The sequence below is a fragment of the Octopus sinensis genome, linkage group LG20 (assembly GCF_006345805.1).
Source record: "Octopus sinensis linkage group LG20, ASM634580v1, whole genome shotgun sequence".
NCBI lineage: Eukaryota > Metazoa > Mollusca > Cephalopoda > Octopoda > Octopodidae > Octopus > Octopus sinensis.
In genome coordinates this window covers 12214559-12286647 of record NC_043016.1, presented here as the reverse complement: position 1 = coordinate 12286647, position 72089 = coordinate 12214559, and the positions used below count along the sequence as shown (strand labels likewise).

The following is a 72089-nucleotide window of genomic DNA, read 5'->3' as shown; positions in this document are numbered from 1 at the left end:
TCCAAAACAGTTGCAGAAGGCGGCGAGCTGGCAGAAACGTTAGCACGCCGGGCGAAATGCTTAGCGGTATTTTGTCTGTTGTTACGTTGTGAGTTCAAATTCCGCCGAGGTCGACTTTGCCTTTCATCCTTTCGAGATCGATAAATTAAGTACCAGTTACGCACTGGGGTCGATATAATCGACTTAATACCTATGTCTGTCCTTGTTTGTCCTCTCTATGTTTAGCCCCTTGTGGGTAATAAAGAAATAGGTTTCTGCCTGGCTGGCTCCTGTGAAACCATCCCACCAATGCCAGCATGGAAGGCTGACATTAATTGATGTTAATGATGATGATGATGATGTGTGCATGTGATGGGCTTTTTTCAGTTGCTGTCTACTAAATCCACCCACAAAGCTTTGGTTGGCCAAGGCCTGTAATAAAAATACTTGCCCAGAGTGCCACACAGTGGAACTGAACCTGAAATCATGCGGTTATGAAGGAAATTTCTTAACCACACTTGGATCTTAACTACAAATAATAATAACTATTATTATTCAGTGACATATATCTTTCAACTGAGTGATGAAACTAGGAAAACAAGTTTGTTGTATGTTAATAAAATCAGTTTATTGAGGTGGGAGAGAGAGAGCGATTTCAAAAGCCTGGGGTTCCTGGGAAAATTCATTTGAATAAAAGGGGGTTCTTGGTGGCGAAAAGGTTGGGAATTACTACAATAAAACAAGTCATCAAAATTATAATACTCATTAAACAACAGGTAGGAACATGAGTTATATCTAATCACAAAATACCATGAATAATACATTACAAGTTCACAAAGCGAACATGAATATGAAATTTCTAATTGGCAACAAACCACAAAAAATGTCTGGAAGTTGCTGAATAAAGTTTGGGTGATTAATGTAATTTACAAACACAAATATGAAAGAAGTAAACTGAATACAGAATTAATTGGTCATTAACCCTTTCATTACTGTATTTATTTTGAGATGCTCTGTGTTTCTTTCAATTAATTTTAAATATAACAAAGAAATTAGTAAAATAACTTAGTTATCATTGAGCTAGTGTTAGGAACATAAATTGTGACTAAGATTTGGTGGAAGATTTTAATTCAAAACTTATAAAAACAAGACATTCGTACTCAGAGCCAGGGCCGGTTTCAGCTGGGTTGGTAATGAAAGGGTTAACCCGTTAACATTTAAACCAGCCATATCGGGCCAAAATAGCTGTGCCTGTGTTCAAAACGGCTAAGTTCAGCCTCTTGTACCTACACAAAAATGTCGCTCATAGCCAACTCTACACCTGCGCACACCTGATAAATTTCCACTTCTATTCCTTCCCATGTTTCCAGATTTCCCGGTGATGTTGTGCTCGAGAAGACTTGTCAAGCCAAGTGAGACCAAAGTCATGGCTGTTCCAGTGTTATGTAAATGGGACCTGTGATATCATAGTCGTGGCCATTGTCATTGTCAGGTAACTGGCACCCATGCTGGAGGCACATAAAGAGTACCTGTTGAACTCTTGGAGTGGTTGGCATTACGAAGGGAATCCGGCCACAGAACCCATGCCAAATCAGATTGGAACCTGGTACAGCTCTTCAGCTTACCAATTCCAGTCAAACAGTTTAACCCATGCCAGCATGGAAAGCAGATGAAATATGATGATGATAATGGTGATGATGATGATGATGATGACATCATTGAAATCTTGAAGCTATGAAATCATGCATTATTAATTAAAAACAATGTGAATAAATGAGTATTACATTTGACAGGGAGGCGCAATGGCCCAGTGGTTAGGGCAGCAGACTCGCGGTTTCGATTTCCAAATCTAGCATTGTGAGTGTTTATTGAGCGAAAACACCTAAAGCTCCACAAGGCTCCGACAGGGGGTAGTGGCGATGCCTGCTTTACTCTTTCACCACAGCTTTCTCTCACTCTTTCTTCTGTTGGCCTGCTCGCTTAGCCAGCAGGGTGGCATCATTTGAAGGCTGAAACAATGTGAAGCGCATTGTGACCAGTGATGTGTAGCAACATCTGATAGCCTGGTTGGTCACATGATCACATTTGACAGAGTAGTCAGAATGCTAAGGGGTTGGCCTCACTCAACTAATTTATTTTCCTTTCACAGTTCTGATTTGAAATAATTAAAATATTTACTTCATTATATCTAATGTGTTTATACTTTGGGTTGTAAGTTGCTGACAATATGAAAAAAGCTGCTTTATCGGCAAAAGATTGGCTTGGAATGGCTGAGACAAGTTTCAAAACATTTGACTACTGTGTATTTCAAAGTCAACAAGGTATGATGTTGAGAACAATCTTTTCTGCAATAGCTGAAACTTGGATTATGAAGAGAGATCATACTGATGGTACATAGACAAGCCTTCTCATGAGAGCATAAAACATCTTGTAGTATGAGCACAAGACCAAAGACAAGATTTCCACCCATCTCTACTATTGTTATTCAATGCAGAAAGGATTTGCTGGTTACTGCTCTCTTACTAAACAACAAGCTATATCATATTCTGGATACCTCTGCAGAATGCTTGATCACGTTCATAGATGAAATTAATTAAGACACATTAAGATGAAATTGAGAATCCAAAGTGCATCTCACAGTGCTGTGCAAGACTTCTGGTGGAGTATTGTGGAATTGTGAAACACATCTTATATACTACTGTTAAAAAAAGAAAAATATTTGCTCTGACTTCATCATTTCTTAGTCATGCAGCGAATGTCTCTGAGTGTTTTCCCCCACTCATTGCTCCGATGTGTCACACCACTCAGTCTTCACTCAATCAAACTGCAAGTACAGTCAGACTATCCTTCACTGAGGAGATACAATAAAGCAGAAACATATCCTGAGTTGTCATTGCATTTGCAAATAGATCAAGCTCACTTTTCACGATTCTGTAATCTAATTAATAAAATTATTAGAATTAAGAGGTTGTCTCTCTTGCTTTTTTAATTTTCTTTTATCTTTGCATACAGAACTATTCATTAATTTAATTATTTTTCTCTCCCTACTGCAAGATTTTAATTAATTAAAATATATTGGTACACTACATTATATACATTAGCCTTGACTTCAATCAAAGTACCATACTTTACCATCATTCAAAATAAGAAGCGTAGGCATAGACATGGCTGTGTGGTAAGAAGTTTGCTTCCCAACCGTATGGTTCTGAGTTCAGTTCTATTGTGTGGCACATTGGACAAATGTCTTCTACTACAGCCCCAGGTTGAGTAAAGCTTTATAAGTGGATTTTGTAGGCAGAAACTGAAAGAAGCCCGTCACTTCTTTGAATGTGCATCTGTGTATATGTGTACATGTGTATGTGACATTTGCCCCAACTTGATAACTGATGTTAGTTTGTTTACATCCCTATAACATAGCAGTCTGACAAAAGAAACTGATAGATTATGTACCAAACTTAAAGAAAAAATACCCAAGTACCAGGGGTGATTTGTTTAACCAAACCACTCAAAAACATTACCCCAGCATGGTAACAGTCCAATGACAATCAAGTGAAAGATATATATGCATATATACAAGTTGGGTGAAAAGTAAGTAGGCATTAAAAATTGGAAATAAAATCCATATTCCTTTTACGAATTTATTGGACACAAATGATACATGTTCTTTATTACATGGGAAATGAAATTAAATCTTCATATTTCAATATAAGCACTGGTGGCATCAACCTGTTTCCTCAAACGACCAGGGATGGAATGAACAAACTTCTGAAGGATGTTGTCTGGGATATCATTGAGAACCTCCTGAATCCATGTCTGCAAGTCCTCCCGTGTGTAAGGTTTTGTCTTGTACACCTCCTCTTTTGCGTAACCCTGCAGGTAAAAATCACATGGAGTGAGACCTGGACATCTTGGAGTTCTGGACTTCTGCGGTCACAGTCCTCAGGTTTTAACTCCTGCATGTAATGGATGAAAATTCAATTCTTTATGTAACACCACATGTATTGCGTGTCTCTTTAGTCTACTTTCATGAGCTGCTTAATAAGTTGATTTTTGTGGGCTGTGATTAAACATTTCTTGTACTCTTGCCACATTCTCTACTGATTGGGATGTGGTAGGTCAGCCACTTCTTTTTCCATCATTCACAGAGCCCGTGGTCATCAGCTTTGCATGACAACTTTTTATTGTCTCCAGACGCAATGTTGCATGCTTACCTTTCCATGCATGCCACCATCTCTGAACCAATTCCACACTTCATAGCGTGCTGCTATCTTAGCTTGCTCCCGAACAGTTAAGCAACTGGCAATCTGGAAAATAAGAAATTAGAAATAAGACAATAAGAAATCCCCGTTAGTGTTGTCTGTTTAAAAAATGTTTTCATCATGACTTCAGTGATATGGAAAATTCTATAATCAATTTCTAATGCCTAGTTATTTTCTATCCACCCTGTAAATGTATTTTATTACAATATATGGTAATCCTTCGGAGATGGTATATCAAAACTGAATTTATTTGTTCAACAATTTCCATAAAAAATTCTCATCTCTTTAATTTCTTTTTTCAGCTGAACCACTAACGTTTGTGTACTTTTTGTGCATGTATATATGTTTGTATGTATACTTGTGTATTTAAGTATATGCATGTGTTTATGAACAGGTATATTCGTGTATGTATGTATGCATATTTGTGTATGTAAGTATATGTGCGCATGTGTTTATGTACATGTATGTATATTTGTGCATGTATATATATACATATACTTACACACACATTCATACACAAAAAATACGTAAACATATAAGCAATTCAGCTGAACTGAATTAAAGAAATAAAAACAATTTACGAAAATTGCCGAATAGTTTCAGTTTTGACATACCGTCTCCGAAGGATTGCCCAGTTTATTTTTCGTAAAATCGACTCCAAAAATATTTTTTTAATTGTTGAAAATCTGGTCCGATCCATACTTACATACGTACATAAATACTCATACATATACACCCAAATGCACACGAATTGTGTCTACATGTTTACATTTTCTAAGTAGTATTCTGTGAATAAAAAACGAAAGTGAAAGCAATAAATTAAAACGTAAATTTCTTTTTGCATATAAATATTGTTTTAGTTGTTAAATTAACACTTTTCCTATTATTTATAGATCCGAATGTGCGTGAATAAATATATATCTGTATAATTATATATTATGCAAATATATACAGGCATACCTCAACTTACGTCCGTAATTGGTTCCAAGAGACTTAACTCGAAAAACAACATTCAAAAAAAATTTTCAAATTATTAACTTGTATTTGTTTTAATAAATGGTCTTTCACGTGTATCTTATTTTATTTCCATTTCAGCATTATATTTTAGTTTTTTAAAAAAAAAAAAACCTGTGCTTTTTAAATATGTTTCTATTAATTTCTTTTAGAAAAAAGAGCGTAACTCAAAATGACGTAAGTTGAGGTATGCTTGTATATGCATAGAAAGATGATGATGGTGGTGGTGGTGGTGGTGGTGGATGATGATACACATGCATGCATTTAGCAAAAAGTGTGTTAATTTATGTGGTGAAGAACCGCGATGCATTCCTTCCATCAGCAAGGGAGATAAATCAGACGGGATTTGTGACTTGTATTAAATTCTGAAAATTGTAAAAAAGTTTTCTGCTTGATTTTTTTGTTGTTTTCCCTTTTTTTTCCTCAATTAAAGTTTGTCGTCCATTGCAGAAAGAATTTTTATTGGATCTTTTCGGTTTGACCGGCAGTTTTTTAAAATAATTTCCACGTAACTAAACACTTTTAAACTTCGTATTCTGGTAGAATGTGTTTATAAAACATCTTTTTCGCTTGGCTTTATTGAGAAAATTCTATAGTTTGTAAGATATTTGTTGTTTTTTTCTTCAATTTCTGCAATTTCAACCAATCAATGACGTCTATTGAGTTGAAAACATTCTGTGCCGTATGAATATGTCCCTCGTTTAAGAAACAGATTGGGTTTATTTACATTTCTGAAGAACAAAAGATACCCTTCCCCCAACCCTAACCCTAAAATAGACTGAAATGCAATAGATCGATACTAGGGTCATAATTATGGGTGACAATTTCATATGACACCACTAGAAAAAACTGCCGTTCAAACCGAAAAGATCCTTTTTATTTAGTAACATATTTTTACTGGAAGAAAAAAAATTAAAGTATAAAAGATTAAATTAGTGTGAAAAAAGGTATAAAACAAAAACAGTTACTTCAACAAGGAAACAAAGATGAAGAAGAAAAAAAATGTGGGGGAGATTAAGTAGCAAAAGATGGGGGTTGGAAGCAGGGCCGGATTAAGACCCATAGAGGCCGATAGTACTTAAAAGATTCTGGTGCCCTCATATGCATATGTAATTAAAAATATAAACAATAATAAACCGTAAAATAAATTTTTAGTTTTTCAAAGTGAAACGAAACTAACTGTAAGATGAAAATGTCTTTTTTTTTTTTGTATACTTCCACTATTTATATTAGAAGAATTTACGGCGATCTTTCGTCTCTAGTAGACCTTTCCGTCGATTACACAACATACTGTCTGTCTCCCACACCCCATCAAACACACACACACACACATGTACATCAATGCTCCCATGCACGGTAACTTCAAAAGAACTTCCCTCGTCATACAATCGCTTTCTCTTAGTCTCTTTCGCTCTCATTACTTCAAAAGTTCCCGCAAGCCCATATGTAAAAAAAAAAATTTTTTACGGAAATCGACGGAAAGGTCTACTAGAGACGAAAGATTGCCTAGAAGGCAAGTTTACTACTAATTTTAATTGCAAAGTCTTTGATCAGATCCTCACTATAACATCATGAACACTTTGAAATTACATTTTACGATCATATAAACCACTTTGAATGTTATTTTAGCAAGTTTAAAGTGATTCCTTTTATGCCGTAAATTATTTACCATTTCTGTGGTGCCTTCCCCTTCCTTTGGTGTCACAAGCACCTACTTATTTTGCTTAATGGTTAATCCAGCGCTGGTTGTACATTCCGGTTCAATTGCTGTGTTCAGCAGCACCACGTGGACATAACTGCAAAGGTATTGCTGCGGAGAATGGCTCGCAACACTTGCTGCAAGAGTCACCCCACTTCGCGAGGGTTCATTCCTAAGAAAAAAATGAATTATTCCCCCTCCACATTTTTCATTCACAATCATTATCTACATATCTGAACCGTACTTGTTGAAAATTTTATTTAGAAATATGTAGTTTTCAGAAAGTTATGAGGAAACTAAATAAGTTGGAGGGGTATCACACATCTGGAATGATGCCAAACCGTGACGGTAGGACACATGGTAATATCCTAGGAACACTATGTCTCAAAACTATGTGTTTTCAACGGCTTGTCTTCTCGATGAAGGCTCACCTTGATCTCGTGAACAACATCAAAAACGGAGATACGAATCATATTTTGAAAATATCAGCAATATATTGACGATTGGATAACTCTAGTCTGACCATGATGGAGTCCGAGAAAACTAATGGTGATCTGCGCCGGTGAAATTATTTGGCAAAGTTAGCGAATTACGAACTCGCCCCGATTTCAGTTCTAATTTATTCTCGGATGAACTAGATACATTTGATCAAGTATTTTTGGCAACAGATACGACACAGTGTCATAGACGAGATGCGAGAGGTGATCTTCCGATTTTGTTGGTTGGTTTTCCTATTGGAAAAAAATAATACGTCCTAATACGTAATAGGCTCCGTTATGATCTCAAATAGTTACGAAAGGAAATGCTTCGAAAGATTTATATAAACAGGAGAGCATATGGAAAATTGCAAACGAAAACCGGCACACAACTATATACACTGAATATATCTGAGGTTTCACTATATTTTAAGTGTATAATGCGATTGACGCCTCTCAGCCCAACCATTGAAAGAAAGAACATCTGTGGTACACATTGTTCCTATCTTGATATCTTTGGGTATACAAATAAATATAAGCAAACGTAATATATAAGTGTAAATTAAATAAATTAAACATAATTGTTTCTGATATAGGCACAATATTGAGGAAAGGGGGATTAGTCGAAACCATTAAACTTGGTACTTGACTGGTATCTTATTTTATCGACCCCGGGACGGATAAAAGGCAAAGTTTACCTTGGCGGGCTTTGAACTCAGAACGTTAAGAGTGGACCAATACTGTAATCCATTTTCCCGACGCTCTAACAATTCTGCCAGCTCGTCGCCGTTTGTAAGTTAAATATAATCCTTTCTACCATAGGCACAAGGCCTGAAATTTTGGGGTAGAAAGGCTGGTCGATTACATCGATTCCAGTGCATAATTGCTACTTATTCCATCGACACCGAAAGAATGTAAGGCAAAGTCGACCTCGGTGGAATTTGAACGCGGAATGTAATGACCAACGAAGTGCTGCATAGCATTTTGCCCGGCGTGCTAATAATTCTGCCAGATCGCCACCTTTGCAAACTAAATATAATTTGAGTGGAGTTGCTTAGTCGATATCATCGATCTACCGCGAGCGCGCATTAGTAATAACAAACGGGAGAAATTGTACCCAATATTATGATAAAATACTATAATTTATTGCGGCTAAGTCGGTTTTTACATCGGAATTTCTCCGAGCGAATGATCAATGCACACAACACCAAAGCAATATCACGCCGCCATCACCATTACCTCACAGCAACACTGCAGCACCAAACTCCCTAAACTGCTAGAAATACTAGTCAAATCTTCCTTAGATCATACCCTACGTGTTAAATATGTTTTTAAAAAATGGATAAAGTGTTACAAGATGGTCACAACTACACGACTACATTTTCTCGTTCGCACGATGAGCAAGCTCCATAGCTTCACGTGATCGGTCTATTAACCAATCGATGGAGTGGATGGGGTTCTCTCGAACATTCTAGAATTTGGCTTTCGGCCCTCTATAAAAACCGTTCAGCATGCATTTTTACAGTCACACTTACCCAGGAGGGCGGTCAAGACAGAGGAATCTGATAGATGATTAAGAACTTCCACCTTCACGAAGAAGCACAGTTGCTTTCAGATATGTTGGGCAAATCACATGTTGATGTACTAATAATTCTTTGTCATTTCAGAGTAGTATCTCTCTCAATCTGCTATTATTGGATCTTTTCGCTTTGACCGGCAGATTTTAAAAATAATTTCTTTGTAATTAAACACTTTTAAACTTCGTATACTGGTAGAATGTGTTACATAAAACATCTTTTTCTCCTGCGTTCTTGAGAAAATCCTGTAGTTTGTAAGCTATTTGTTGTTTAATTTCTTGCATTTCGGCAATTTCAACCAATCAATGACGACTATTGAGGTGAATACAATTTCTCTGGTTATCATGTACATTGTTTTGTCTTGGTATATAAGATGGGCTACAGCAAATATTCTGCTCAATACCACAGATTTGCTTGTCATTTGTTAGACCTTAAGCAGTTGAGCATGCCCCTTAGTGGCTAACGATATGTGCATCTCTGATCACGAGCAGAAGTAATGGGGGAGCATCCTAGCTATGTATTGAGAGATATTCTTTGGGGTTTGAATAATTCACCTCTGGAAACATGGGTGTTTCGTTCAACATCCTTAAACAGGGACCTTAAACATGGGTGTTTCGTTCAACATCCTTATTCAGGGACCTTTTGAGCGGATGGAGTACTCGACCAGAAGAAAATTCTAACTGGGCCCCACCTGCCACGTCATGTGCTGTTTATCTTGATATGAAATCACTATGTCGCGCATATATGGTTGTGATGTATGTGCCTAGTGTACCCTTATCAGACGCGTAGTCATGATGGGTATATTGAGCTTCGTATATTTTACCCCAGTGTTATTTTGATGGCATGAACTGCTCTCTCACTCAATAATAATAATAAGTGAATGTAGCATGCTGGCATAGAAATAATACAAGAAAGGATATGACAACCGAGGGAGAGTAATCCACTGGGAGTTATGTAGAAAGCTAGGATTTTAACAAACTAATAATGGTTATGAACATGAACCTAGTAAAGTACTAGAAAGTACTAGAAAGTAAGACACTTACAGAACGTTGTGACACTGTAAAGAGAATTACTATTTAGCCATAAAATTCATCGAACATATTCAAAGAACCTTCTTGGTTTTAGTGGTACGGAACGTTATTCTGCTATTCTTTTATTCTTTCACTTGTTTCAGTCATTTGACTGTGGCCATGCTGGAGCACCGCCCTTTAGTCGAAGAAATCAACCCCTGGACTTATTCCTTGTAAGTCTGGTGCTTATTCTATCAATTTCTTCTGCCGAACCACAAAGTTACAGGGATGCAAACACACCAACATCGGTTGTCAAGCTATAGTGGTGGGGACAAACACACACACACACACACGACGGGTTTCTTTCAGTTTCCGTCCACTACATCCACTCACAAGGCTTTGGTCGGCTCGAGGCTAAAATAGAAGACTCTTTATAAAGTATAGGGTTGAATTTCGTGTAGCAACTTTTCTCCCCCACCCATTTTGTAGGGGGTATTACCCATTGTTCTGGGCCCTTTTCACAGTTATACCCCGTTCGAAATTTGCATTAGTTTTTGTAATGAAAGAAAAAAAAGGAAGAGAGGGGGTCATGTTTGTAGTTGTAGAGAAAACGTTAAACGTGCCTGAAAAAAAAGCATGGTCTTTCCTCCCAGCTGAAAGACATGAAGAACTATCGAACAAGGCGAATAAGTATCGAGGGTGGGGGAAAGAAGTGAGAAGTAACACTCGATTCTTCTAGAACTCCCAGAATGAAAGCCTAAACACCAGAAAGACTTTCCCTCTATTCATTACTAAATGTCTTTCCCTCTTCTTTATTGTTAGAAGTAAAGAAGCTAGAAAAGATCGATCGTATTTCAGTCTAATTGTCATTTCAAATGACTGAGGCTCTCCTTTCCCTGACTCTACTGCTTCACTCCTTTTCTCTACGGTTAAGAGAGCGAACGTACGTGGCTCAGTGTTGAGAGGTATTCGGCCCACGATCGTAAAGTCATGTGTACGATTCCCGGGAGCGCACTGTGTACTTGAGCAAGGCACTCTACTTCACCTTAATGCTGTCCTCTCAGCTGGCAAAAATGAGTTACAGCTATAATTCGAAGGGGCCAGCCTTGTCACATTCTGTGTGAGGTTGAATCTCCCTGAGAACTACGTTAATGGTATGCATAGGCGCCGCAGGAGTAGCTATGTGGTAAGTAGCTTGCTAACCAACCACATGGTTCTGGGTTCAGTCCCACTGCGTGGCATCTTGGTCAAGTGTCTTCTGCTATAGCCCCGGGCCGACCAATGCCTTGTGAGTGGATTTGGTAGACGGAAACTGAAAGAAGCCTGTCATATATATGTATGTATGTGTGTGTGCATGTGTTTGTGTGTCTGTGCTTGTCCCCCTAGCATTGCTTGACAACCGATGCTGGTGTGTTTACGTCCCCGTCACTTAGCGGTTCGGCAAAAGAGACCGATAGAATAAGTACTGGGCTTACAAAGAATAAGTCCCGGGGTCGATTTGGTCGACTAAAGGCGGTGCTCCAGCATGGCCGCAGTCAAATGACTGAAACAAGTAAAAGAGTATATGTGTAGAGTACTCGGTCACCACGTTCATTTTATCTTCGTGTGATAATGAAAAGTGGAAGTGACATCCAACATTTGTCGAGTTATTTGTCACTGATTTAACAATGTGTCTATGTATCTACTTTTCTTTCAATATATGTATCAGTCTACTCTGAAAATACTGATAAACATTTAAAAACAAGAAAAGGAACGCCACCTTCCTTTCAGTCACCATTCACTGTATCTATTTTTCTCTCAATCCCTCCTTTTCTGTCTCACTTCCTCTCTGTCCCTCCTCTCTCCCGCTTTGCCACTCACTCCAACTATACCGCCTCTGATCAACACCTTTTATTTATCTTTTTCTTTGTATCTTTCCCTTCAACTTTTCTACGCCTTCCTTTGATGTAAGTGTGACACATACCACAGGTACGTACGTACGCAATAAAAACAAAGTTAACATATTAATATTATTGATGCAGTACCAGGCAGTGGCTCTCGTGGCTTCTGATCTCAACTGATTGGAAGTGTTATCTTGTAGGTTTTTTTTGTCTTGGTATAAACGATGGGCTACAGCAAATATTCTGTTCAATACCACAGACTTGCTTATCAGTTGTTTGACCGTAACCAGTTGAGCATGTCCCATGGTGGATGACGAAATGTGCATCTCTGATCACAAGCAGAAGTAATGGAGGAGCATCATAGCAATGTGTTAATAAGAATGCTTTGGGGTTTGAATAATTCACCACTGAAAACATGGGTGTTTTGTCATTATCTTTAAACAAACTTTATTCAGGGACCTTTTGTGCAGGATAGGGTACTAGACGTGAAGAAAATTCTAATTCGGCCCCACCTGCAAAGTCATGCGCTGTTTATCTTGATATGAGATCACCATGTCGCGCACATATGGTTGTGATGCATGTGCCTGGTGTACTCTTATCAGACGGGTGGTCATAATGGGTATAATGGGCTTCGTATACTTTGATGGTTTATGCTACTCTCTCATCAACAACAACAAATGTCGGGCCGTCGGTGACTAACCCGGCAACCACACACAGCTTGCTTTGTGGGGAGGGTGTTTTTCTTGTAATTTGGTTACACAGCAAGTTGAAAAACAAGACCTGTCTAAAGGCGGATGAATTCTGAGGAGTCAACAGCCATCACAATCGCATTTCTGTATTAGTACTGTCGACGGAGCCATTACCCTTCAGGAGAGCAATAATGATGATGGTGGTGGTGATGATGATGATGATGATAATGATGATGATGATGATGATAATGAACATCCCGAGAACAAAAATGGCAGAGGACGTCTTCATGGGGATAAATCTACCACTTAGGGAAGAGTGTCCCCTTAGCCTTGTCTGGCAACCTCCTAGAGATGGTGTGTCGATAAAAACACTGGGGGTTGTGACACCTCACCAACACAGTCCTCTTTATGAGTGTAATGCCAAATAAATATGATCACAATTGTGTTCATGAGACCCGAACTCCGAGTGAAGGTCTTCACTGTAAATCTGGTCGTTATCCAAATGCTGCTACAAAAATTAGGAGAAAATGGACTCCAGACGACAATAGAACTGTAATGGAAAACTATTATTACAGAAGCGAGCCTACCAATATAGGATAGCGGAAAAGAATGGATAAAATTTGGACAGAGAAATACATATTCCCTAACACGGAGCAAAGACTTCTAAACCTAACCCTACCAACCTCCCCACCCAAAAAATGAATCGTTATAAGACAGTGAATATCCTAATTGAAACCGGGGGAGGTCTCCACAACAGGGAAATTCTGGGCTGAAATCTGGAACAAAGAAGTCCAACATAATATGAAAACAGACTGGTTGCAGGAATTTAAAAGAGAAATGAAAGATGGAGAGACTCAAGAAAATATAGCAATCACAGATAAGTAAGTAAAAGAAATTACTAAAAAAATACCAAACTAGAAAACTCCTGGAGCAAATGGCTTCCAGAGTTGGTAGTTCGTGAATTTCCCTAGTATACACATTTATATACGACCGTAGAAAGTGTAACTGCAGAGAAAGTGGAACACCAACACAGACGACAAAAGGAAGTACAGTGCTGATACAGAAGGACAAAGAAAAGGGAAGGGAAGTCGACAATTATAGACCTATTACGTGCTTATCGTTACTCTGAAAATTAATAACTGGCCTAATAACAGATGAAGTGTACAGTTTTCTGGAAAAGGAAAAATCTATTGCTAGAGGAACAAAAAGGATGTAGGAAGAAATCAAACGGAACTGTTGATCTGCTCTATACACAGATAGCAGAATAATAAATGAGGCATGAGTAAGGAAGTAGAATTTAGCTGTTGACTGGATAGGTTACATGAACGTTCATGGCAATGTCTCGCACAGCTGGCTCTTGGAGTGTCTGAGGGCACTCAGAGACAATGAGAAGATAAACAACTTTTTGGAGAAATCAATGATAGAATGGGAGGGAGAACTGATATATGCAAAGGAATTTTCTAGGCAACATGAAAATACGCCGGGACATTTACCAGGGAGACTCGATCGCTTTGTCATTTCACTAATCCCTCTGACGAGTATACAGAGAAAATCTAGACCGGGCTATGAGTTTACCAAATCCAAGATGAGAATAAATTACTTACATTTTATGGATGAGCTCAAGTTGTATACAAAAAAATGAGTCAGACACAGACTCTTTGATCCAAACAGTAAGAGTATTTAGTAAAGACTAGCAGTATCGCCCGGCGTTGCTCAGGTTTGTAAGAAATAACTATAAAGCATTTTTAGAGAGTTATAGCAAAAAATAGCAAAAAAAATGATGTAAATTTTTTTTTAGTTAAAAAAGGTGGGTTGCGTCCCCTAGACAGTTTGCGGTTTGTGTTTTGTGATTCTCGACCCCATGTCGAATTTATCGATTTTTTCAGAACTGGGGGAACTTTTCAAAATTTTCGCTGCGTTAGTTTTGAATTATGACATTGGGCTATGGGGGTGTCAAGTTTCATCAGAATCGGTGAAAGCCGTGGTCAGGGTGAGGGTACAAGCAAACAGACACACAGAAACACGCACAGACAAACTGCCGTTTATAGAGAGAGAGATAATGGAATGTAGTTTGGGGTAAATAAGTGCATAGTATTAATTATGAAGAGAGGCTGGAAGGTAAACTCTGATGGTATAAAATTACTGCGAGAAAACATCATTAGATTGTTCTAAAATAATGAGGCGTACAAATATATAAGAGTGCTGCAAGACTACAGGATAATGGAAGTAGAAATGAGAGAGAAAGTCACTAGAGAGTAGAAGAGGAGAATTAGGAAGGTGCTCGAAACGAGATTAAATGGAAGGAACATCATAACAGCCATAAGTACATGAGCTATGCCCGTATTGAGATATTCTGTTCCCTTTCTGAAATGGACAAAGATCGAGCTACAGAACTTGGATCGAAGAACTAGAAAGCTGTTCACAATGCGCAGTGTACTCCACTCTAAAAGCAATACCAACTGATTCTACCTACCAAGAAATGAAGGTGAAAGAGGATTACTAAATGCAGAAGACACTGTTAATACTGCGATACTGGGTCTGTAAAATTATGTTGTGCAGAGTAAAGAAAGATTACTATCGGTAGCCAAAGATATCCAAAAAGCGACCGAAACAGTAGAATTCAAAAAGAAAAGGAAGAACAACATAACAAACAAATGGGAAGAAATGGAACTACATAGCCAATTTATGCAACAGACCAAGAATGTTGGAAGTAAAGATTGCTGGCTCTGGTTGACGGACGGGAACTTGAAACGAAAGACAGAAACGTTAATTATAGCCGCTCAGGAACAAGCCCTTCGAACAAATCTGATGAAGGCGAAAATCAATAAAACTCAGTCAGACAGCAAATGTAGAATCTGTAGGAAAGGAGACGAAAGTATCATTCACCTTTTGAGTGAGTGCAGTATACTAGCGCAAAAGGAGTAAAAGCTGAGGCATGACTTTGTAGGGAAAATATTGCAATTGGATGTTGGCCGAGTGTATGGCTTCATAGTAACAGAAAGTTGGTAAGAACATGAACCAGAGCCTGGGACAGAAAATGAGAATTACAAGATCTTATGGGATTTATCCATAAAGGCTGACCATATTATTGAAGAAAGAAGACAAATGTAAGATCATATATTTTGGTGTTCCCTATGATAGTAGAATCGATGCCAAAGAAATTGAAAAAAATTGAAAAATATCAGGATCTAGCGAGTGTACTGAAGAGACTGGAAGACCAAGACAACAATTACTCCTGTAGTAATTGGTGCACTTGGTACAATATCAAAAAATGCTACTTAAAAGACTGAAAGAGACTGGAATTGAAACTTGCATTGGCGACTTGCAGAAAAGTAACATCCTACATTCTGCAAGAATTCTAAGAAAGATTCTTGAAATTTGAGGAGACTTGTTGTCACCAAACTTCAAGATAAAATATCTACTGACTAAATTTGCATGCACTAGTGTAACAACAACGTCAACAACAACAATAATAATAAAGGCATGCTGCCAGTGATTCTGAGGGGAAAGAGGTAGTTGATACAGTCGACGTCGATTCTTTATTGTATTGATCCTGGAGGGATGAAAAGTAAAGCTGACGTCGGCAAGATTTGAACTCAGAACGTAAAGAACCAGAAATGCAGCAAAGCGTTTTCCCTGGTACTATACCGATTCTGCCAGCTCGTAATTCCTTTTATTTTGTTACTGAGGGCAATTCTATCCATCAGCATTTATTCATACAAAATATAAAACGTTAAAATAAAAGGCTTGCTCAAAGGTATGTAGGAGAACTTGATCAGAGATCTGTTCGATCAGAGCTGAACTGGGTTTAAACTACAGCAACACCACAACACCATCAGTCTCTGACCATGTCTGAAATAAGAGTCTCCTATTTGAATTGTTTGCCTTGTGTTCTACATCCATCTCTCGTATATTAGATTGAGAGTTTCCTATCAAAACATGCCATTGTAGTGTGTGATAGCAGGCCTCACTCTAACGTAAATTCTAATGACTTTCGTCTTTCCACCAAAGTTTTAGAGATAGTTCATCTTACTCTTCTTTCTAAACATTACCGAGGTTCTTATTAGTACTTCTAACAAAACATGTTTTACCATAATAATTTGTTTGCGGGCGCCATCCACGTTCAACATTAAGATATGTCATACATACACTAAGCGAAGAACAGAGGCCTGGGAAGCACCCTTCAGTAAGCACTTGGCCCTCTAGTCTCCTCCAGTGATGCAGCTAGAGTGTGTGCCACTCTTGAGTTTGCTGCCTTCCTTTTGCAGGCATATACAGCAGATCCGAAAGTGTCGCCTCCATAAAAGCATCGCCCGGGGTGGACATCCACCTAAATACGTTTACTAGTATCCTCCTGTAGCATAATAACACAATTATATTCACATCAAGTAAGTATTTTTCTACTTCACTCACTCTCGTTAATAACTAGTTGTCGTCGCCCGGTTTAACACATCACTGAGCTTTTGGATGTCTTTAGCTTAGAATACTCTGTAGCAAGCAACAGGCAACATCTATAATCTAGAGATAACATCTTTCCTTCATTCTACTGGTCAACGAAGGCTTGAAAAGGGCGGTAGGTTCGAAAAATGAAGCAGGTCAGCTGTCTGAGAAACCAGCCACAGAGAGAAACTTCAAAGTAACAATAGACTGAACCAACTGAAATAAATTTTTCCTTGCGTATGCATGTTAAAATCAATGTAGAAGGGACGGGGTAAAATACAAATGCTCTTCGAGGCGTACTTCCGAATAGAGTAAAAAGCTACACTCCACTAGGATCAGAAAAACTCGTTGGACGTTCCTACATGTGTATACTATCCCATCCTCTGGTCAGAAATTACTGCTCCTGCGAAATTCGCTCTACGCGTCCTTCGCCTCCGAATCTGTTCCAACAAATAGGCTGTTCAAATGCTCCGCTTCTTGACGCAGTGTCACTCCCCTTTGCTTCTGGTCTCAACATATACATATCCCTTCACTCCCCGCTCCGCCCCGATCTAAAGATCACATCCATTCTATTCCATTTCAAAGTCGTCCATCCATCTGGGTAGTTGACGCCCCCTTCGTGATCTTCGCAATGTCATGGGGCTGGTCTCTCCCTTTCCTTCGTCATCAGAGGAGCTAACAACTTTACGAACGTCCAAGATGTGATGCAGAGTCCTGTCCACTGATACGTTATACCGAGTTTTAACTGCCGTCATCTTTCCTTTCTTCCACTGAGTTCTGCACCATGCATTAGGTGGCTTCACCCACATTTTGTCTCCGACTTGAAAACATGAAGTACAGAACCTTCCACTTCTGCCTGCTGCCGTTCTGCATTTGGGTGTCTCCATTCGTACTGGCATATGACTTTTTGCGGGACCGACGCCTCGGCTTGTCCTATCCTGGGCAACATTGTGTACAAAAAACTGCCTCACTGGGGGAGATTCCTCCTCTCTCAGTCATGACTTTGATTGTGCGATGGTGTCATACCACAATTTCATTTCCACTGGGCCTGTATACAGCTCTGAAGAAATAGCTGATGTTCCATTTTTCGAGCAGTTCCTTCAGCTGCTCCGAAAGAAACGTTGTGCTGTTGTCCACCAACAGCTTATCTACTGGTCTCCTTTTCAAGAATACTGTATTGAGTAAGTTTGGAAGTTCGGCCGCAGTCCCAATCCTGATTCCCCTCCATCCATCCTGGTCCACAGGTACAACCTTCACAAATTGTGCGTTACGTTTATCGCTAGACTCTTCCAGTCTTCCTCCACTCGAATATTTCCAGTCTCATGCACACTCGGTGCGAGGCTGAAGGACTGACACCAGTTGCAACTACCAACTACCTTGCGACAACAGGATCGGCCTTTCTTGCCAAAAATAGAGTCCTGTCGACTCCCATGTGGTGCATATTGTGCAGCTTCCTCAGCTTTGGGCCCTCTAGCAGACATGTTGCAACCACTACACACAACGAATCCTCTTTCACTTCCAACCAGTGTTTTTTGGGGGGTTTTTTTAAACCCTCGTTAGAACATCTGCTTTTGTTTTTATTCACAGGCACAAAAACTACCTTACGGCTTCGGGCCAAACTTATCAGCTAACTCTCTCATGATTTTCAGGTGGCGCTTATCATTTCCGCGGCCCCTTTCATTCGGATACTCTTCTGATCGGTAATTACTGAGCGACCCACCCCTGTACCGAGGCAGAACAGGTCCGAATCTCGACAGCACGTAGTCCCCCATCTAAGCGCTAAGTTCACACCTTTCAACACAGGGTCCAGTTCAGTTACATTCATGTGGTCGTAAAAATTTTTCTTCCCGAATCATTTCGGAAATTACTACAATCATTATGCCCCTTGCGTCACACCATACGATCCCTTTTTCTGTTTCAGGCACATACCAGCTGCCCTTCTCCGGATCCTCCGCTCTCACTCTCACCAAGATATCTCGCATCATTGTAACTGTTTTTTTCCCCCATTTCATCACCCGAGATCACTCCTTCCACTTACATCTTGATGTCGCTGCACGCCGTTTGGAGTCACCATGCAACACAATAGTGTCTTACCAGTTTCCCATACATTGAAAATAGTTCATCTTGTTCAGATCTGAAATCTCATTTTCTCTCCGAAACACAAGCCTGTCTGCTAGACTCAATACGGAGGATAGAGTCAACAAATTTATAGTAAAATTTAATGCATACATATCTTATTTTTGCTTTTATCTTCTACATGTTTCAGTCATTAGACGGCGGCCATGCACACGCGCGCGCGCACAGACATATATACACGGCGGGCTTCTTTCAGTTTCCATCTACCAAATCCACTCACAAGGCTTTGGTTGGCCCAAGGCTATAACTGAAGACACTTGCCCGAGGTGCCACGTAGTGGGACTGAACCTGAAACGATGTGGTTGGGAAGTAAACTTCCTATCACACAGCTGATACATACATACATACACACACACACATACACATACATACACACACACACACACATACATACATGCATGCATACATACATACACACACATACATACATACATGCACACACACACATACATACACACGCACACACACACACACACATACATACATACATACATACATACATACATACATATACCGGAGTAAACACATAAATGTGAAACAAGGTGGAAAAAAAGAGTACTCAAACACCAGGGGTAGAGTAAAATGCTTTATTTAAAAGCAGCAGAAATTCAACAAAACCTGTTACTCTGAGTTTCATGTTCCCTATATATATATAGGTAATCTTTCAGTTTAGGGAGTTTAAAAAAGTAAATAAACGTAAGAGGGGAAATAACAAGGGGGAATAAATAAGTCAACTATTAAACAACGTAGACCTGTGCTATCGTCACCAAAAAGTGAACAAGTCTTTTTTTTTTTTTAAACAGAATTCCTCCATGTGAATTCGTGTAAATATGACACAAATGAATTGTCCGACGTTCCGAATTGTCGCCGTAATTTTTCTTTTCACCCGCATCCACATATTCTTCACTTTTTGCGTGTGGACGTCCTCATTTGTTGGATCCACAAAGTCCTCCTAGTGCACAATCACTTTGTGAGGAGTGAAGATGCTGTCGTTTAGGCTTCATTTTTATTTACTTTTTTAAACGTCATAAACTGAAAGATTACCACACACACACACACACATAATTTAAAGTTAGAACAAGGCATGAGGATGTGGAAACAGCATCGACCTGTTTAGAAATAGGAGCTAAATTCCTAATTCAACCGCCGGAAAGCACCAAATAACAGGAAAAACAACAGCAGGCCAGGAAACGGATAAAGAATTAAGACATTAAAAAGCATATCTTTAAAGAATATGCCATTCAGATGAATATATTCTTTAAAGATATGCTTTTTAATGTCTTAATTCTTAATCCGTTTCCTGGCCCACTGTTGTTTTTCCTGTTATTTGGTGCTTTCCGGCGGCTGAATTACTAATTTAGCTCCTATTTCTAAACAGGCCGATGCTGTTTCCACATCCTCATGCCTTGTGCAAACTTTAAATTTTATACTAATAATGCTATTTTATATATATGTGTGTGTCTGTTTGTCCACTACCACCGCTAGATAACCGGTGTTGGTATGTTTACGTCTCCGTAACTCAGCGGTTTGGCAAAAGGGGCCGATAGAATAAGTCCTGGGGTCGATTTGTTCGACTGAAACCCTTCAAGGTGATACTCCAGCATGACCACAGTCAAATGACCAAAACATAAAAGAATACACACACACACCCAAATTCCCAGAAAACGCACCATTATCTTATCAAATTAGGGTTTGGTTCATTAATATGCAATGACTGAAAGAATCTATCAAAAATTTTAAGTACATCTTGAAAGACCGTGCGCCATTTAAGTCGTCAAACACGGTATTCACAGGAATATGGTAGTTTTATTGTCACAGTGTATTCTGCAATTTTTTCAAATAATACCGGTGAAAGACTAAAACTTTTCCTGTTGCAGGAGAATGTACTACATGCGTGTCAATGCAACTTTTCCCTGAACGAATTATACAGTAAAAATAAGAGTATCTTTTATTTAAAAAATTCACTGATACTGTTATCCTATAGCAGTTAAGATCAACACTAATAAATTGGCGATCTTTCGTCTCTAGTAGACCTTTCCGTCGATTTCCGTAAAAAAAAATTTTTTTTTTTACATATGGGCTTGCGGGAACTTTTGAAGTAATATACATACATATATACACATACACCGAGTAAAAAATTTCAGTTATCTCTTTCTTTCACACATTACTCTGTCTCTTTACACACACTAACAGAAGCACTTCACTTACACAACATACTGTCTGTCTCCCACACCCCATCAAACACACACACACACACATGTACATCAATGCTTCCCATGCACGGTAACTTCAAAAGAACTTCCCTCGTCATACAATCGCTCTCTCTTAGTCTCTTTCGCTCTCATTACTTCAAAAGTTCCCGCAAGCCCATATGTAAAAAAAAAAAAAAATTTACGAAAATCGACGGAAAGATTGACTAGAGACGAAAGATTGCCAATAAATTGTTTTATGGGAAATACTTAGACCGATTCCTAGAATCAACAGCTGATATTGTGACGTCAAAACACCCAGCTTACCAAATCATAGAACTGACTTAATTCTGTCTCTGTGCTTTATTTAGATTTTGAAATAAAAATTACGACATTAGAAAGAAAATCAGTTTCGGTTGACTAATTTATTAGATTTGAAAACAAATTACATTAGAAAGAAAATTAGATTCTCTTTACAAAAAGGGACAGAGAATATGCAGAGACAAGAGTTCGAACTTGTCCCTCATATTTTTTGTCACCCAATTACGCCATACCATTATACAAATAACTGTCGGAATGTATAATGATATCTTAGAAACAACTGCTGCAATATTTCATAACTAGAAACAAAACAAAGAAATTAGTTTAGCGATATGACTAATGATTATATTATTGAGGGAGCTTAATATCTAGGAAGTTGTTATATCTGGTGGATGTGCAACATTTTCCTTGCACAACCTGATGTCCCTGTTACGCGTACGTGCGTCTGTGTATATATTTATGTATGTATATAATATATATGTATGTGTGCATGCACCAATAAATCCGCGCACATATGCCTGTGTCTATCTATCTATCTGTCTAACTATCTATCTATCTATCTGTCTGTCTGTCTATCTATCTATCTATCTGTCTGTCTATCTATCTGTCTATCTATCTATCTATCTATCTATCTATCTATCTGTCTGTCTATCTGTCTGTCTGTCTATCTATCTATCTATCTATCTATCTATATGTCTATCTATCTATCTATCTATCTATCTATCTATCTATCTATCTATCTATCTATCTATCTATCTATCTATCTATCTGTCTGTCTATCTATCTGTCTATCTATCTATCTATCTATCTATCTACCTATCTATCTATCTATCTATCTATCTATCTATCTATCTATCTATCTATCTATCTATCTATCTATATGTCTGTCTGTCTATCTATCTATCTATCCATCTATCTATCTACCTACCTACCTACCTACCTACCTATCTATCTATTTATCTGTCTGTCTGTCTGTCTGTCTATCTATCTATCTATCTATCTATCTATCAACATCTTGCTCTCTCTATATGTGTGTAAAATGTTAAAATATGTTCGTACATTCATAATTACACGCGCTCGTAAACGCGCGTGCATGATTGCATCTGTGTGTGTAGCAGGAGGTAAGGGAATCGTAGTTAAATACTATTGATTTTTAATATTGCTACAAATTCGGAGGGGACCGTAGAAGTCAGTTGAATCGATCCCATTATTGGACTTTTATCGATTCTTTATATATAACACAAAGTCGGCTTAGGAAGGATCTGATTGTGAAATAACGAAAGTAAATACTAGAGGTTCGGTTTCTGTCTCAACTCCATCGCCTTTAGATTATTAAATATGATAAAAATATTGCCATTGAAAGAAAACCTTTTTGAGTTTTATTTCCTACTTTTGTATAGAAAATAGAATTCAAAGGGAGGATCTTGATTTCCATATTTTTATACGAGGAATGGCATCAATCAGTTTTATGCAAATACTTTTTATTTTCAATTTAATCAAGAATAGTTTGAATTGGGAGATGGAAAGTAGCATTTTGCTTTCGGTTCTCTTTTGGTTGTATGTATTCCTACTCCCCCGACTATTTTCGTTGATTAACCTCCATTCCAGAGGACTGAAGTCACACGTATTCATGCAACTATTCCATCTTTCCTTTATACCGACAAAAGATTATCACTATCCAGTATGGCCTTTTTAAAGATAGTACGGTGCTGAGGTTTTTTCTTTCTTCCTTTTTTTCATTTTCTTTATTTCTTTTTCTTTTCTTTTTTTTTGGTGGGGGGTGGGCCTGCTGTTTTTGCAGGTCGAGTGACCACATACTAATTTTAAAGTATTATTTTAATATAATGAAATTATTGTATACAGTGCTCAGGTGCACCACAAGCAAAGCTGACATCGGCGTAATTCGAACTCAGAACGCAATGCTGAAAGAAATGTTGCTTATTCATTTTTTTTCCCCGGCACGATAACAGTTCTGCCAGCTCCCCCATAGGTTGTTTCTTACCCCCAAAACTCTTCACGACAAAAGAACTCTTAAAGCATTCTGTTCTTTTATATTCACTGAACGATCACAACTGCTTCTAAGCACATTTGCTGGGTCGTATTTAGAACGCAAAGGGACATAATCACTATCGGTCTGACGCTCGCCCTTTCGCTAACCTAATAATAACTTGTAATTATTGGGTTGGAAAAAAAAAGCGCCTACCATGGTACAACGCTTGTCATATCTACAGATGTGGGTTCGAATCCCAGGAGCAGCTTTCGAATTTTTACATACAAAAATGTTTTTTTTAATTCAATATTTACAAGCTGTTATTTATAGCTTTATATGTGCTTCGAGATCTAGTTAAAAAAATAAAAAGAATTATTTTGCGTTCTCTCGAAACTTTATAAATTCTTATCACGTCATCAACAAATAATAGCCTTTTTTAAAACATATATTTCACCACAAAAGCAACAAAATACAAAGCCGTTGGTACAATAACAGCCATATATTGGTATAGGTGCGCATACACAAGTACACATACATTAATACATAATAAATATATAAATGCGTATGATGACAGCTTAACGAAATGCATCGGATCGCTAGAAAAAAATCCCATTTTCCGTAGCGGTGTCGTATGAAATTGTCACCCATAATTATAACCCTAGTATCGATCTATTGCATTTCAATCTATTTTAGATTTAGGGTTAGGGGTTGGGGAAGGGTATCTTTTTTTCTTCACAAATGTAAATAAACCCAATCTGTTTCTTAAAGGAGGGACATATTCATTATGCACAGAATGTTATTTACCTAAATGGACTCCAGTGATTGGTTAAAATTGCCGAAATGCAAGTAATTTCAGACGAAATATCTTACAAGCTATAGAATTTTCTCAATAAAGCCAAGAGAAAATGATGTTTTATAAACACATTCTACCAGTATACGAAGTTTAAAACTTTTTAGTTACCTAGAAATTATGTTACAAAGTACCGTTCAAAAGGAAAAGATCCAATGCATCTATTGGTCTCTTTTTGTCAACACAGGGCATCATGAGCTGCTAACAGTGTGTTTACAACTTTACCATAAGTGAGTTTTTTTCCACCTAACTAAACCTCAGTGAATGAAGTTGCTTTCGGAAGTTAAAATATGTCACAAACATATTTGAACTAACCTAAAGTTTATTTTGCATCAATGCTTTGCGCTACTACTTATATATTTCTTGAGAGAGGGTGGTCAACGAGCGAAAACCATTCACTAGTATTGACTGATTTATCATAAAGCTACGACTTACGGTCATCTCAGGGTTTCCTTTCTTTGGTATCCTCATCTAAGGACAGTTTAAAAAGCCAGAAATGCATCTGGTGGGGGTGGCAATAGAGGGTAACATCAAGCTGATAATGATATATTTACATTATTTGCCATAAACGATAATTTTTACTCCGTGATAAACTACAATGAAATTAGCTTTAGGAATTTAAGTATGTCGCAAACATATTTGAACTAGTCTGATATATATATGTACGGACAAATGGGCGTACGTACGTGTGTTTATTGTATCAAAAAATCACACATCTACTCGAATTTCGTTTAGCTTCTGATCGTAGTTATGTGAAAAATGTTGTACAAGTTTTTATTGTGTGTTTGAGGGATTGGTGCTACTTTGGTGTGTGATCTACAGGGGAGATTACCTTTTTACTTGTTTCAGTCATTTGACTGTGGCCATGCTAGAGCACCGCCTTTAGTCGAGCATATCGACCCCAGGGCTTATTCTTTGTAAGCCTAGTACTTATTCTATCGGCTTCTTTCGCCGAACCGCTAAGTTACTGGGACGTAAACACACCAGCATCGGTTGTCAAGCGACAGTGGGGGGACAAACACAGACACACACACACATAGGGGTGTTCGAGCTAAACTTGATGATTTTTATGTCTCCTTCTTCAGAAACAACTTGATGTCCGAGGGACAATCAATGGCATCAAAGATTGAAGTTGTAATTGAGAAAAGATAATCGACTTGGGGGATTGAAAGCTATCTGAATATTGGAAAAGTGTTACCTGTATCATGATGATACCGACATTATGATGGCTGTGACAAGGACAGCTACAACGGAGACTATGAAACTTTGACCAGCAGAAAGGGACACAGCAGGCATTCTGACTGTGTCCGAACGCCCGAATTCATCCTCACAACTTTGAAAAGGCCTTCAGCTAAATTCAGATTACCATGCGATGCTACTGGAGACTGGTCAATCCCTAACTGGTGAAAGTTGCTGCTTGAAGGCCATAATTTTGGCAGCAGGATTCAGCTTCTTGCATTACTTCTGGAAAGAATCAGAAGTGATTTTCAGGGAATTTCGACGATTTCACCAGCCCTAATTTCTGACCCATTAATTCCTACAATTGCAATCCTATGGAGCACACTTGAGAAAGACACCAGCCACTCTGCCTGCAATACTAAGGTCGAGCTGGTGTTCGAAGATCTTTCCCGGAACACAATGAGGAACGCACGTACCAGGTTCCGGAGCCGTCTTGAGGCCATAGTGGAAGCCGAGAGCGGCTACTGTGAATAAACCGTATTTTTCCGGTCATCAACTAGTTGATATATTTAAAATTTTTTAAATACTTAAATATTGTTTTCATTTCCTTTTATGAAAAGTGTCGAATTTAGCCTCACCCGCCCCCCCCACACACACACACATACATACAATTATAGCGTGGAAGATGTTATTTCGTCTGCCGTTACGTTGTGAGTTCAAATTCCGCCGAGGTCGACTTTACCTTTCATCCTTTCGGGGTCGATAAATTAAGTACCAGTTACGCACTGGGGTCGATGTAATCGACTTAATACCTATGTCTGTCCTTGTTTGTCCCCTCTAAGTTTAGCACCTTGTGGGCAATAAAGAAATAGGAAGATGTTTGTAAACCATTTAAGAACACACAAAAACCGTTAGTTTAACTTCAACATCTAAATTTAATTTTTGTCAAATATTTTCGTCGCTTTGAAACCGCGACATGTTCACTGACAAACTTCGTGCTGCCTCTCAGTTTTGTTAGTGAACAGGTCGCGGTTTCAAAGCGACGAAAATATTTTCACACAAATTAAATGTATGTAAATGTTATAGTGAAACTAATGGTTTTTGCATGTTCTTAAATGACTTACAAACATTTTCCACACTGCAATTATTTTTGTTTCAGCACACGATCTCAGATCAAGTCATTTGCATAGCAAGTACATCTACGTGTTTATGTATGTATGTATATATATATATATATATATAAAGTACAAAGTGAGATAGGGGTTATGAGTGTAACCCACTATGGGATATCATTTATCCAATATACTGCCAGTAAAGTACCCAGAAGGCTAGTACTTTATATATATATAAAGTACAAAGTGAGATAGGGGTTATGAGTGTAACCCACTATGGGATATCATTTATCCAATATACTGCCAGTAAAGTACCCAGAAGGCTAATACATAAATGATAAGAAAATCTATTCCTCCATTTTCTTATTTTGTATTGTTCGTCTCCCCGTGGCCTTTAGGCACAACTTCACAAGCCAGCCCCATTCTCAAATCGTCCTGTCGAAAGACCCTTGTCCTACGTCCTGGTTTTGTTTTGTTGTTTATTTTTTATTTTTACCGTTATTGTTTTTACGTTTTTGTATTCTTATTGGTGTCACGTATTCTGTATTTTTGTTTGTGTACTTCGATCTGTTTTCCGTCCTTTCGTTGTAGACATTCGAAGCTTTCTTCCAGGGGATCTAATGCGCTTGGCTTAGATTCCCTTGGCGGGCTGGCCATATCGGAGCAATCTCAAGATTAATCAGCCGAAATTGCTAAGATGATCTGGTTCTTGACTGATGACTGAGGGCTTCGAATGTCCCGTCCTGTGGTTCTTGTGTCGTCTCTGTGGTGTTTCATGTTCTTGTCCATGTCTGTAATTAATGTTACTGTTTACCTATATATATATATATATATATATATATATACGCGAGAAAGAAGCAACAAGAATGGATAGGTTGTTGCTTCTTTCTCGCTTATAAACACCCCACATTACTGTATTGTTAAATCAGTATAGTTTTTTTTGGTGCATCTAAGTTAGGTACCATATTCAAGTAAATTTTTTAAATAACTTGAATCTTTATTGCTCTTTGTATATATATATATATTATATATATATATATCAGTTGCCATATTTCATTCCATACCGGCTACCCCTAATGAGCGCAGGGTTACATAATCGGATTGTTACCATACACTCCGTAGAATTCCTAGCGCGAAACTGATTGGTTAAATCAGCCGAAATGGATATTGTACACTTCGGATAATATACCCACTCTATTCACAGATATACGAGTGCATTTCTTCTTGGCTCTTAGATCGCACGCACACACACACACACGCGCGCGACAGGTTTCTTTCAGTTTCTGTCTACCAAATCGACCCGTAAGGATTTGTTAACCCCAAAGCTACAGTAAAAGAAACATGTGGTGGGTGGCACGCAGCGGGACTGAGCTCAGAACCTTATGGTTGAGAAGCAAACTTCTTACACTTCAGCCACACCTACGCTTAGATACACACGTACCATATACGTAAAGGCATTTTGTATATATGTGCGCGCGTGTATTAAAAAGTTTCAGGAAAGAATTGTTGATAGTCACAATATTTGAAGAAAGATTCTCTTAGATTAAAAATTGCAAATCATATTTAAAAAAATACACGGATCTTTTCCTTTTCAACGGCAGTTTTCAAGGATCCAAATACACTCCCACCGAAAAAAGAGTGACATACATACTCACACACACACACACACGTATATGCATGCATGTATGTATTTATGTATGTATGTGTGTGCGTCTGTGTATGTATGAATGTGTGTATATGTTCTATGTATGTGTGTGTGTGCGTGTGTGTATGTATGTGTTTGTGTATGTTATATGTATGTGTGCGTGTGTGTATGTTATATGTATGTGTGCGTGTGTGTATGTTATGTATGTAAGTATATATATGTATGTGTGTATGTTATATGTATGTGTGCGTGCGTGTATATATGTATATGTTATATGTGTGTATGTATGAATGTGTGTATATGTTCTATGTATGTATGTGTGCGTGTGTGTATGTATGTATGTTATATGTATGTATGTGTGCGTGTGTGTATGTTATTTGTATGTAAGTATATATGTATGTGTGTATGTATGAATGTGTGTATGTGTTATATGTATGTGTGTATGCGTGTATATATATATATGTTATATGTATGTGTGTGTGTATGTATGTGTGTGTGTGTGTGTATGTATGTGTGTGTGTGCGTGTGTGTATGTATGTATGTCGTCTAACTTGAGAAGCAAAGTGCTTAACGGACGTGTGACTCAAATCTGCGCGCGTTGTTATAAATATTCACGGCAAAACATTTGCCTTCTAATTTTAGAAAGCCTGCATGCTTATTCAAACAAAAATGAATCATAATTTCACATCCCCCCCCCCTAACCCGGCAAATCTCAATGAACTCGCATTTCTAAGTTCAAACCTGCGGAATTAATGAAACACGAACTGTTTTATTTAATCAGTTAAAAATATTAATTAAACTTCTTCTTCAGGTGAAATCAATCAGCATTAATTGAACCACGACGATAATAAAAATAACAACTAAAATTTTCCACAAATCTCACCCTCCCAACTTAGAAAGGTATGAAAACACTGAATAATATAATAATTCTAGGCATAGGCAATCTTTCGTCTCTAGTAGACCTTTCCGTCGATTTCCGTAAAAAAATTTATTTTTTTTACATATGGGCTTGCGGGAACTTTTGAAGTAATGAGAGCGAAAGAGACTAAGAGAAAGCGATTGTATGACGAGGGAAGTTCTTTTGAAGTTACCGTGCATGGCAAGCATTGATGTACATGTGTGTGTGTGTGTTTGATGGGGTGTGGGAGACAGACAGTATGTTATGTAAGTGAAGTGCTTCTGTTAGTGTGTGTGAAGAGACAGTAATGTGTGAAAGAAAGAGATAACTGAAATTTTTTACTCGGTGTATGTGTATATATGTATGTATATTACTTCAAAAGTTCCCGCAAGCCCATATGTAAAAAAAAAAAAAAAATTTTTACGGAAATCGACGGAAAGGTCTACTAGAGACGAAAGATCGCCCTAGACATATAAAAGAAAGAAGGGAAAATATTATGGTGATGTCTCCATAGCTTTTTGATCATAAGTTTACTTTTTATCAGCCTGTTCACATGGGGCTAAACCTCATCTATCTGTTACAGCAAACATTTATTTCAGTGTCGAGATAAGCGGCAGAATGTAGCGATAAGCATTCATATTTTTATTATTTTTATCGCTTATGATAATCCTTTCCGCTATAGGCCCAAGACCTGAAATTTTAGTCGAAGGGTCTAGTCGATCACATTAACTCTAATGCTCAACTGGTACTTATTTTATCCATCCCCAAGGGAGAAAAAGCACAGCTGACATCGGCGTAATTCGAACTCAGAATGCAATGCTGAAATAAATGTTGCTTATTCATTTTTTTCCCGGCACGATAACAGTTCTACCAGCTCCCCGCTTTAATATCGCTTATAAAAATAATGTCTTTGGGAAAGGCACGAACATCACGTTTAGTTTTATGAAAAATATTTTCCTAGTAGCATAGTGGGTGTGTGTGTGTAAGTATTTTTCTCACCTGGTGAAGAATCTAATTAAACGGGGGAATTATTGTCGTAATTAGTAGTTTTGAATGCTTAGGCCCTGAAATCTTTAATATGATCCTAAGATTGTAGGCTCGACAGGTTTTGTAAGACGGAGCAGGACTTAGTTGTCAGCTAAGCAATTTTGACGATCTTTCGATAAAAAAAATGTAGCTGTCACTCTCTCTCCTTCATACACACATACTTTCTCTCTCTCTCTCCCTCACACACACATACTTTCTCTCTCTCTCTCTCTCAGCTGATAGATTATTGACATTCCTGAGACTCAAAACGAAAGAGCCCAATTTTCTATAGGTGTGTATATATATCAATGTGTGTGAGAGAGAGAGAGAGAGAGAAAGAAAGAATGAGCGAGTGAAAAGAAGCGAGGGAGAAAATGAGCGAGAGAGTGAGTGAGTGAGAGAGAGAGAAAGAGCTAGCGTGCGCAATTGACCGTGAATGGATGTTTAGTTTTAAAGTGTCATTCTAAGTATAAAATGTGACAAGCATTTCGCGTGTTGTTATTTTTCTCGGCGAGTCAAATCCTAATAAAAGAAGTTAAAGCCCCGTCACTAAGCATTTAGCAGTTTTGGTTTGGTCCTCATCATCCACGACTGAGAAATCGTTATAAATAGATAGATATACGATAAAGTTAGTCGTAACTATCTACAATATGCGCTGCGGTGGTTGCTGTCCAGTGTATCATCCTGTTTTGAAGCTGTTTGGTGTGATTTGAGGGAGATTTGGCTACCATTTCTAACGACCAGGATGACCGCGTAGAAGCCTCCTCGTCGGTTCGGAAAAAACGGTAGTGGTAAGTGATTAAGTGACTGGTTGATGGTTTTAATTGTTTTCTCAGAGATATATGCCAAGATAACTGGCCTAGATGGTTAGAGAGCCAGAAATACAAAACTGCTGAGGTATCCAAACTTTGATGCGTCTCTCACGATTCCGAGTTCAAATCCGGCCGACTTGATGATTGGATATCGATCTTATCGACTCACACACCCTCTCTATGTTTAAATAATAATAATAATAGTAATAATAATAAAAACTAGCAGTAGCGATCCTGGGCAACAGCAGCAGCAAGAGGATAATAAACTTAATGGAAAAAGAGAAAAGGAAAGAAGAAGAAGAAAATAAGGCTGAAAGCAAACTTGAAAGAAAAGAGTAAAAATGCGAATGGCAGCGAGTGTAGAGGCAGTGTCTGAGTGAATTTCTATCAAAACTATTATCACTCAACGCGTTTTAGTCTAATTTGTGTGCGGTGCATTCTTCTTCTTCTTCTTCTTCATCACTATTATGGCAAAAAGAAGAAGAAGAAGCTGTCTTTACTAGCAGTAAGAAGTGCTAATTGATGATGATGATGTTGATAGTAATAGTGATGATGATAATAGTAATGATGATGATGATAGTAATAGTGATGATGATGATGATGCGGAGCTGTGCAGATGATTCGCTATGAAAACAACGTTGACAGAGGCTTTTTTCCAATTAATTACCAAAAGAGGAAAATTCCAGGCAAAGTTTTTGTCTCTCGTTCTGGTTACCATTATTCTTGATTATTTTTTTAAAACTGTTTATTTTCATTTATTTTGCTTCTCCTTCTCTCTCTCTCTCAGTCACCGACGACCGAGAGAAGATAATTTGTATTTTGTACCAAAGTGACGGACAGGACTCTGCTGACTTCGAAGTCTGGCATCTTAACAACAAGTCGGATTAAAAGCTGGATTTCAAGCAGGTTCTATCGAAATGGGTATTGGAACCCGAAGTAAAAGTCATCAAGGAGAATGTTTGGGACAAGACCAGGCTTCATCTCGGTAAAGTATACGTCTATGCAGTCCAAGTTTAACCGCAAGGAAATAAAATTGTTGTACAACCGCCATTTTTTACTTCAAACCCGTAATTGTTCTCACAAAAACATTAAGTTTTCACTTATTTCCGCTGTTCAAATCGAGTCGAGTTTTTCTCTCTTTTACTCCCAGTCATCCTAGTAATAGATTATTGAAACTAACTGGTTGCTTTTATTTGAAATATTTCGTCAATATCGAATATTTCCGTGTGTGTGGAAAATGCGTTGGAATGGCTACAAATTCATTTGTTTATGTCATTTCGTTAATGGTTTTCTCTCCGAGATTAACTTCTTCCGTGTTTCTTTTTAGCGAATGTGTAAACCTGAAGTCCTTAGTTTTGTGTAAGAGTAATTTAAGTTGATTTTGATTTATTTCTGATGATAAATAAAATGTGAAAACGAAATGCATTGAAAGAAAATTGCGGGCAGCCATTTTGAATAAGAATCTTTGTAGTTTCGATGCATGTGTCTCTGCGAGTATTTGTTTCGCTTTAGACAATTTACCCAACAATTAACACAGTCGTAAACTTTTCAATTTATTTTTTATTTATTCTTCTATTTAAACAAACCAAAAAAAAATAACAACAGGGTTTCAATTGACGGCGAAAAAGGAACGGTTAAAGGGGCGACAAATTGCAATGAAGGTTATCACCACCACACAACACCTGGATCTAACAACACCGCAACAGCCCTGAACACCAATGTCGGTAGCGTGTCCGCGAGTGACAAACGTCCGACGAAACTTTCCAAATCGGACCAACATCATCATCAGACACAGATCGCAGACGATGGAACAGGCGGGTCCGCTGGCGAGAGCCTGGCCTCGGCGGCTGGTGGCGGCGGCGGCGGAGCAGGCCATAATTGCACCACGACCACCACGTCCACCACTTCTTCTTCGACCAGCAGCATTTCTACTGCAAGCAACAACGGCATCATTGCATTTACCTTCACCAGAACTAGGGGAATCAAAAGACCGAAAAGAGAGCAGAGGCCTCCCGGGTCTCCAGCCAAGAAAGTTGGTAAGTATTTCGAAGTTGATGGATGTTGCTGTGCGCCTATTATTTGTCTGATTAGTCTTCCAATCTAACTATGCGAAGTATGTATAAAGGTATATTTGCGTTATACAGACACATACAACACGTGTATGTGTGTGTATAATATATATATATTATATATGTGTGTGTGCATGTATGTATATAATTAAATATATATGTGGATGCAGCATGGCTGAATGGTTAAGAAGTTTTCTTCGGAATCACTAAGTTCAGGTTTCGATCCCACTGCTTAGTAGTCTTGATCAATTGTTAGTTACTATATAGGCTTCGGGTCGACCCAAGTATTTAACGTGAGCGAATTTGCACAGACACAAACAAGCCGGTGGTAAAAAACCCGTCGGATATAAAGTGTACCTGTGTACAGCCTCTGCCATACAAACTATAAATCACTATAAATCTGCTTGTTGATTATTACGTCAAGAGAACACGTGTCTGTGGGGTATTCAGCCAGTTTACGTATTAAATTCAACGAGCATGTTGTTCAGTTTATAGTTGGCCGAACAATCCGGAAAACTCGCCGAAACCGGTATCCGGTTCTTTTAACCAACATCTATGTTTATGTAGAAACTGATAGATTCAATAATTCAAAAAAATCCGTCCCAAGTCTTCTGAGAAATATAGTTTTATTTTCGATGTTTAATAATTATTTGTTTTTTACAACTGAAAACTCGATAATAATACACGTGTCTATATGTTATTGAGATTTTAGTTATTTTTCTTGGGTCAATCCACCCGATACAAAACGTGGAGACACCCTCTTAAAACATAAAAATGTATTATTCAGCGCTCGCTCTTATTGTTCAAACAGATTAACTCTGTCCGAACAGATTTATGATCCAAGACATTCCAGCTGTGATCAGCTGTTGTTTTGTTTTTTTTTCCCGTAATTATTCTCCTGTAGTAATGTATAAAACTACATTATTTAGGAGGTCCTTTATTATTATTTTTTTATCTTTAAGCGGTAGAGTATGATTTGGGTGGATATTTGGCTGCTATTTCTGCCAACTCAAATGACCGTGTAGAGACTATCTTGGATCTTTTTGATTATTCTTACTTAGCGGTCGCTCAATCTGCTAGAAATAGCAGCCAAATATCTATCAATGTCTTCATAATTTTTTTTTTTTTTAATTAACACGTTGGATAATGCTGTGCTTGTTATTACACTAAGACTAGTTGGGATACCTTTGATTATAGGTCTGTTCGATCAGTACTGATGTTGGGTAGTAGGCGAAAGTAAATACGTACACCCGGTGTTTGGGGTTAGGGTTTTTGTTACGTATTCTCTACCTCAGCCGGTAGTAAACTTCTATTATGATAACAACAGCAGCAACAGGTGTTAAAGAATGCTTAGTATCTTTTATTTTGGTTGAATTAATTTGTTAGCAGAATCATTGGTGTCAAAAAATGCTTAGCAGCATTTCTTCTGGTTTTATGTTCTGAGTTCAAATTCTGCCGAGGTCGACTTTGCCTTTCATCCTTTCGAGGTCGATAAAATAAGCACCAATCGAGCACTGGTGGATCAATGTAATCGACTTCTCCCCTCAGAATTTGTAAAATTAGTAAGAACTATTTATGAAAAGTAGGGTGGTGCATGGCTAGAATCACCAGAGCATCAGACAAAATACCTTGTGGTATTTCTTCCATCTCTTTACACTCTGAAGTCTAGCTGAGATTGACTTTGCCTGTCATGCCACCATGGTTAATGAAATAAGGTACTAGTCGAGTACTGTTGTTAATGGTACTGACTAACTTCCTCTCCTGGCATTGTACAATTATTTATTACTAGAATTATACACTTATTTTTTTATAAAAAAGTAAAGATAAATTCTGAACTGTTTTAATAACAATCACCACCTGATATATTTGGTTCAGCCAAAATTCGAGTGACTTCAATGCTAAAATAAAGCACCGATTTAACTTATCTTTATATAAGTTGTTGTTTTTTTTTTCATTATCTTTTCATGTTTTTAAGTAAGTCTGACAGTTCCAATCAAAGACTTTTTCAGAGTTCAATATAGTGAAAAAAAAAAAACGAAAAACAAGAAAGAAATTTACTTTGTTATTGCAAATGTATTGTGACATGCATATACAACATAAACACCAGATTCCCCTCTACAAGTCCTGGTGTGGCTGTGTGATAAGAAATTTGTTTCCCATCCTCATGGTTGCAACTCAATCCCACTGCATGGTACCTTGGCCAAGTGTCTTCAATTATATCTCCAGGCTGTCCTAAACCTTGTGAGTAGCTTTGGTAGACAGGAACCAAAAGAAACCCCAAATATATATATGTGTGTGTGTATATATATATATATATATATATATATATATATATGTGTGTGTGTGTTGAGTGTGTGCATTTATGATAGTCTTCTTGTCTTGACACAATAGTAATGAGTGTCACTGTCATAAAAGCAGTGCCATTCATTTCCAGTATTTTGTGGGAACTGATGAGGGTTGGTGACAGGAAGTGCATGCAGCTGTAGAAAATCTGCTTCAATAAATTCCATCCAACCCATGTAAGCATGGAAAAGTGGATGTTAAAATAATGGTGGTGGTGATGATGATGATTGATTTGGAAAGTAATAGTTTTTGATGTATGGTGGTTGTTGTTGTTATATTGAAAACAACTGAGAAAGTTAATATTTATTACAAATTTACCTGTGAATCTTTTGGACTGTCTAGCAGCACCTTTTAGTGATTGACATCTGAACTTGTCTCATACCAACTCATTTAACCCTTTAGTGTTTAAACCGGCTGTATCCAGCCTAAATAGTCTACTCATTTTATGCTCAAACTGGCCAGAACCAGCATCTCACACCTACCCTGCAATGTCATTCTAAAAATAAACAATTACATCTTTCAAATCTTGAAGCTACAAGATAATACCAGGTTAATTTTTTTAAATGTAAATGAATAAGGATTACTTCTGACATATTAGTTTGAACACTAAAGGGTTAAGACAGCCTCTAGTTCTATCACATAGAATTTCCTGTTTGTATATTGATATTTTGTATTTGAACTGATGCTAGCATTTTCCATGGAAAATGGATATTAAATGATGAGGATTTACAATAAACCCTTCCATCTTAATTTTATGAAAGAACCCTTTAAGTTATTTTACAAACACCAGATTGTTAAATAAGCAAGAGTTATTTTAATTTTATTAAAGTTTCCAAATTATTTTCAAAATTAATAATCAGTGTATTTCATTAGAAATATAGTCATAAAAAAGATTAGTAAAAAAAAAAAAAAAAAGGGTTGCTTATTTTTAATTCTATAATTCTCAGATTGCACTACTATCTATATTCTGTGAGAAAAATATCCATTTTATTTTCCATGCCAGCACTGATTTAGACATTCTCCACAGAATGACATAGCACCGCTTCTCTTGATCATGTATTAACTTCACTGTGATACCCAACTTTCTGAAATCTCCAAAACAATTTTCTTTTATATACAAAGTTTTAGAAAGTTACTATTTATTGCTTCTATCAGTGTCTACTTGTTCTTTCTTTGTCATGGGTATTTTCTAGAGTTAGCGTACAACACTTTTCCATCCAGGAGGGATTGCCCTTTCATATATAGCGAAACTGTCAGCTGCTTTTGTTGTTTACACCAGCTGATACTTTTAATGACTCACCACTTCCTCAACGTGCATACTTTTCATCATCATGATAGTTAATTTTGCATATCAATCTATCACCAATTTCATTAACTACTTCGTTAATTAATAAGTCTCAGAAATATATACAAACAGTGCTAAATTAATCTTAGAATCAACGAGTGAAAGTTTTAATTGAATTTCACTGCCAGTTATCAAAAATCAGATTGAACTAGTATCTCTCCTTTTTTACCTGACATCTCTGCAACATTTAAGCACAAGAATCTTTTTATGTAAAGATTTGTTTCTTCCCTGCAAAACAAGAACAAGTCATAACATGAATGGCCATTGTGAAAATGTCTGTGACTACAAAGTATTCTTACTTTAATCAGATAGCAAGCTGCAACATGAATGGGCATCGTGAATATATATATATGACCAGTATTTAGGACATATCTTTGATTAAATGTGTTTTGGTTCATAAAATATTTTTCCACAATTTGTTTGATCTCTTAATCCCTGTGCCACTAAAGTGACATATGTATGTTGTTTGTATTTGCATCTGATAAAAGACTGTTTATCTTGGAAAGTGAACTTTTGTAGTGCTAGTTGTTTGTTTGTTTGTTTATGTCTACTTTTTCACGTCTGCATGAGTTGGATAAAAGCATCTTTAGAAAATCTGGCACTCCGTCAGTTACGGTGATGAGGGTTCCAGTTAATTTGATCAATGGAACAGCTTGCTCATGAAACTAAAATGTAAGTGGCTGAGTATACTTATAACCTAGTTCTCAGGGAAATTGAGTGACACAGAATGTTACAAGGCTGGCCCTTTGAATTACAGGTACAACTCATTTTTGTCAGCCAGCTGAGTGGACAGGTGTAATATATAATAAAGCTTCTTGCTCAAGGACATAACGCACTGTCAGGTATCAAACTCCTCATCTTACAATCTTCAGCTGAAAACCATAGCCACTTAGCCACCTACCTTCACCAAAGGCATCTTATTGGCATTATTTTACAAGTTGTTACCTTCCTTATTTGTTTTACATACTAAATGTATTTTCTAATTTTTTCATACTTTATCTGTGGGCCCTTAAGTTTTTAACCCAGAATATCTTGCCCAAATATTCTACCTTGTTTTATGTTCAGGGTAGCCAGATCCAGCCTCTTGCTCTGGTCATATCTAGCCAAAATATTCTCCTTGTTTAATGATAAAAACTGGCCAGATCTGACTCCTCACACCTACCCTACAATGTCATTCTAAAGCTAAACAATCATCACACCATTGAAATCTCAAAGCTTTGAGACAATGCATGATTAATTCAGAACATTGTGAATAAATGAACATTACATTTGACAGAATAATCTGAATGTTGTGAAGGGTTAAGATACAGATGAGGAGTACCATACCTCTGACAGAGCTTTCTTACAATCTGCTTAACTTTCATCTTTTCCATGACTATACTTCTAAGAAGCAAACTACCTGTTGTATATTCTTCCATTGAATTTTGATGCAGTGAAGCTAATTCTAGGGGTTGGAGGAAATTTTAATGCTACATTTTTATTTATATATGTTAAAATGTTTTCTAATGTTTTTTTTTTTAATTTATGAGATAGTATTTATTCAACATATTGCATGTTAAATTTCAGCTAAAGAAGTCAAAACTGCTACACCAGAAGCTAAGAAAAGGCAATGGGAATTATGGACAGTTGATGAAAAGAGTACATTTTTCCAAGCTTTAAATGAGGTAACTTTTTTTGTTTGCATTTATGTAAGAAATCTAAACTAATACACTTGACCCATCCTTGTAAATTTGTCCCAACACATTTTTACCTCTTCTCTCTCTCATCTCCTCCCTTTTTTTTTCAGAACCAAGTTGGTCATGTATCTCCTCTACAGTAGGACACCTATTTCTATCCCTTTATTCATACTCTAAACCTCTCCTCACCAGGTACATAACTACTTAGTTGAGGGGGAGACTTTGTCTTGCTAGTGTTACGGGTGACCTCATTGGTGCTGGTGCCACATAGAAAAGCACACAGTACACATTATGTAAAGTGTTAGGAAGGGCATTCCAACTGTAGAAACCATGCCAAAGCAGACAGTAGAATTTGACGCAGTCCTCTGGTTTTCCAGTTCTTGTCAAACTGTTCAACACATGCCAGCATGGAAGGCAGATGTTAAATGATGAGGGTGATGATGAGGATAACAAACCAACAACAAAAATCACTAGCTTCATCTGTTGCTGTTTTTGTGCTAGATAATGTAAATCTTTGGAAATGAGTGACAAGATACTGTTGAGATCTATCCAATTCATGCCAAATGAAAAATCATCATCATCATCACTTAACGTCTGTTTTTCCATGCTGGCAGGGGTTGGACAGTTTGGCTAGATTGTTAGCATGCGGGACAAAATGCTTGTAGCATTTCTTCCAACTTAGCATTGAGTTCAGAATTCTGCTGGAGGGTAGAGTGGCACATATTCTATGAACCTCTTTCCCAGAATTTCATGCTTTGTGCCTATTGTAGAAAGAAATATGAGAATATACCTCACTATTCACCCCCAAAATAGGGATAATGTACTTTTGTATCACTGCATTTGAATGTTTCGATTTAAATCTTTTAATCATATTCATACATGATTCTATTGCAGAGAATTTTTCCAAATTGTTGATTGTTTTTTTTTTAATATCCATCCACAAACTAATTTTGTCATCTATTTTTATTTAAATAAAATCTCAATCTTTTACCATAAGTAACACAATACGTTCCACTGACAATAGATAAAACAAAATACACAGAGTGAGTCATGGACCAACAGTTTCCTGTGTTGGCAGTTATCAAACTTTGGTAAGTGCTAACACACAAAACTCTTGGTTCTAGACTCACTCTGTGCTTCTGCTTAAATATTAATGAAATACAATATTTTTTTCATTTCTTTTTCTATTAAGTTGTTTTTTGTTTCTAATGAAAATAATCATTTTGATTTCAGTGTGGCAGAGACTTTGATGCTATACAGAATAATTTTGCTCAAAAATACAAGAAAAAAGGTGCTCTAGCTATGATGATTAAAAACAAAGAGCAAGTCCGCCATTTTTATTATAGAACTTGGAATAAAATTTCTAAATATATTGAAATGAAAGACGGTGAGTTATTTCTTTGATTTAAACAAGTAAAAAAACACCCTCAAATACTATGTCATTTGTATGTCTTTTTTTCTTTCATCTTATATCATTTTTAAAAAGCATCCTTGCGGGTGCCACATACCAAGCGCCGGTGCCACATAGAAAGCACACATGCTGGTGCCACATAAGAAGCGCCAATGCCACATAAAAAGGTACCCATGCTTGTGCCACACAAGAAGCGCCGATGCCACATAAAAAGCACCTGTATCAGTGCAATGTAAAAAGCACTCAGTGTAAAGAAATTAGTGTTAGAAAGGGCATTCATTCTGTTTCATATATCTTTTATGTTTGCATTCACATCAGAATCTTCATCTTTTAACATCCGTCTTTCATGCTTGCATCTGTAGAGTGTCGTGCTCATCTTCATTTAGTTTAAAATGTATTAATGTGTTTCATGTAAACCCATAGATTAATTTCTCCCAAAATGAAAAAAATCAATTTTTTGGCACGTAAAAGCACCATCCGTTCGTGTCCGTTGCCAGCCTCGCCTGGCTCCCGTGCCGGTGACACGTAGCACCATCCGTTCGTGGCCGTTGCCAGCCTTGCCTGGCCCCCATGCCGGTGGCACGTAAAAGCACCATCCGTTCGTGGCCGTTTGCCAGCTCCGTCTGGCACCTGTGCGGGTGGCACGTAAAAAGCACCCACTACACTCACAGAGTGGTTGGCGTTAGGAAGGGCATCCAGCCGTAGAAACACTGCCAGATAAGACTGGGCCTGATGCAGCCTTCTGGCTCCACAGACCCCAGTTGAACCGTCCAACCCATGCTAGCATGGAAAGCGGACGCTAAATGATGATGATGATGATGATGAATTAAATGGAATTTTTAAATATTATTCTTCAGGTATCAAAAAACATGCTCTTGAAGTTTATGGTTTAATACATTATGGCGAAATGCGAAAAAGGCTTGGAGGGAGTAAGTATACTTTTTAAAGTATTTTTTTCATGATTTAGTCAAGGAGAAGGTGGACAGCACTCATCACTTTTTTTTTTAGGGGTAGGGGTGGGAAGGTGTGCTCCAAAACAGATGGGAGAAAATTATCCTTAATTGGGAACTTGGCTCAAAAGCTTGTGACACAGAATAGACTCTGCTAAAGGTGCTCAAGAGCTCAGGTGGTGGGATTAAACCGAGTCACACATTGAATCTACCTCCCAAAGCAAAAGCTGTTCTTTCAGTGTGCTTCCATGCAGTTTCTAACTGTGACATTGCATTTATGAAGCTTCAGCCTTATTGCTACACCTCTCAATTGTCTTCAACCATTAGCTATGTCTGTGGTAGGTGGGATAATGTACTTAATATAATCATTAAGTGCATTAAAATGTCTGGTAAGTTGGGTAATGCTTCACCTGTCAACAAAAGAATTTAGAAACACACTTGTTACATACCAAAGCACAATTCAAAGATGATGAAAGACAAGGATGACTTCAACAGGATTTGAACTTGGAGCACAGAGGGTTAGAATAAATACTGCAAGGCATTCTGTCCAATGCTCTAAAGACTCCACTAATTCACTCGACATAATTTGAAGAATAACGATGAAAATATATTAAAAAATTAGATTTAAATTAGAATATCTACTGTAAAGGTTGGTAATATTTCATATTTGATTATTATAGTTCTCTGTTTTTATTTACAGTGAGAGCTGATAAAAATCTACACAAATTAAATGAATTCATTCAAGAAGGGTAAGATGTCATTTTCCTTTGTAATTAAATTGGCTTTAACTGCCTCTCTGACTTCAGCCTCTGTGAGGTTAGTCTTTGCCTCTAGATGCACGTCATGCCCACCAGAAGATTATATTATGACTGGATTTAAGAGATCAACAAAGTATTCTCTCTACTTCCTCAGAATGCTCTTCTCTGTACAGAGAAGAGCCCCAGCAGAGTTCTTAATCACAGTTATAGATGAGGGCTTCTTCTTACAAAGTTGGGAAAGGGATTTTGCCAGAATCCTTTATTGGCCAGTCTTAAGTCAGAGTCCACTTTAAATCCAGAGTCCTACCATGACTTAGCTTTGGATGTTGTTACTGTCTCTGCTGCAACTTTTCATGCCTCGTTATACTACATATGCAAAAGTGGAGACTTGTTTTCAAGCCGTGCTTTGAACTGAAAGCTGGAATTGCAGGTGTTGGTACAGTAAAGCTCCAGCTCCAGCATTCAGTCCTCAGAAGAGGAGAGATTATGTGTAAATGCCAAACTTGCTGTCTTTGGTTTTTGTCTCTGCTCACCTATGATCTTCAGTTTTGGGGTAATCACTGAAAGAGTTCAGTTGCAAATACAGGCATCAAAACGGGGTTCATCCATAGGATCTCTGGAGTAATATTACTTGTCAGGGTGCTTAGCTCAGAGATCAAGGAGCCTTTTCCAGGGTGAGCTGCTACTTTTCTGCATTAAGAGGTCACAGCTCAGGTATTATGGACATATGATTAGAATGCTGCAGGAAAGTAGTGCAAGACAGATTCTTGAAGCTGAGCCAACTGGCAGGAGATCTAGAGGTAGACCAAGAATGCGATGATTGGATAATATCCGTTGATTCTGATTACTGATATCATACATTTTTTGAGTAATATACGATGATTCTGCTTTGCACACTACACCTTATTTTGTACCAGATGTAGTGCTAGAAGTGCTTATTAAAATCTCATATAGCTCATGCAGTTGTATATATTTGTACGTTGTTGTCATAATTTCCTATCTTCACTTCTGCAATATTTTATATTTTTTTGTATTCATTCATAAAGACAGTATACTTTCATTTAGTTCTTTGAGACCTTGGTTCTGACCTCTCTTGTTTTAAAGTGTTCATATTTAGATTAAAACCTTCCATTCATAGTTTTTAAGATCTTTTAAAATATGCTCCAAATGATAATGATAATTTCCTAAACTGCAACAAAATTCTTGATTATTTAAGAAAAAAATTAAAACCCATGAACAAGGCATTTCAAAAAGAATATTGTCATGAAAGTGTTAGATATATTTTTTATATTTAATAACATATTTTAGAAAAACCTTTTCCTTTTCTGTTCTATGTTTCCTGCATTAATTGGTTGTAAAATGAAGACACAGAACACCTGAAGCAACTTAATAAATGACCGTTTCAAAAGAATTAAATACATAAGTTAGATACATAGTTCTTTATTTTAGTAATTAAAACATTGTTTAAATATAAATTGAAGTGAATATAACAAATGATTGCATTGATCCATTAGCATTCAGATTACTCTGTCTTATGTATTCACATTGTTTTGAATTAACCATGCATTATCTCATAGCTTCAAGATTTCGATGATGTGCTTCTTTAATTCTTAGAATGACATTGTAAGGTAGGTGTGAAAGGCCAGATCTGGCTGGTTTTAATGTAAAACATGTAGAATATTTGGGCTGGATATGGCCAGTTTAAATGCTAAAGGGTTAAATGAAATAAAAATTATATTGTAAAAGATTAAAAAACTTATCCCCACAAAATTTATTAAAGAATCAGCTTCTATGAAATTAGGATTAAATATAAGAAAATCCAAATCTAAAATTACTAGCATGTTTTTGTTAGAAACAGTTTCTTGTACTAAATCCTCCTTCAGAGAAATCCTTAAATCTCATTTGATTATTTTGAAATTGAAAACTTTAAATCATTATATTTTCAGTCAGTTGAGTCAGTACCTTTTTAACCCATTAATTACTCCTGGCACCATCTTTGACTTTGCCGTCTTATACAAACATGTTAATAAGGAAGCCGCTGTGTAATTGTTCAAGCAACTTAAAATAAGTCAAATTTCCTTCAAATCACACTGTACGGTTTAACCTTTTAGCATTCAGATTTCTCTGTTGAATATAATGCTTATTTATTCACATTGATTTTAATTAGTTATGCATTACCATGTAGCTTTACGATTTCAGCGATGTAATTGGTTATTTTTAGAATAATATTGGAAGGTAAGTATTAGAGACTAGATCTGGTCAGTTTGAATTTATCTCAATATGTTGGCCAATATGGCTGGTTTAAATGCTAAAGATTTTAAAGATTGGTCAGTGTAGTCAGTGCCAATTTATAAAATGACAGGATCGTCAGAGATGTTATGTCCCCGATCATATATCAGAACTGACTTAGGGCTAAACACAAACAATAAAAGGAAGGTAAATTATGATCATAAAATATACTTCAAAGCAATGTACTTAAATATACAATGTTTATGTTATATTTTGTTATTCATTCTAATTTTAGATCTACATTGATAAAAATTCGAAGGAAAAGCTTCAGAATTCGAACACCATATTGTAATGCATTAAAGAAAATCAACAATGTTGAAGGTAAATAAAAACAGTAAAAATTTATATACATGCTAGCTTAGAACTCATATAACTAAATACTGTGAAACTCTACATTTAATACACTTTTTTTTTTCACAAAAATCAAGCTTAAAATTAGAGCTGCTTATAATGTAAAGCAGTGGGCTGCAAAGTTTTTCCCCAATGCAATAAAGCTTCGTTATGTAATAATTGCATGAAATGAAATATTAAGGTGGCAGGCATAGCTGTGTGATAGAGAAGTTTGCTTCCCAACCACATTGTTTCTGGTTCATTCTCACTGCATGGCACCTTGGCCAAGTGTCCTCCGCCAAAGTCACATGCCAACCAAAATCTTTGTGTACAGATTTAGTAGTCAGAAACTGAAAGAGGTTTTGTGTCCCAAAAAATTTATACAAAGGCCATTTGTGTGAAGTCTGGTGGATGCAGAAAGGCTTCTACCGAAACTCTACTTTCAATGCACCTGTTTGGCAAAACCTTAAAATAGGCCCCTTTAATGACAAACCACACTATATTGTAACTCCTGGTAAGTTAACATGATGTTCCTCTGAATGTGCAGATTATCAGTCCCTAGTATCTACAATTGTGATGGTTAATTGAACCATTCAATTTAAATGTAACCTCACCACTCCAAACACTCCTGATTGGAAAATGTGTATCTTGCCAAATACCATTCACTAAACTCTTTGGTTTTGAACCATCTTCATGGATTATTCTTGGAATGTAACTTTTCCAATGACATGGCTTGAAGATTTTAAAATTCCTATCTCACAACTTGCTTGCCAAACAGGTTTTCTTGAACTCTAGCAATACACTTCTTGTAACTTTTCTTGCTTTGTGAGCCTCCTTGATGCATGCCGTGTGTAGTCTTCCAGATCATTTCTTGAGGATGTTCTGGACTTCTACCTGCTTCAAGCTTATCTCTAAATCAAGTGAGAGTAAGTTACGGAGGTAGATCTGTTTAAAACCCCCCTCCTTAACTGGCTTTGCACATTGACTGCATTTTCAGATATCCAGTAGTACATAATGATAAATTTTTCTTTGTTAGTCTGGCTTCCTTCATTATTTCTAATGAGTTAAATTTAAAAAGAAATTTAATTAAAAGTGAGTCATCAGCTGCTAAAGTATGTATACATATTCTTTGGGACACCCTGTTCCATCATCACCATCATTGTTTAACATTCATGGCATGAGTTGGACAATTTCACAGGATCTGATTGGCCCAGGGATTGCATCATGCTCCAGTGTCTGCTTTGACATGGTTTCTACAACTGGATGCCTTTCCTGACAACAACCACTTGATACTGTTGAGTATGCTGCATGCCCTGCGTAATGATACAACTTTGGTAGTTGTAAACGAGTGTCACTGTCAGACAAGCAGTGTCATTCATTTCCAGTCATCTGTGAAAACATGTCTGGTCTTAAGGAAATTTTACCTTACTTGGAAATAGATGAGGGTTGGCAACAGGAAGAGCATCCAGCCATAGAAAATCTGGCTCAGCAAATTCCATTAATGTAAGCAGCAAAAAGTGGTGATGCTGTTGAATGATAGTAGATTATTTACTCTTGTGTTTAAACACCACTGTATGTTATATATAGTATTTTTAAGACAATTTAGGCCTATATATTGAGATGCATGTTATACATAGTAACTTTTTAGCTACATCTCTTCATTCATTGGCATTTTGGGATGTTATGTTTGCAACTGCTCATTACACCAAGGAAACTGAATTCAAATTTAAAATAAAATTTTTTTTAAAGACAATTCTAACTAACTAAAGTTATAATTCAACATAAAATCCAACCTTAATATGTATATATATATATACACACACACACACACACATGCACGCACACAAACACACACACAACGTTATTAGTGAAAGAGCTTTTTCTAGTTTCATTAGTCAGCAAATGTCTGAAGAAACAATAATCTTTTTCAAGTTTCGAGTAGTTGAGTAAGATAATAGTATTTTTGTTGAAGGTTTTTGGGAGGAAAGTATTTTCTAATTAGGGTCAAGAAGATTTCCCCTTTAGAGATAATTACATTTATTTTTAAATTTTAATTACTTAACTTTGCTACTCAGCAATTCTGGTTGCTTAAAATATTTCCTTTGAAATATTTTGCCAATATCTATTTTTATTTTGGATAAATTGATAGTTTTATTCAAGCTTAAAAATTTATCCCCCTTTTCCTTTTTGCTTTTGTTAATGAATGTTTGTTTTACCTAGATCCAGTTGAAGATGAAGATTCCACGTGCCGTGTACCTGAAAGAGTTACTCTTGAACTAAATCCAAAAAACAACTCTGCATGGTTCCATGTTCAAGAAATGGCTCAAAATCCACGTTTACGGATGACTTTAAAATCTGATCAGCATTTATCAACTGTAATGTCATTTTTACAAAAGAAATGGAAACCACCACGACTCAAACTTGTATCCTTTTTTTTCCCCCCTATTTAAATTACCCTGCTTGTTTTTGTTGCATTTGTAATTACTGTAAAAACCCATGTAATTTGCACACCTGTGTAATTTATGCAGGTAATTTTCAGGATAAAATTTGTTAACAAAAAGCTTCTACTCATATAAAATTCACACCTAAAAGTTTTCAGAATTGCCAATATAGCCAGGGGGAAAAGGTTTTCAATTTAGTTGTATTTAGCATACTTTCACTTACTTATGAATAGTTTTATTAAATTTTCATTAGATAAAAATAATTTCAGGTATCACATTGAAAGCTATTAAATTACAAAGTGGTTGTGTTGTTTATAATAAACTTTATTTTACATTTTGTTGCCCACATGAGATTATGTCCGATCTTTAGCATACTGCTGTATGTCTTCTCAACTCATGATCATAGGAAAAGAATTACTGGCAAAAACAAAGCCAATAAATACGCACATCAGCTTCGATGACACTTTACTCAACTGACTGTTCAGGCTGATTATGTAAACAGAATTCTTTTCCACCTATTCTTGTTAGAACCTTTGATACAGAGTATTGAAATTTTAATCCCTTATAAAATGTCAAGCAAACTTAAAAATTTGTTATTACCATTATTATCAGTAATGGGCAGAACTTATGAATCATTTAAAGATCTTATGGGCAGTATGGGCAGAACTTATGAATTGTTTACTGTGAAGGAGAAATTGAATACGTGCTCCATTGCAATAGGTAGAAACTCTAAGCTACGTAAAATATTGTCCACACTGTGTTTACCAGCATGAACATCAGACTTCAAAAACTAGTTAAGCATTTAGTAGTTTTAGTAAATTTATACAGAAAAACTAAGCATTATACTGTCCTGCATGAATAAAAGTCAACTTCATTATGTGTATTTAAGCCATTATTTTTTTCTGTAAAAACTTATGACATTAAATGAATCAACTTCTGGTACAAAAGATTGCGTTTTGTACATCTTTTTTCCACAAAAAAATTTCAAAACAAATTCTGGAAATTGTCTACTCATGTAATTTACGCACCCCTGCAAAAAAAAAATGCATCTATTACATGGGATTTTACGGTATTTGTAAAGAAATAAAATCCTTTCTTTAGGTTTTTCTCTTTCAATCATGGGACCTCAAATACTTTGCAGTGTTTTATATTTAGTGAAACATTTCCTTCACTCCTCACTAGAAAGAGAGTTTGAACTCATTTGATGAAAGTCAGAAGCAGCTTGTATTATACCCTCATAGGTCCAGTAAATGCTATCCAGTTTCTCTTCAAGCAATAGAAACAGCACCAAAGCCTGATCTGAAGCTCAGTAACTATTATACAAATATAAAAGGTACTTCTTACTTTTTAAATTAATTTCATTGAAGCTCTTTGTGTGTCACATTTGAATTACTATTGCTGTTGTCAGGTCAGCACTGATTTAGGTGGAACTATAGCCCTGAATATATTGACTCATTCAGACCATACTGTATATTATCAAATATGCCATTCCTTCTTTTTTAACACAGTAAGGTGTATTTGACGGAGATTTGGTTGTGTTTTCTAGCAAGTTGAGTCACCTTATAGGGGTTTGCTCATTGGCTCCAAAGATTTGCTCTGTTTTTATTTGGAATCATGAAAGTAAGTTACATGTTAAATAGTTAAACTTGTAAATTAATTAGCCAACACATTAGTCTCAACATGAGTGTTTAGCTTGCTAGAAATAGCAACCAAATCTCCCTCAACACTGCTTCATTTTCAAAACAGGAAGGTCACATTGAGTAATTTTGTCCAAGATATTCCAAGATGGGATGGTCACAGCTGTATTCCTTTAATCATATGTTAGCACAATCTGTGCTAACTTTGATCTAAACAACAACTAATAATCTGTGCTGGTGCCATGTAAAACGCACCCAGTACATTCTGTAAAGTGGTTGGCATTAAGAAGGGTATCCAGCTGCTGAAACTAAGCCGAAACAGACTATGTAACCTGGTGTGGCCTTACCATTCCCTGTCAAACCATCCAACCCATGCCAGCAAGGAAAAAGGACGTTAAATGTTGATAAGTATATTGCATTTGTATATGAGTAGTCAGATGACTCCTCTACAGCAAGGAACCTGTTTTGCTCCAGCCTTTTTCTCTCATACTTCATCTCTCTTTACTCTTCATCTCCTAGCATAGTTAGTCCTCTGGGGTTTGTAGCCTCGCAAGCTCTGTGGCAACCTCTATTGCTCGTAGCATGATAAAAACATGCAGTACTTGCCGTAAAGTGGTTGACATTGGGAAAGGCATCTGGCCATAGAAACCATGCCAACGTAGATACTGTGGCATGGTGCAGCCCTTTGGCTCTTTTGATCCTGTCAAAGTGTCCCATGCCAGTATGGAATTTGGACATTAAATGCTGTGGGTGTTATAGGTGTAGGCATTGCTATGTGGTAAGAAGCTTGCATCCCAACCACATGGTTCTGGGTTCAGTCTGACTGCATGGCACCTTGGGCAAGTGTCTTCTACTGTTGCCTCAAGTTGACCAAAGCCTTGTGAATGGACTTAGTGAACAGAAACTGAAAGAAGCCTTCTGTATATATATATATATATATATAGATAGATAGATAGATAGGTATATATCTGTGTGTGTGTCTCTTATGTCTGTTTGTCCCTTCATGTATTAAACAATTCCTTTTTTCACCAGAAAAGCTCAAGACTCACAGCTACAATATTAGACACTTGACCAAAGTAACATGAAGTGGTTTCCAACATGGAATCACACAATCATAAAGTGAAATTCTTAACTGCATGAGGTGTCATAGTATCAAAATTACAATTGTTGGTAATCAACTAAGACTCCTAAAGGCTGAGGCAGTGCTTTGCTAAGGTTGCAGTCCAGTGACTGAAACAGGTAGCATAATTAAGAGTAGAAGAATTATATTGGTTTAGGAACTATTTATTATTTTTCTAAGATTTATATTTAAAAAAATTGTTTACTTTATTTTATTAATTTTATTTATTTATTTATTTTGCAGCACATAAAGCCAGGATAATGCCAACAGTATCTACAAATAATGAAAATTCCTGCGATGCTGCTTTTGTACAGTCACCAAAATTATCCTCTGAAAATGCCAAAGATGATGGAATTCTTTCAGGTTCTTTCATAAAAGAATCTGATGGTCCAGTAACAGTTTCAGGAACAACAGATTTTGCTGATGTGAGTTCTGACAATGCAATGTTTCCCGATACTATGATGTCACACAGCAGCAGTAATGTTTCTGAAAATTCTAGTCAACCTGTGTTGAATTCTGCGGAAAACAAAACACTAGAAATGTCTCCACAAGTGTCTGAAAAAAATGATGAAAATAAATCTGCAGTAACATCTTGCAACACATCACACACCACAACAGTCACATCAAACAGTTCATCTGTAGCTCCTAATACAACAGACATTCGTACTTCTGAAGATTTAGAAAAAATAAAAATAAAGCTTCTTGAACAATCTAAAAAGGGATGGACAATGAAGGAAGCTGAGAACTTGACAGTTGCTCAGCTTTTTTTAATTTTTGGCAAAGATGAACCCATAAGACTTGAATATGATTGGTCAAAGACATCTCCCGATTCTAAAGATAAATTATATGAATCTTACTCTATCATCAATAGGCTGCGAAGACTTGTACATTTGGCAACAATGGAATTTACGGACTATGTTAAAGTTAAAGCACCAAAGTCAAATGAAAAACCAAAAAGTGGAAAGGTAGAATTTTTTTTATTTTATCATATTTCTTGAGAGTAATACATTGGCAGAATTGTTAGAACATCGGAAAAAGCACCTTGCAGTATTTTTTTCTGACCCTTTACACTCTGTGTTGAAATCCTGCCATGGTCGACTTTACCTTTTATCCCTCTGGGATAAGATTTCAATCCGTGGCATCAACTAACTACCTTACCTCAAAATTGTTGACCTTGTGCCTAAATTAGAAACAATTATTGCATTTCTCAAGAGTTCTGTATTTCTTAGGTTATTTTGGGTTAACATTTTTCAAGTATGTTTCTCACTTTTTAGGCTAACAGTGCTGGCTGCGAAGTTTGCGAAGCTTGTGGCAAACTATTGAATCCTTCGGATGCAAAAACTAATTCAAAGTTTGTGAACAAAAACATCAATAGGAACGCTTGTCTTCAAAATAATACCAAAAATGGTGCAATTTATAAGGAATCTTGTGGAAATTCTGAAAATGCTGTTAAACGTTCACATGACAAAAAAGAACAAAAAACAGAAGAGAAAAACGTATGTATTTGTGTATCTATAAATTTATTTAGCTGTAAACATAATGAATTCAACCTTAATTTCAGAGGTTAATGTTATGAATAAGAAAATCTTGAATAGAATATTATTGTTCACTGTCTTAATACTTTAACTGCCATAGTCTGTTAGTGCCACATATTTCCAGTCATACAGTATACTATTTAATTACAAGGAAATGTAATTTTTTTTACATTTTTACAATATTTCTTAATTAAACTTTAATATTTAACACTCGTTATTTAAATCTCCTCAAAACCATGTCAAAGATTTAGAATAAAATGTTTTCTCAAATTATGAAAATACATATGGCGATTGAGTGAAGTTTGTGATGAACCACTATTGGTAAATGTAGCGGTTAACATGCTAATTACAATTCTTCATTTATACCAAGTCCTTTCACTTGAAGACCAGGAGGTACTTCAGTGGCCCCAACAATTAACACGCTACAAAGCTTAGGTGAGGCATACAATGGAGTGTTGCTCTCACATCTGGAATGGTGTTGCAGCTGTTCACACAATCAATGTAGACTGCATCAACAAAATAGCTACCTGATTAACTGGCATAAAGTACTTATTGAACCACTCTAGCCTCCAGCCCACAGGCACACTATAACCCCTCTCTCTCTCTCTGTCTCCTTTTTCTACTAATTCTATAATGGTGTACTAAACTCTATACCCAGACTTCCCTTTTCAGAATATCGACACACCTGCCTAATCATATCTTTCCTGCAGGTATTGATTTTAAAAATTCCAAGAGGAATGTTAATGGCATCAATCTCATTGGTTTTGGAAAGCCTGCACAGGCCAGGGCAGCCACTTCTAACAGACACAAGTAAAAAAAAAAATAAATGAAATTCTGTATTTCAACAACTTGCTCGAAAATATTTCTTGTTGTAAATATCTACTCTACATTAGAAGTGGAAGACTGTAAGTTCCAGGAGATGGCTATTTTCAAAAGCAGAATCTTATAGAGACAGTAAATTACTAGTGGCAAGATAGTACACAATATTTAATTGATTGATCTACGTGTATTGGAATTCAAACCATTTTAATGTCAAATTTTAGGTGTCATGCCTCTGATGTTGATAAAATAAGTATTGATTAAACATATTTTAATTTGATTAACCTTTTACTTGTGGTTAATAATTTAAATTCAAATATTCTTTTTTTTTTTTAATATGTGAAATCCTTTTGTAAACTTTTCACAAGTTTTGCTCTCACACGATCTGATTGTTGTATATATTATAAAAACATATTTACAATTATTTTGGTAGGATGATTCTGAACGTGTTGATGGAGTTTTTCGAGTACCTGTGATACCAGGAAAAGGGCCACTGCCACAAACTTTTGTTACAAATGAATACATAGTAAGTTCACTTGATTCTGTTATGACTGTACTTTTAACATTTCAAATTAGTTCATTATCACTACCATTTAACATCCTTTTTCTATGCTGGCATGGGTTGGACAATATGACAGGATCCAGCAAGCCACAAGGCTGCACTAAGCTCCAGATTCTATTTTGGTATGGTTCCTACAGCCAGGTATTGTTTCAACAGCCAGGTATGGTTCTTACAGCCAGGTATGGTTCCTACAGCCTGGTATGGTTCATACAGCTTGGTATGGTTCTTACAGCCAGGTATGGTTCCTACAGCCAGGTATGGTTCTTACAGATGTCTTTCCTAATACTAGGTATGTTCCTACAGCCAAGTTTGGTTCCTACAAATGCCCTTCTTAATGCCAGCCACTTTACAGTGTGTACTGGGTGCTTTTTTTCTCATTTACTGGCACAAGTGAGGTTAGCAGATAACTTATAAGACAGGGAAAGAAAGAGGCCCCAACCTCCACCAAATAGGGGAAGTATTTGAGAAGTTTAGGTAGCCATATACGAGTTTGTTGAAAGTCTGGTATGATAGAGAGACAAACACAGGTATCTTGTTACAGAGATACATGGCTGAATTAGATAAAAGGAAGGTAGTGATAGAACATCAGAACAAACTCTCAAGGTACAAGGTGATCCTAAGAGAGGATATGAACAGTTGATCAGATGAAGTGGGTGTACTATGAGGGGGCTGTAATGCATGGTTAGAGATGGGGGTAGAGGTGAGTATAGAAGGCAATAAACAAGACTGATGGAAATACCAGTTCGGAGAGTTACGTTTTAATATTATAATCTACAAAATAGTTGTAGATTGGTAGAATGATAAAATTTAGCTGTATACATTTATGATCCAGGTTCAAATCTTATTTATTTCTCTCTGGATCAGTTACTTGTGTCACTCTAATTGATTATGTCTGTGGCCTACATTTGAGATGTTAGATATCAAATTATAAACTACAGGCAGGGGTGTGGCTGTGTGGTAAGAAGTTTGCTTCCCAAACATATGGTTCCGGGTTCAGTCCCCAGTCATACCAGCAGTGTCATTCATTTCCCATATTTCCAATATTCTGCAAGAACATGTCTGGCCATAGAGAAATTATTACCTTGCTTGGAAACAGGTGAGTGTTGACAACAGGAAGGACATCAGACTGTAGATGATCTGCCTCAAATGAACTTTCAGCCATGCATGCTCAGAAAAGTGGATGTTAAATGATGATAATGAGATAAAAGTCTTTTGATATATCAAGATGTTTAGGTTCCTAAACACATTCAGCTGTTCTTAATATTTGCTAAATATTTCCTGTAATATCTACTAAAGTTTATTTCTGTTTGATTTGTAGAATAAATACAGACCAACAAGGTATCGTAGAAAATTGCTTCATAGTGCACAAAAGCCTGTATTCTTTCAACGGACTCTTCTTCCAAAGGAAAACCCACACATGATGACACTGACGTTGTTGCCAAGTGCAACGCCTGTTACAGTCGATGCCTCATTCCTTCCTGTAAATAATCGGACTAGTACTGTGATTCCTACTAGGGATGTTTCTTCTTTGTCTAATACTTACACTACTCAGGTATTAACACAGCCAATTGTAAGTACTCTTTCTGTACACAACCAAACAGTCCTGTGATAGTGCAAGGAACAGTACAAACTTCAGTTGGACTAACTGCATCTAACACTTCTTCAGCTTCTATATCTACAGCAACTGCTGTTGTAACCAATTCATTCAACACAGGTAAGAACAATAATTTGGTTTTCTTTCTTAAACTTTGTTTCACTTATACAATTCCACACACTCACACTTGAGCCTGTATTTTCTGCCGCTTGGTGACTTCATCTACACCTTGATGAAATCTTCAAGCAGTTTAAGTGCACACGTCTCCGATATCCAAATGGCTTAAAAGTGTCAGTAGAGGAGCACCCAGGAGTCATGACCTGAATGCAACCCATCCCCCTTAAAGTATGAGAAGTTAAGGGTCAAAATACTTGCTACAGGTGGGCTTCTTTGAAGACCCACTGCTGTGAGTTTCTTACCATATTGTCTCTTGTGAGTTTCTTACTATATTGTTCCTAACAGATATTTTACTTATCTGTTTGATTCTCTCTTTTCTTTTCATCCACTTCACTCCTACTGTTTGTTTCTCCCTTTTTTTTTGTCCTTGTCACTCTCACTCATTCTCTTTTTCCCCCATCTATCTCTATCACTGATTGTTTTGAGTTACTCTGTCTTTGCTTGACTTGCTAGAAGCAGCAGCCAAATCCCCTTCAAATCACATCAAGTTGTTCTAAATAAAGAAAGCAAAACAAAAATAAAATACAGAATATAGTTTTATAGACCTGAAAAGGGGAAATGGAATACTTATGGCTGAAATGCTTGTCATATCAGAAACAATTTACTTCCTTGTGAAAATACCTCTGCAGATATTCCAATCAACTTAATTGTCACAACTTCTTTTTATAATTAAAACTTGCCAGTATCATTTCTTAGCATCTCTGATGATATATTACGTTCATAATTCATAGCATAACCACTCAGTTGTTGTTTTTTAGCTCCAAGTGAACTGTGAAACCTTTGATCAAAGAAATTCTAACTTTAACCAAATTGCTCTTTTAGAGGTCCCTAGAATATTATCCTCTATTTCTTTCCTTGCTTTTATAAACAGTAGAATGAGATTTGAGGGAGATATGGCTGCTGAAGCTAATAACGTGTCAAGTAACTGCAAAGAGGCTACCTTAACTTGTAACCAGCAAAATATTTATAAAATATGATCAGTTTTCTGATATTGGATGCTTATTGCATATTTACACCTGAACGAAAATTTCACTTGTAATTTACTTTTCTGTTTGTACAACTAAAAGAACATTCAGTGTTAGTAGTCTAGCCACATGAATGTAATATTTCAACCAATTGTACTATGGTCTGACTTCTCAGAGTTTAGTCTGGGTGTGGGTGTGATATTAGCATGCATGAACAATGTGATAAAGATTGAGCCGAGAGAAAAATTAGGTATAAGAGGAGTGTGTGATGTGTGCAAGACCAAAGATTGCATTGGTATGGGCACATGATGTTCACGGTGAATAACAACAGGCAGAGTAAAGGGCTAGGCACAGGTGTAGCTGTGTGGTAAGAAATTTGCTTCTCAACCACATGGTTCCAGGTTCAGTCCCATTGCATGACACCTTGGTCAAGTATCTTCTACTGTAACCTCAGGTTAACCACAGCCTTGTGAATGGATTTGATAGGCGGAAACTGAAAGGAGCCTGTCGTGTGTGTGTGTGTATATATATTTATATATATATATATATATAATATATATATATATATATATATATATATGTGTGTGTGTGTCTGTCTGTTTGTCCGCCACTAGTGTTTGACAACTGGTGTTGATGTGTTTATATCTCCATAACTTAGCAGTTTGGCATTAGAGATCAATAGAATAAGTACCAAGTTTAAAAGGAAATGCAGGTGTTGATTCATTTGACTAAAAATTCTTGAAGGGTGGTGCCCCAGCATGGCTCCAGTCTAATGACTGAAACAAGTGAAAAATAAAAGATTAATGCCAGGGTATGAAAGCAGGAGAAAAGTGAGTAGGAAGAGGGCATGGATGGAGGTGATAAAAGCTGATCTCAGGATGTTGAATCTTACTGAAGAATACGACAAATGCTGAGGTGCTGTGTTGAAAAGGTTCTGTTCAACCCATGCAAGCATGGAAAAACAGATGTAAATATTATGGTGATGTTGCTACTGCTGCTGATGGTGATCATCATCATTTAATATCCTCCTTCTAATGCTGGTTTAGGTTGAACAGTTTGACAGTAGCTGGTAAGTTAGAAGACGGTGCATAGCTCTGCTGTCTGCTTTGGAATGGTTTCTATGGCTGGATGCCCTTCCTTAACACCAACCACTTCATAAAGTGTAATGGGTGCTTTTTGCATGGCACCAGCAGCTGTGAGGTCACCAAATATCTTACAAGATGAGCCCCTCAACTTAGGTAGGAGTCGTATTGAGGTGGGTGGCTTAGTTCCATGCAATATGACATTAGAATCTGAATAGAGGGTCAGGAAATAGGTGTTTTGCAGTAGAGGTGATGCACGGCTACCCACCAGTTGGAAAAGGCGAGAAAGAGAGAAGATGGTGAAAAATGATAATGATGTTATTGTTGAAAACAGTGCAAGTCAAACAGTTACAAAGTTGGCAATCTGAAGCTGAATTAGAAGCATTATCAAAAAGTTGTGGAAAATCAATGGTGCCACATTGAGGAATTTTTTTCTTTGTGCAAAAGAAAGAAATTATTTCTCACATGGAAAATATTTGCCATGATGTCATGTCAAAAATTTCTTTGCACTCTTCAATAATTAAATACTTGTTTTATTTTAAAACATATTTAAAAATGAAAGAACTATGAGACCTAAGGTTGGTTGGCATTAAATCACTCACAAATGCTCTCCAGCTTCATATATGTAGTCTCCTTCTTCACTTTGTATCCTCTGCTGACACTGCTATTGTGGCCTCTGTTCCTCAAACTTGCTGGCCTTGAACTACCTCCACTCAGGACCATTTGTCTTACTTCTCTTCCTCTTGTCACAATCTCTGAAATCAGCACTAATCACTTCACCTGCCCCTTATGCCCCAAAGTGTCAACCCTCTGGAATATTTTTCCCCTGCGTATTTTTCCTCTCTTACCGCTCTTGTAGGACTCGTGAAGGCTGTGAAGATAGTCCCTTCCTTCAGACCAATGTAAGGAAAGACAAAACATTACTCAAGAAAGAATTATATCTTGCTATAAATTTAAATCATTCTACAATGGGCATAAGGCCTGAAATTTTGCATGAAGAGGGCTCTTTGATTACATTGACCCCAGTGCTTAACTGGTACTTATTTTATCAATCCAAAACGATGAAAGGCAAAGTTAACCTCTTGCAGAATTTAAAGTCAGAATGTAAAACTGGTTGAAATGCTGCTAACCATTTTGTTCAGTGTGCTTACAATTCTACCAATCTTGCTATAAAATAATACTACCCGTTTCTAAAATATGACAGATTCTAGTTATATTTTAACTTTGCTTCATCTCTTTTTATATTATCATCACTGTTTAGCACCTGCCTTCTATGCTGGTTTGGGTTGGACATTTTGACAGGAGTTGGCCAGGCAGAAGACTGCACCAGACTTCTGTGACTGTTTTGGCAGGGTTTTTATGGCTGGATGCCCTTCCAAATGCCAACCACTTTACAGTGTGGACTGGATGCTTTTTACATGGCACTGTCACTGGCAGGGTCACCAAATACCTTGCAATTTAAAGATCCTTTAAGAGAGTAGGGGACATTGGAGGAGATGTTCTTGTCGTATAGATAAAAGTTATGTTGAACACTTTATGGTATGATGACTAAATACATCGGTATTGAAAGTATATTCACTTGCTTCCAAAGTATCCAGTTTTGCTGAAGAAGAATACTTTTGAATTGTTTTTAACAAGATGTAAAACATTATTTGTAGTCACATGCTACTTCATGAAAGCCTAAAGAGACCTAATAAGGTTGAAACTGGGATCTTAGTAGTTATTGTAGGACACTTCACAGACCATATTAAGCAAACTATTTCTACCAAAAATAAGAAAAAAATCTTAACCACCCTAAAATATTATTTCCTGACTACTCTAAAAATTATATTTTAACCATCTAAAAAAAAATGCAGAATGGGCACAGGAGTGGCTGTGTGGTAAGAAACTTGCTTCCCAGCCACATGGTTCCGGGTTCAGTCCCACTGCATGGCACATTAGACAAGTGTCTTCTAGTATAGCTATTTGTAAATGGAACGTGGTTGACTCATCATCGTCATTTAACATCCCATGCTAGCATGGGTTGGACAGTTTGACCAGAGCTGGCAAGCTGGGGGAGTGGAGAGGCTGCACCAGATTCCAGTCTGATTTGGCATAGTTTCTATGGCTGGATGCCCTTCCTAACACCAACCACTTTAAAGTGTTTTGGATGCTTTTATGTGGCACTGCACAGGTGCTTTTATATGGTGTCACATGGGCATTTTTATGTGGTGCTACATGGGCACTTTTACATGGCACTGCCATGAGTGCTTTTCACCACCAACGGGACCGGTCTTAACATTTCTGCTGTGGAGTACAGATCTTCTCGATATTATCCCCACTACCACTACCATCACTCATTATTTCTTAACTCACAAACTCTCTACTAAGTATTTACATAGTCCTTCCTCCCCAGAACTGCATCTTTCTTCTGGAATTTCCTTCCTTCTACTTGGCATTCCGCTGCAACACTTGAGCATTAACTGAACTCAATCTTATTTATTCCTTATGTTTCAAATCTGAGAGGACCTAAAGTGGTTTGTCCCTGATATTTTACAATACTTGTGATGTTTTTGTCTTTCCTTAAGACATAATTAGAGGAACTTCACATTCAGTAATGGAAATCTTTAGTACTTAATTCCTTTACAACAATTTGTTCTCCATTACATTTTTATATATAGAAACTTCTAAGACAATGATTCTGAACTGCAGCTCCCATATGCAGCCCTCAAGCTTCCTTCTAATAGACCCTGGTTTTCCTTCTATAAATATAATTATTTCTTTAACTGGCTTGCATTTTACTTTTTTGGGTGCAAAGCCCCTAAGAAAATCCAGGTTTTGGATCTGGCCCAGATATTAAAAAAGGTTGAGAACCAATGTTCTTATGAAGTAGCTTTCAGTGAATTAGAAATAGCAGTTAAATCTAATTTCCTTCAAATCATTCCATACCATTGTTAAAAAAGAAAGAAAGAGACACATTGGATAATATAGTCATTCATACACACCTTGAGCAAATTCCATTGATCAGCACTTACCTGGAATTAGTCAAACAATGAGTTTGTCGTATTGTCTAGTTAGCTTATTTATTGTTTTGGTATAATATAATGTATTTTCTATGTTTTGCACATTCTTTTGCTGTTGATTCAGCAGAACTCTATAGTGCACACATCAAGGCATGTATGCTATTGCTTACAGGGTGTTCAGGCTAAATTTGAGTTTGCATCAATGCAACAGAACGTCATAATCCCATTCAAAAAGAAAAGTTGGTTTTTTTTAATCAAAAAAATATCAACTAATTTATAGCTGGTCTCAAGATGGCTCTGGAACTTGGCTCATGCAGTCTTCTCTGTGTCCATGGGAAGATCTTTGAACACCAGCTCAGCTTTGGTGTTACAGGCAGCATGGCTAGTGCCTTTCTCTACTGTGGATCACACATAATAATCCCTTGGTTTACAATCAGAGGAATTAGGAGACCAGAAACTGGGGCTGGGGAAGTCATAGAGATTCTTGGACAACCACATTTCACTCTTTCTGGTGGTATGATAAAGACCTAAGTCCTTCTGCCATATGTATGGTATTCCAACAGCAATCTGCTCCAGCCAACATTTGGCCACAGTCTCCAAAAGCTTCACATAGCTTTTTGAATTGAGTCTAAGGCTCTGTTCAGAGAGTGGGGCAGCATGATGTCGCCCTCACTGAGGACACATCCAAAGACCACCACAGTTTGGAACTTGGTTTTCATGATATCTGGAACTTCACATGGATTGTAGGTAAGCTACCATGTTCTGAATGTTGTGCAACTGATCCCAGCAGAAGTTATTTTCATCTGAGAGAAACCAGATTACCCTTGGCCTAGTAGGATTCTTTGGCTTGTTCAGGAGCTTCTTTGCCTTTGTCAAGCAGTTCTCCTTGGCATTAGCAGTCAGAATTTGTCCTTTGTTCTTTTTGTATGAGTGGTAGCAAATGTCCTCATTCAGGGTCAGCTTCATGCTAGAAATCTTAATGCCCATCTCTTTCACCAAAGCCTGGATTCCCTTGGTCAGGGTTTCTGCCACCCTATTGTACAGTTACTGAATGAATTCTGGTATGTGGACACAGTTACAGCACCTACTGTGTCTCTTCCTGTTGGCCATGGCTTCATAGTCTCTGCTGCAGCTGTCCATGTCACATCTTAGACCCTTTACAATGTCCACAGGGCATTAAGCAGTTGTCATGACATTGGCATTTTCATTTCTGCTGCAAATCATGATACAGGTAACTCTTTTCCAGTATTCAGATGGCTTCCAGTCCTCCATGTCAACTGACCTTTTGCTCAAATACAACTTTAATCTTTATGCTCTCCTGAAAAAATGGAGACATAAGATTTATCAAATTTAGCTTGAACACCCTGTGTAGCTCATCTGCTTCAAAATTCAATATTAAAAAAAAAAAAAAGAATTATTTAATGTTCCTTTGAAGTTCATAAATTCTTAACTTGTATATATATACCCCTGGTTGCATTTTCATAATGCAAAACCGGCTCCTACTTGTTTGGACATGAACTCACCAGGAACCACCTGACTGGGCATACGAAATGTTCAGTTGGTAGTCAACACCTGTAGCTAACAGTTGCATATTGTCCTTCTCTTCCAGAGTGTGAAATCTTACCATAATGTTTAATCTAAATACAGTGAAATTTCAAGACTTCATTTTTTTATGGGCATATATGAGTTAAGATGCCAATAATATACAATTCTTGCTGATAGGAACAAAGTTTCTGAAGTGGATAGAGAAATTTGAAAGATTGCTTTGGTCCAATGGTAGAATGTCTGTCATGTTTACAGATGTAGGCCCATCATCAACTTTTGGACATTACTGTCTCAAGTCCTCGTACTCATCAAGCCAGCTACTCGGCTTACGTGGTGCATAACATTCCCTCAGAGCAAAGCACCAGTCCATCACAGTGGTACTCATTTACAGCTGAGTGGGCTGGAGTAATGTGAAATGAAGTGTCTTGCTCAAGAACACAATGCATCACCCAGTCCAGGAATTGAAACCACAATCTTATGATCATGTGTACAACATCCTAATGTTTCAATAGTGCAGCAGTACAACCCTGTATAAATACAGTACAGTTTTTTTAAACAGTATCTTCAATTCTTTGTTCTTGAGGACTCAGAAAATTTGCCAACATATGGTTTTTTATTACTTAAGATGTTTTAACTCATACTGTTTCGTTTAGTTTTCAGTAATTATTATTGGGTTCTCAAATAAATTATTTCATTTTTTTCCCCCATTTATTTTAATCCTTATTTTTCATCAACTGTTTCCACAAATCAGTCAAATAATATATTCTTTTTCATCATTCATGAATTCTTGCCAGCATTCCACTAGCTTGTCAATGCTTTGATGGTTGAAATCACCAGATCTTGACTTGAAAAATTCATTGATCCACATTTTCAGCTCCATTTTGTTGAACAAAATGCTACACAGACTGTTGGCCAGTGACCAGAAAAGGTGATTACCTGAAAGTGCTATATCAGGAGAATACAATGGGTGCAGAAATTCTTGAGATTTCCACTCACATTTTTGGTCTAATTGGCAACATGGAAATGAGTGTTGTCATGTTGAAGAAGCATGCCATGTCAATGGTGACTGGTAGCAGTATCAGGAAAACATCCTATCTGCTAGGCTAATTCCCTAGTGGATTGGCATGGATCTTCATGGATGAGCTTGTTCAATTGATCTTCATTGAATTGAACTAGTTGACTATAATGCAGAGGGTCTGTGAGGTCAAATTCCTCTTTCTTGAAGTGTAAAAATCATTTCTGTGCAGTTCTTTCAGTGATAGCACCTTCTCAGTACACAGTTCAAATGCCTCAAACAGCTTTGGCAGTTTTGTAACCTTGACTGAAAGCGAAGAGAAGCAGGTGTCAAAAATGTTGATTTTTTTTTCTACTCTGTCATCAAATGTCTGAAAAGAGAAAATTTATTCAAATTTCAAAACGATGAACAAAATCTGTAAAAGAATAGAACTACAAAAAGATACATAAAGCATTATAATAAAAACTATTTTTCAAACAACATTGAAAAGAAACAAAAGGATTTATCTAACAATCCAATACCTTTTCTTTGACTCTGTTTTTTTTTTAATTAAGGAGTATCTTTTAATATAAGTAACACTGTTCAATACTGATCAATTGTTTTGCATTTTATCTCTGTCATCAACTCAGCTTGTGTCTGTTCTCCAGAAAGATAGGGTGAAGCAAGCTATTCCAAGTGCTCATTGTTTAAAGGTTCTGGAAATGGTTTCATCTCTTCACTGTTTCTTAATATTTTATCAAAATCAAATATTCATTAAGTGAGCTTATAAAACACATACACGCATGGCTAAATTACTAAATGATATTTGAACTTACTCAGATGTGAACTGGCAACACCTGTAGATTGTTTTCAGCTTCTTCACAGTTGGTGAGGGGATGTAAAGAAGTCGTCTTCTGGAGACATGCTTGCAACAGTGTGGACTTTACTAAAATACTTCAGTGGCTAAGTGATGGTGTTAAGCAAGACAATGATTAATCCTATAATCCAATGATAGGAATGGTACCCTTGATAGGTTACCATGCAGTATTTATTTGTTAAATTTCACTCTTACGGTTTTGGTCAATCCAGTACTGTAATACAGGATGCCAGGCAGTGGGACTAAAACCAAAATCATCAAAGGCGGCGAGCTGGCAGACACGTTAGCGCGCCAGGCAAAGTGCTTAGCGGTATTTCGTCTGTCGTTACATTCTGAGTTCAAATTCCGCCGAGGTCAACTTTGCCTTTCATCCTTTCAAGGTCAATAAATAAAGTACCAGTTTCGCACTGGGGTCGATATAATCGACTCAATCCCTTTGTCTGTCCTTGTTTGTCCCCTCTATGTTTAGCCCCTTGTGGGTAGTAAAGAAATACATCTGGTAGTAAAGCTAGATTTTTAACCACACAGTAACACCAAATTTGAGATCCAACAATATTTAGAAATTTTCTGTTTTAAATTTTTTTTTTTAATAATAATAAAATGGAAAAATTATGCTTAAAAGTTCAGAATGATGTAATTATTTATTATTATTTTTATTGTTATTGTTTAACCTGAGGGCTGCCCTAATTGTGTAGACTTGTGATCAAAAGGGTTTCAGCTTTAGATCTCCCACCTTTTAACCCTTTAGTGTTCGCATTATTCTGCTAAAATTAATGCTTTTTCCTCCATACTGTTTTGAACTAATCATGCATTATCTTGTAGCTGTGAGATTTTGATGAGGTAGTAGTTCATTTTTAAAACGATATTGTAGGTTGGTGTGAGAGACCAGATCTGGTCAGTTTGAACATAAAACAGGCTGAATACTTTTGGCCGGATTAAATGCTAAAGGGTTAATCAATGTATTTGGGAAGGTCTACATTTGCCAATGTGTCCTTTTTTGTTAGTTTGACCTTTGCCCTCTTCCTCACTTTGGTACTGATTTAATGGAACTATAATCACAACATACCAGACAAGTTGCTTGACCATGTAAAAGTTTCTTTGTTGGTATGACTGTCAGTTTGAATATTCAATTCTCAAACTGTCATCAATAAGAAAATTGACTGTGGCCATGTGGTAAGAAGTTTGCTTCCTAGCCACATGGTACAAGGTACAGTTCCACTGTGTGGAACCTTCTGCAAGTGCCTTCTACTGTAGACCTAGGCCAACCAAAACCTTGTTAATTATTTGGTAGATGGAAACTGAAAGACACCTGTTTTGTGTGTGTGTGTCCAGTAAATTAACAGTTCAGCAAAAGTGACCAATAGAATAAGTACCAGGCTTTAAATATAATTTAAGTACAGGGATTGATTTGTTCAACTAAAACCCTTCAAGGTGGTGCCCCAGCATGGCCACAGTCCAATGACTGAAACAAGTAAAAGATAAAAAGATATATTGGGATTGATTTGTTCAACTGAAACCTTTCAAGTTGGTGCACCAGCATGGCCACAACCCTGTGACTGAAATAAGTAAGAGATAAAAGATTCATAATACAATTCTGTTCTGTTTTGTTGGAGGGTTTTTTTTTTGCTTTTTTTTTTTTTACAACTTTTTAAAGATTCTTTTTTTTTTCTTCCAGCAATAACTACTGATTTGTCAAATTCTTCAACATTAGCAGTTAATACCAATTCTTTATCAGTGAAGTTACCAGTTGGTGTTCCTACTTCAGTAGAAGTTCCATCTCAAATTTTAGCCACTCCTCAAGAAATGGTAACAGTTTATGACATAATCTTTTATTCTTCTTCAGAATGTTCCTCTGGGCGTCCTGTAAATGTTATAACCACGTATTCCGTTCATTAATTTAATTTTGTTTCTATTGTTGTTGTTCCTCATATAGGCTCTGATTGTAAAGATTTATGAGCAAAAGCCTTCCAATCTTGACCATCATGTAATCCCCCCCCCCGTTTTTGTATATGTAGGACTACATTGTCCAATGAATCCTTCTTTAAAGCATAGTGTGTTGTTTGAGGGAGGTTTGTCTGTTCATTTTAGTAGTCTGAGTGATCGCTTAGAGGCACCCTCTTTGGTAAGTTATCCTTTCTTTTGAAAAAAAAATGGTGCAAATATGAAAATTGGTACATTGGGGGCATAAGAGTCGATCAAGAATGAGACGGTTAGATAATACCCCATGGCCTCAGTTGGGAATCAAGCTAGAAAGTGTAATGATGGTTGTTTCTGATAGGACCCTTCTGATAGAGATGCCTGAGGAATCTATTCCTACGTGTGGCAAGAGACCTAGGGATAGACCAAGAATGAAACAGTCAGATAGTCCCCCCCCCAGACATTAATGTCTTGATTCCTAGGGGTCATAGGATCAATTAACCAGTTTCTTTAGCATATAAGTAATTGAGATCACAGCATTCCCTTTGAATAGCACTTTTTCTTTCATTAAATTCACTCCACCCCCATCGCCCATTCCCCTGCCCTCGCTCCCCCATGCACTCTTGCAACCTCTACCCACTCGCCATTCCTGGTTCTTCTTTTCACCTCATCACCACTCTTTTTATCTCTTCTCAGCACCTTCCTCTTTCTTAAAACCCAGGCTTAGGTGCCTTCTCTCATACTTTATCGCCTCATCATCTCACCTCCTTACATGATGACTTCACTAGTGCTGATGGAACCAAAAAAAAAAAATGGCACTCAGGGGTTGGCATTAGGAAGTGCATCCAGTTGTAAAAACCAAAACATGCTTTGGTGCATGATGCAGGCTTTGGACTTGTTAGATCCTGTCAAACCATCTAATCCATGCCAGAATGGAATGATGATGAGGAATATGTGTGTGTGTATATAGCTGTATAAGTGTCAATGTATATGTTTCTACAAGTCTGTATGTATCTATATATGTGTATGTGTGTGTATATATATTTGTGTGTATGTAAATGCATATATAATATATATATATATATATATACACACACACGTCTATATATTATATACATTTGTGTGTGTGTGTGTGCGTGCGCTATATACTAATTCCATCTGCTCGTGGTGAGATGCATGTTTCTTGGGCAAACCGAAGTGTGCAGAGGCCAAAAAAATGGTTGAGAAATACTCTTCTAACTCATGCTTGCATAAATTAAAAGACATGGAAATGAAACAATTTAACTGGAATAAATGACAGGGAATTATTGAGAAGTATTATTGGCTAGTGTTCAGTGGCAGACAAGAAGTAAAACTGATTACGATGATTAAAATTAATATTAACAGAGATACTAACCTTAAATTCAAAATAAAATAATATCAGGAATTCAAGGTAACTAGTAATGGTCTGCATTTTTTTTGGGGCTCATTTATTTGTTCTGACCCTGGTTCATCCCATTACAAGCAAAGGGGGAAATGTTCAGTTAAGTGTATTTATATATTTTAGCTTAATGTTATGTGAGTGTGTCATGAAGCAAAAAATTTGCTATAAGATTCTCCATTCCACTCTAATCAACTCTGATCTATCAAAGCTGTGATCAAAGACATTTTTATATATAACTAGTCTGCCTTTTTTTTTTTTTTTTTTAAATAATAGAGTTGGGGTGTTACGGAAGTTTGGCTGCTATTTCTACTAAGTCAAATAGAAGCTCACTCATTGGTTTGTGTGTCTGTGTGTACGTATATATATATATATATATTCTTTATTTAAAGCAGCAGAAAATTCAACAAAACCTGTTACTCTGAGTTTCACGTTGCCATTCGTCGGACAGTTTTTGCTAGAATCTGACGAACGGCAACGGTGAACTCAGAGTAACAAGTTTTGTTGAATTTTCTGCTGCTTTAAATAAAGCATATTACTCTACCACTGGTATTTGAGTACTCTTTTTTCCACCTTGTTCCACATTTATGTGTTTACTCCGGTATATATATATATATATAGCTGGTATGGGATGAACCTGAACAAATAAATATGTACTTGTTGGATGGTTTTGTAGTCAATGGATTAAATTTTTCTGTTTGTAATGGTTTAGACAGGAAAATCTATGATTGAACATATAATTCACTAATAGCCATTTTCACAAGATGGCCACAAAATAGGTCCTCTTTACCCGAGTTTAGTTCAATATTGGTCCAAACCGAATATTTCTTTTGTTCCTGTTAATGCACATTAAATAGGTCACGGTAACATATTTTTAAAATTTTAATAATATTTTGAACAGTGAGGCATTTATTCTTGTCTCATTACATTTCAAGTTCAGGCTACCTTTTGAATTGACATTTAGTGATTATGACTACTTTCGGTGTCCCCTATCAATATCAGAAAAAGTTGGAATTTATATGTAGCCCTTATAACAGTGAATGGTGGTGTTAAAATGGACAAGAGAAAGTCTACCCTCTAAAAGCAAAAACAGTTCTCTTAGATGGTTACTATCTATTAAATTTCAATCACAGGGCTTTTGTAAAACCAAGGCTGTTGTAGAAGAGTTTTAATCACGCAACCATGTCAGTGTTTGTATGAGAATCAAATCGATGCTTTGTATATTTATTCTGGGTTATGTTGATGACAATGAGTATTATGATGTCAGCTAATTTCAGTCTATTCTCTCTCTCTCTCTTTCGGAGATTAATCATGGATAGTAAAGGAGTGACTGAAATAAAAAGGAAAATATAAAGTACTAAAAAAATTGTTTGAAAGGAAAATAAATTTTGATATTTTTAAGAGGTTTAATTCCATTCCAAAAACATGGACTACACTCAGAATTTGAAAAGAGCATTGTTTCTTCTAGAGCTGCTTCTTGTTGCACCTTCCTTGCTGTAGTGTGATGGATGAAGAGGACAACAGAAGGAGGGGAGATACAAACAGGTCTTACCTCGGTGAAGATTCAGGTCTCTTCGGAACTCGTCACGTCCAGTCGCTTCTTCGTCTCAGCTCCAACTGCCCCTTCGTTGATCGCCACACGTGCGTGCTGCCTGACCGCTTCCGCCACACATGCGCCCTCCCGTCTTGCACCGGGTCCCTGCAAGCCCTACTTCCGCCCTCCCTTATCTGTCGTCCTTTCCACCGACACCACACTTGCATAGTTCCATAGTTTGTTAGGGACTCTAGAGAGAAAATGTTTCTCGGGGGGCTTTTAATGGTGCAATACAGGTACATCACTTGCTAGCATGTTCACTCAAATTACACCCTCACCATTTTAAAAAAGAAAAGGTCACAGTTTAAATAAATTTTGATACAGTGTCTAAAAATAAGACTTGAGGGTAATACTTAGAACATTTTGGTCAGAAGAGTCTAATCATTCAAAAGTGACCTGAGATTAGACAAGAGCAATAACCTCCTGGTACATAATCAGTTCATAATAAGGGCCTTGCTGAGAATGGGCATCACAAAAGTTTTTTGTAGGAGTTAGTGACAATAATGAGCCATTGTTTTCCCCTTTTACCCCAACCCACTCCAAGAGCCATTTTTTTAAAGCCATTGATCTTTCTGGTCTTAGAGAACCTGCAAAAAACCCAGAGCATTGCTCTTTCCTACTGAAAATAAAAGAAATAATAAAGTAACACTCTTGATGGAGTTGTTTTGTCTTCAGCTTCACACACCAACAAAACTCCTAAATTCTTTCTTTTCTACCTATAAAAAAAAAAGAAACAAACAAAAAAACCGGAAGAATCCCACTTTTCTGTTCACTTTAGCAACACCACTATTTGCTGGAGTTGAAGATGTCTGTAAGGTTAGTCTCAGGTAATGTATCTTAGAGCTAGCTGCTATTCTCATTGAGTTCTTCACTTTTTGTACTTCTACTGGAATTTATCCCAAAGTATGGAAACATCTTAAAGCATGTGCCATAATGGGTCCTCCTCTTCCTCATCACTTCTTCTAAAGCTGTTTTCCATGCGGCTTGACTGGGGACTGGCAAGCCAGGAGGCTGCACCAGACTCTAATCTGATCCCCTTTGATTAAAAACACAGAAGTTATGAAATTACATTCTGAGTTTCTTTTGTGTTTCTCTGTACAGATTTCACTGATGAACACCAGTTCAACTACAACAGATACCTCTGCAACCACTTCTTCATCTGGGACCAAATTAGGTTCTTCTCCTCCAAATATTTCTACACTGTTTGATATTTCTTTATCTGACGTTTCTATGTGTAAGTATTATTGTTCTTAATGTTGGCATTGACACTATTGTGGTCAGAATTATAAGAGCGTCAATATTTTATTCTGAGTTCAAATTCTACACAAGTTGACTTTGTCTCTCTCTCTCTCGCCCTATAACATCTATTTCACCTAACTACTACACCACCACCAATAAAAGCCATTATGTATTACATATAAATTACCACAAATATATCAAACATTTATATGTGTATGTATATATATATATATAATATATATATATATATATATGAAAATATCGGGGTTTTTTTTTGTTGATACTGTTTTTTTTTTTTACAACTCATACATCTGTGTGTACATCAATCAACATGTTGAAATGTAACTCCCTTTTGGGGAAATTCTTCCCTGATGGAATACCCAATTAACCAGTTTCAATAAGAAAATTTAAGTTATATTAATTTAATTTCTATAATTGAACTAATTGGATATGGAAACAGCTGTAGGACTGGAATTTTATTATCTGGATTTGAATATCCTTGAATAAACTGATGTCTCCATATATATATATATATATATATAATATATATATATATATATATATATATATATAATATATATATCAATGATTTCTGTGTTTGTGTAGTATGCATCCATCTCATCAGATATCAGAAGATATCTCCTGTCAACTGGTCAGATGAACATGTCCACCATACCCACAAATCTTTAAGCCATATGGAGTTGAGTCAAGCTGTTATTAAAAATTATATATATAATACAGTTTCCACCTACCAAGATCATTCACAAGACATTGGTAGGCCTAGGGTTATAGAAGTAGAGACATTTTGAATGTGGTGGTTAGTGGGATCGAACCTAAAACCATCTGACTGCAGAGTGAACTTCTTAACCACACAGCTACACCAAAAAGTCTTAAACCTTTTGTAGACATTTGTCTTAAATGTGGTTTAAATGTACAAGTTTCTGATGTCCACGTGGTTTAAAGTATCAGCAGAACACCCAGGAGTCATAACCTGGATGTGGCTCAGACCCTTTAGAAGACTTTGAGGTCTGAGACATTTGCTTGAGTGGGGTTTCTTCTCTGAAGACCTTCTGCTGTTCAGAATTTTGTCATGATGTAACTGATATTGCCAAATAATTCTTTGTTTTTTGATAAGAAAATTGTATAATGACATTGATTGTAACTTATTTTACAGCCATGCTAGAAGGTTCTGAGGGAAAAGCACCAACTAGTGACAGTGGTTTGACTACACCTCCTTTGAGTACAGAGTTTAGGAGCCAGACTAGTCCTTATTACAGTCCCTTTAAGTTCAACTCAGATAATAACTGGATACTTGGAGAAGTAAGACATTTTATTATATTGATGATGAGGGTTTGAAATTATTCTTTTTCAAATTTTATTTCATTGATACATATTCAAATTCAGAATTGTTTATTTGATCATAAATTATTTCAAAACTTGATTTTTCTTTTACATTTACAAAAGATATTTAAAATAAAAAAGAAATGTATTGGGTTAAGGATCATAAAATGAGTACCATTTAAAAATAACAGTAAAAGAATTTATTATTTCACTCAGTTCAATCTTGATTAAGCAAAACTTATATCCAAAGGGATTCCAGTTCTAATCAATATGCAAGGGTAGCTAACATTACATTATGTAATGTGCTCTTGTTTTTTTTTCTAAGATAGTAGCATGTGATTTGGGTACTATTTCTGGTTAAACAATCCCTTTTAATAGAGGCACATTGCTTAGTGGTTTAGGGTGTTGAACTCATGACGATAAGATTGAGGTTTCAATTCCTGGACAGGGCAAGGCATTGTGTTCCTGAGCAAGACACTTCATTCTGTGTTGCTCCAGCCCACTCACCTGATAAAAATTAGTGATCCTGCACAGACACGCATTCCATCCAGGGAGGAATATGTATACACCAGAGAAACTGGGGAAACTGACCCTATGCTCCTTACGGAGTAATGTGGACTAGCCAGTCCCATCGAGGCTTTTCATATTGTTTCATCACATGCAGGAAATTACTCTTCTATTAATGATAGCACCAAAATATCAACAGATAATGTGGCTATCATATTATCAGTTACCATCTTCACTCGACCTCGGTTTTGTTTTAACTGGTGTTATTTGTGCTAAACTTATATACATTATATATTTATTCTTTCACTTTTTTTTCTGTCATTGGACTATGGCCATGCTGGAGCACCACCTTTAATCAAACAAATCGACCCCCAGGACTAAGCCTAGTACTTATTCTACCGGTCTCTTTTGCCAAATCACTAAATTACAGGAATGTAAACACACCAGTGTGTGTGTATGTATATATATATATATAATCATTATTGTCGTTTAACGTCCACTTTCCATGCTGGCATGGGTTGGACGGTTTGACTGAGGACTTGTGAGCCAGAAGGCTGCACCAAGCTTCAATCTGATCTGGCAATGTTTTTACAGCTGGATGCCCTTCCTAACGCCAACCACTCTGAGAGTGTAGTGGGTGCTTTTACGTGCCACCAGCATGAGGACCGGTCAGACAGTACTGGCAACAACTACGCTTAAACGGTGTTTTTTATGTGCCATCTGCACAGGAGCCCATCCAGCATTACCCCCAAATTTTTTTTAAAGCTTAATACTTATTTTATTGGTCTTTTTTGCCAAGTCGCTAAGTTACAGGAGATGTAAACACACCAATACTGGTTATCAAGCAGTGGTGTGGGGCAAACACGCACACACACACATACGTCAAGCTTCTTTCAGTTTCAATCAACCAAATTCACTCACAAAGCTTTGGTCAGCCTGAGGCTGAACTCAGGACCATGTGGTTGAGAAGCAAGCTTCTTACCATAGTCATGCTTGCACCTATGCTTGAAAATATTTAGCTTTGTAAGCCCCCTACATAGTCAGTGAATGTACTAGAAATGGCAGCAAAATCTGCCTCAAACCACACCCTGCTGTCTTTCAAAAAAAGGCTATTTATACATTAGATGTGTTTCTACGAATCCAGGGAAAAAAAGTCACAGGGGTTTTGTCAGGGGCAGGGTCTTAGGGGTTTTTGTCTGGATCCCATAAATTAATTGTAACTTTTTTCCTGAGTTGATTACCAGTCCCGTTTCTGCATAGCTTTAAAAGACAGAGCAAAAATCACTACTTTGGTCTTCAGCATTAAACTGGCATGGGTTTTTTTGTTTTTTTTTCCCCCGTTAGAATTTAGAGATTTCATCAGCGAGTA

At 36.9% G+C, this 72089-nt stretch overlaps 1 protein-coding gene across 1 annotated transcript; it reads left to right on the top strand.

Moving 5' to 3' along the window:
- Positions 1-31434: 31434 nt before the first annotated feature.
- On the top strand, positions 31435-64512 carry LOC115222567 (protein cramped-like). Its single transcript, XM_029792843.2, has 14 exons — positions 31435-32166; positions 32787-33217; positions 38505-38602; positions 39848-40001; positions 40883-40954; positions 41676-41724; positions 44258-44343; positions 46573-46775; positions 47976-48126; positions 49794-50515; positions 50825-51046; positions 52338-52430; positions 53785-54180; positions 64378-64512. The coding sequence occupies exons 1-13, from the start codon at positions 32099-32101 to the stop codon at positions 54073-54075; spliced, it is 2640 nt and encodes an 879-aa protein (XP_029648703.1). The 5' UTR covers positions 31435-32098; the 3' UTR covers positions 54076-54180; positions 64378-64512.
- The last annotated feature ends 7577 nt before the right edge of the window (positions 64513-72089 follow it).

Excerpts from the sequence above, each read along its gene's own strand:
- LOC115222567 (XM_029792843.2), top strand. The coding sequence starts at position 32,099 with ATGGGTATTGGAACCCGAAGTAAAAGTCATCAAGGAGAATGTTTGGGA. Across the intron at positions 51,047-52,337 it reads AAAAAACAGAAGAGAAAAAC|GATGATTCTGAACGTGTTGA; the intron begins GTATGTATTTGT and ends TTATTTTGGTAG. Across the intron at positions 52,431-53,784 it reads TTGTTACAAATGAATACATA|AATAAATACAGACCAACAAG; the intron begins GTAAGTTCACTT and ends TTTGATTTGTAG.